This window comes from Acipenser ruthenus, chromosome 47 (genome assembly GCF_902713425.1).
Source record: "Acipenser ruthenus chromosome 47, fAciRut3.2 maternal haplotype, whole genome shotgun sequence".
NCBI lineage: Eukaryota > Metazoa > Chordata > Actinopteri > Acipenseriformes > Acipenseridae > Acipenser > Acipenser ruthenus.
In genome coordinates, this window is record NC_081235.1 from 7726512 (window position 1) to 7779299 (window position 52788).

The following is a 52788-nucleotide window of genomic DNA, read 5'->3' on the forward strand; positions in this document are numbered from 1 at the left end:
GCATATATAATACACATAAGTGAGCAGCTTCTTTATTTCATAAATATGCAAAGTAATGAACATGAAAGCCCTGTTGAGTGCTGTTGGGGTGCCACTGAGAGCCTGTAGACATGAAACCAGATTCCACCCCTCCCTTCCTCTTACCCTACTGCTGCTGGTTATATTGATCCATCTACACTGAGGACACTCTCCTTTATTTTGTTACATGTAATAATGACTGACAATTCACTGGCATGTGGGATTTGCACTCCCAGGGACCAAGGTTAAGAGCAGCTATTGTAGGATCTCAAGATGTGTACAACAGCTTTCCCTTTGTCCTTTATCTTAATGTACACTGTATTGCATCAGACACGCAATTGTACACTGAACACAAAGAGTTAATAGAACGCAAGCCCTTTGGAAATCCGAGAGAGTCTAGAGGGTCCCTCCCACCTCCTAGCTAAGCAGCCAACCAGGAGTGTTCACTGTGCACACCAGCCTTAGGTCGAAGTGTATATAAGGCTGGGTGGAAGGCTTTGTACAACAGAGAGCCAAATCTAGCACAGCTGACTCGTTCGAGACAGGCAGAAAGAGCTTACAGCTGCAACAAAACAAAAAGATAAAACTGAGAAGATGAAGATGAAGCTGACGTTGGCAGCCTTGGTGCTTTGCATGGCCGTCCTGATGGAGGCAGCCGCCGGCTTCCCCGGTTTTGAAAGGAAAGCCAAGGAGAACAAGGTGCAATACGCCTCCTGGGACGAGGTCAACGTGATCGCCCACGGGCTGCTGCAGCTGGGCCACGGACTCAAGGAGCACGTGGACAAGACCAAGGGCCAGATTAAGGACATCACGGCCAAGCTGAGCTCCTTCAATGGCACGGTGGCTGAGCTGAGCAGACAGACGCAGAGACTGCAAGAGGAAGGCGAGGTCCTGAAGGCGAGAGCTCGGAGGCTGGAGGAGAGGGAGAGTCTGGTTGTCAGCGTCTCGGCTGAGCTGAAGCAGAGAGCCGAGCAGATGGAGGAGGAGGAGGGGAGGGTGCGCCAGCTCGAGGAGAAGGTAGACGGGCTCCTGCGGACACAAGGTTCAGGGCTCAGCAATGCCAGTGTGAGCAGCAGCAGCAGCAGCAGCAGCAGCAGCAGCGACATCCATACCGTGCAGGTGAGTCCGACCTTCATATACTGATACGCTGAGAAAGGGTTTGATATTGATTAGCTGTGAGGCTTATCAAACAACTACCTTGATTTCTGGAATTGCACTGGCTTAGAAGAACATAGATTAGCCAGCATTGCGGCATGCTCTGCTACCAGCTTGTCTTTTCAAAAGGGAAAAGCACATTGTTAATGTTTCAGCATGATACAACTTTGTTGCATCCCAAAAAAACATTGATTTAGTATGTACATTTCTTGACGCACAATGTTATCCAAAACAAGCAGGTGTACAGTCGTGTGAATCCAGTAGCCTTTACCTTGTGCACACTGTAAGAGAAGCATGTTTATTTAATAGAAACGTTTAACTGAGACAGATCACTCACTGAGGCTCAGTGTGAAACGATTGCTTAGTCTTCTGCATTATCATTGACTGTTTTACTGCTATGGTTTATAAAAGGGAAGTGTAGGTCAACATGAGGCTAAATGAGGGAACCCAGTGCTTGAAAGACATTCAGTTCAGCACGTAGGGCTTGCAGGAAAGCATGATGTCAGTGTGAGGAGACCACACTGCACATGGAGTACGTGCAGAATGCAGGGCTAGAACAAAGAAACAGGAGCTGGCAAGCTCAGCAAAAGAACAGACTCAAGGGCTTCTGGACAGAGTTAAAAATACTGTACTGACAGGTTGAGCAAAATAGACTCAAGGGCTTCTGGACAGAGTTAAAATACTGTACTGACAGGTTGAGCAAAATAACAGGTTCGAGGGCTTCTGTACAGAGTTACTATACTGTACTATAGGAATTGTTCTGCTGCCAGGTTTGAAGTTACACAAAAGCTATAAGGAAAGAAAGGGCTTCCTATAAGCCACAGTGTTTGAAACGCTAAGGGTGTAGAATTAATACATAAAGGCAGTGTCTCAGAGCAAAATCCAGTCCTTTGTGTTGAATTAAACCAAGCAGGGAGAGAAGGAGAGCCGCAGCAGCTAGACTGCTGTTCAGCGTCGCAGGACAAGAATCTGCAGATTGCTTCTTGTTATGCAACAGCCTTGTAGACTGGAAACTGTGTGAAAGGAATGGAGGCACACGCTGGAATGGAAACGGCCTCAGTCACGGTTTCATCCTTTTGTTTTGCCTCACTTGGACATCATGTCGTTTTCATGGTGGTCACTGTTAGCGTGTCGCTTGCCCCATTTCCTAATTACTGGAGACATTGTCAACAAGCTTATTTGAGCAAAACAAAGGCATCCTAGATTCAGCCATTCAAAATGTTTTGTTTTTTTTTTAAATTGGAAAGATTTTCACCAGATGATATGAGCAGAGGGTCTAAAGTTGTCTCCCTTTTTTTTCAGAAACTCCTGGAAGCACAGAACAGGCGCATTGACGAGCTGGTGGAGAGAATCAAACAACAGCAAGACAAGCTGGACAAGCAGAATGGACGCATCAGGAACCTCCAGAGTCAGGTACGACAAGTCACAGCTGCAGTTTCCCTGATTTCTAGCCCACTGCTTCTTAAGCGCATTTAGCAGTAGTTCTAGTCCACTAGGTGTCTGACCATGTTGCTGTTCTGTATTGCAGCTGGAGCAGCAGAAAGCTGCAAGCCCAAAGCTGAGGACCATTCTGAGACACAAAGAAGAAGAGACTCAGAACACCAGCACGGAGCAAGCTGATTCCAGTGGTAAGTCAAGATCTAAGATGTTATAAACCAATACAGACCACTACCACTGTGGCTGGCACAGCTGCAACCCAGCTAGAACTTCTTCAGGTTAACACATGGAAGTGCTGCTGAGTTGTTTGGGATTGTCTGACCTTCTATTATGACAAACGTTGCACACTTAGTGAGACTCTGTAATGTACGGATCAGGACTCCTTGTCCAATTACTCCAGCTTTTTCTCCCGGCTCAGCAGTCGGACGTTCCAAAGCTTTTCAGAACCCGCTGGAATCGGAAAGGACCTGATTCAGCAGGATCTCCTTGCTGGCAGGCTGCCAACTAGGGGAAAGTTGAGCGTGTGAGGGAAGGTTCAGACTTGGGATGTGAAGGAGGGGAGGAGGAGGGGGGAGGAGGGGGGCTGGCTGTCAGAACAGCATCCACTTCTAGTAGTTAACGAGCTGTTCATTAATCTGTATGTCAGTGGAGTGGATTCATTTAAAAATCATCTTTTTAGTTGATGCATTGCGGTTCATTTAACAGGACTAGAATGCAGTGGCTTTCATCTGTTTGAGATGGAAAGTGTAAACTCATTAGAAGGCAGCAGGAAAACACAACCCTCATAAACTAGAGGGGTCAGAAGTGACCTTTAAAGTAGGTATAGCTGGTTGGCTCCCAAGCCTGGCAGTGTGTCTGCCCCCACCTCGTGATCACGCTATGGTAGATTCCATGCCGTGCCAGGCTGGACACAAAGCCTCTTGTGCTGTACCCAGCAACAATCATAATCAATGGCTTCATTCAGACTCGGGGCGATGGAAGTGAGCCATATAGGGGAGAGTTGAAACCCACGAAACTGGCTGGAGAACAGTGAAGCGCCTAACGACAGCTAGCACGTAAAACTGACACTGACCCATCATTTAATTTTCAGGGAAACAAGAACTAGACTTCGCTCCAGCTGGGTGAAAAGTGAATTCTCGGAAAAAACTAAACAAAATTTCTCAAACCGCTTCTTCCTTCCTAGTCAATGAAATAATTACCGGCATACTGCAAACCACTCCACACCGCGCCACTGCTGAGCAGAACAGGCTGGGTTTGTTTCCTCTTATCAATGAAAAGGGAAGCTAATTCTAAATAAATATACATACTGTACAGGCGTATATCACAGATTTCCAAGAAATCAGACAAAAGCTCTGGTCCAAATGCAAACGCTACATTGACATTTTTCAACTTTTTTTTTTTGTTTAACAAAGAAAATTCTAACTGACCCGGATGGTTTATCATTAAAACGTATCATTTATTTTTTTTAAAGGCATTTTAGTTTAATTTTAACAGCATGTAAATATCGGCGCGCCGAAAACAAAATCATGTTACGGATGGCTTTGAATTGGGTCCGCGTAGCATTTGGTCAGTTTTAAAGCACTCGATTCATTCAGGTTGACCCTGTGCTTCAGCCTCGCTCAGACTGTAACCGTGTGAAAGGTAACACCTCCACATCCACAGCACAGTGCAGCCGGACTGCCGAACGCCAAATTCTAAGTCTTTATGGTCACATGACGTCAGGCTGAGTCACAGAATGCGGTAAGAAGAGAAACAGAGTCTTTCAGGCACGCAGCCAAGTCGGGGAAAGGGCACTCTCGTCTCAAGCAGGGAGCAGCAGGACAATCATAAGAGAGTCAGAATGCCAGGAACCAGCACAAACTGAAGAGTGTAATACTGAACACAAAGCAGCGGGTTTCTTAGACGGGAGGGGGAGGCGGGTGGGGGGTTCGGAGCCAAGTAAGGGAAAGTTCACGCGCCCCGAAGGCTAAGAAAAAGTGTTTTTCTAATTTAAGCTTGAAAACTTTGTACAGACTCCTTTTGTTCTGCCGCAGTCATACCCCCCCCTCCTCCCCGGCACCCCAAGAATGCATAACCTTTCCTCTAGTTCCGCCCCCCCCCCCCCCCCCCCCCCCAACCCACACATCTATTCCAGCTGCTGTGACGCCAAAGTATGCTAAAGGTTACTCCCCGCCCCCCCCCCCCTTTTTGGGATGGAATCTGTATTCCCAGCATCACACACACATGGAAATTCACCCCCTCCCCTCTACAGGAGAGCTCAAGCCAGGGTTTGTATTGAGTCTAAAGACATCGCTATGGGAATAGACTTGAAATCAGATTGGATGATTCCAGATGGTTCCTGCAAGATCAACATGAATGACATCACTCCTTCTATCCAAACATGCATTCCATTCTGTTACAGTACATTCAAAGTATCAGCACTTCTCTGAAATTCTAAAAATAAAAATGCTACATTGCATATTATTCCTAATATTTTGAAGTTTATACACATATAGACACACACACACACACATTTTTCTAACCTAGGTTTCTTTTTGTTTTTTTTATAATTACATTTTTTGAAAATGTAATAAATGTGGCTTTTAAAAAAAGGCCTCTTCATACCATATTTGGTATGTATTACAGACATAAAATCCCACCACATGCCACTAGCTTACCAGTAGAGCCCTTGGCATGTGGTAGCAGTGCGGCTGCTTCCTTGCCTATTCTGAGTGCATACCCTCTATAACGACCTCCACTCAAGGAGAGCACGCTGTGTGAGGAGAGAGGCAGGCAGGGTTTCACGTGAACATGCAGAGACCTGGTTCCGGGAGCCTGAGGAATGTATTGTTGTGCTTCTCTGTCAGTTAGGAGAGAGGGGGAGGAGGGGAGAGTGCATGTTTACTACAGGGAGACGCTAATCTTGCCAGCCTTGCATTTCTCTGGAAGAACGCCGCGGGGCGGGTCCAGAATGTAACTCGTACAATAACAGTCTAACGGAGTTCTGCAATCTGAGGCGCTGTACAATCTGTAGCCTGACCGGTCCGATTTCATTTGGTTTGTTTTGACTATGAGAAACTCGGTAACAGTTCACTGCCGTCCTCCCCTCTCCCTTTTAAACTTGTGCTCTCTGTGCAAGCTTGTTTTTTTTTGGTTTCTCCAAACCCTGAAGCTTCCAGGAACACTTTGTCGTCTTCTGAAAGTAGGACTTTTGAACCGAGGTGCACAAACAAGTTCCTCGCTGGCACAGAAAGTGCAAAGTACACAGATCAAAAAGACAGCGCCGCGCGCGGGCAAAAAAACACAAACAAACTACGATTTGTATTTAAATATTGACTTATTGGGAGCGAAAGTCAAACAAAAACCCAACAAACAAAAAATACTGTGACCTGCCCCAGTTCCAGACCTCTTCACTGTAAACAACATGCTGTTAACCGGGACGCTAAGCTCACACATTTTATTAACCTTTTGTGTGTGACTAGTTCAAGATATGACTTGCTGGTTCATTAGAAGGATAGCCTCTTACAAACAACTTAGCAAGCACTTTTTATAAATCATGTACCTGTATAGATGACATATTTTCTTTTGTTTCCCATTTTTAGAAAGAAATACTAGAGATTTGAATGTATTTTTTGTTCCGCAGAGCTCCCCGCTGACTGCCACATGCTGTTTCTGAGAGGCCAGAGGCTCAGCGGCGTCTACAAAATCCAGCCCCAGGCTTCACAGCCATTCCAGGCCTACTGCGAAATGACAGCAGGTAATGATGCGTTTGCTTTGCTGCGTAAAACACTTCCACCAAGAAATTATCTATTGCAACAAAAACGAGAGTAAGCAAAAACTAAATCCCAATTTTCACCCTCTTTACCAACAGAAGGCGGGTGGACAGTGATTCAGAGGCGTCAGGACGGGGCTGTAGATTTTGACCAGCTCTGGCAGGCGTACAAGAACGGGTTCGGCACTCTGAATGGTAAATATTAACACTTTCTCGGACTCGAACAGCCCTTGGCGTCACTGTATTTTTTTGAGTAAACCTCCCCTCGCTGTGTCACGGTCTGAGGTTAATCTTTCGTTCTTTTTCCAGGAGAGTTCTGGCTGGGTTTGGAGCAGATCCACGCCCTGTCAAGACAAGGGGGCTACGTTCTGCATGTGCAGCTGACTGACTGGAACAACCAAGTCCAGTCCGTCGAGTATTCCTTCAGACTGGGAGGAGAGGAGAGCAGCTACACCCTTCACCTCCAGGAGGGGGCGCCAGGGAACCTGGAGAACGCTCTGAGCACAGACTCCAGCGGGCTTCCTTTCTCCACCCGCGACCGAGACAGCGACCTCAAATCAGACATCAACTGCGCAAAGCATCTCACAGGTACGGCAAACACACCTACTTGCACACATTTCGGTCGGTGAAGGGATTTCCTGATGAGTAACAGACAGCTTTGAGCACATAATTTATTTATTTATTTATTTTTAAAAAAGCAACTTCTATTTTGGCTAGCATAGTCATAAAGGTAAAAGTACATCAACACAAGCGTTATTATTATGGTTTTTTACTTTAAGCGTCAAACCCTAACCAAACTCCCTTCCTTCTCTCCCAGGTGGTTGGTGGTTCAGTAACTGCGGACGTGCCAACCTTAACGGTAAATATTTCAGCAGCGTTCCGCGCCAGAGACACGCGAGGAAGCAGGGCATGTTCTGGAAGACCTGGAGAGGGCGCTACTACCCGCTGAAATCTACCGTCATGAAGATCGCTCCCGCCGAGAAAGAGTACAACTCCTCGTAGAGCGAGGAGACAGCGCCCTCTGCTGGGCGCTTATGGAACTGCACCGCTGAGTACACACGTCAGCTCCCAGCGCTAAAGACAGTTTACAGACTTGAAAACACCAGCTAGGCGCACTGCCTCAGAACCAAAGACTGAAGACATTTTCAGTGCCAGAGAGGAAGGAGACCGAGGGAGGGGAGGGGATCAGTGCTGTTTCATGGCTAGCTTGGAAACAGAGACCAAATAAAACTGGGCCTTCTCTTAACGTGACATCCCGATTTTGAATGGAAAGAGACAGGGACGAGCTGGGGTTGTTGTTTTTTTTTGTTTGTTTGTTTGTTTAACTTTACATTTCCAAAGCTTTTTAAAACTTTTGTTTTTTGAAAGAGAATGCAACGGAACAATGCAGTATTGTATTATTTGTCTCTCGTTTTTGTTTCACCGTGTCAATGCTAGTTCACGGTCTGTCAGCTAAAACGACATGCATCGGCGGTCAATTCGTTACATTTTTATAACATTAATGCCAATTTACGACTGTTGCATGGATTTCCCACAGGTTATTACTGTTACACAGCACTAAGCACAGTGGAAGTACACAGTGTGTACTTACACTGCACCGTCAATTCAATTCCCTACATGCACAAGAAAACTACATGGCAGTAAACATGATATTTATAGGTTTGGTATTGCCTGTAAAAAACAAAAAAAATAAAAAAAACGGGGGAGGGGTGGGGGGGTCTCTAAGACAGATAAACGCACAAAGTTTTACTGTAATTATTGTATTGTTTTTTTCTGAGGGGACGGGTTTATACGCCAGCTTCAATGTCAAATGTGTCCTTGAATTGCGAGCTATAGGTAAGAACCTTAAGGTATATTATAAAGATGCCCTAAGTGTCGGCACCGCAGTGGCATTCGCTGAGCCGTATTTGCAGTTCCACGGTCTCAAAAGCGCGAGCGGCTTCCGAAAAAGGTGGCACACGTTCACGCTGGAATCGCTTTAAACGCATTGGGCATGCGCACAATGATATACTGCAGGGACGGTGGAGTTTAAAGATGTCCTGTGGGTGTCACCGGCACGGAGCTGTCGTTCCTCTGCTTCATACAGCCGGCGTTTTCATGTTCAGTCACATTGACTGCGTCCAGAAGACCTGTTCTGCACCCCCGTACCTGGAAATAGAGAGCGGTCAACAGCTTTGAGCATTCCATCTTTGTAAATGTCAAGCTATTTGTACAGTTGTTGTTGTGGTTATTTGTGTTTTTTTTTTTTTTTATTTAAATGTTGTAAAAAGTTAAGTGTTTCTTTACTCTTTTTGTAATTTATATATCGTTTTCTACAGTGAATTCAACTTTTCTGAGCTTCAAAAAAAAAAAAAAAAACGAAATCAATTACAATAAAAAAAATCTAAAAATATATATCAGTGTTTCATGTGTCTGTTTTCAAAGATATTTTTCTGATACCCAACTGAAATAACTCTTATTACTAAGGATATATGAAACACACACAACAAACAGGGTGAATACAGACTTCCTTCACTTTCTACCTGTGGATCTTATTTACTGAATAATAATGTAAGTTTTGAGTCACATTTTTCCATTGGTCGGTTTTATGTTAATTATATGGGGAAAACTACAAAGCGGTGTGTAATTCAATATATTAACGTAACATTATTAAGCAGGTTTCATTCGACTTTATGAAGCAAAATGGGTTGTTTTCCACGGGGTGATGAAAACCTTTGACCACAGCTGTGGAGTATGAGGTATGGAATGGGCATTTTTCAGACGTCAGCCTATAACCCTGAATTATTTTTTGTCGAGTCTTAGAAAGGACCTTGAGGAATCTCTTTCTGCACAGACTTGCATTGCGCCTTTTCTACAATCTAATTAAAAGAAAGAATATTTCTGCTCAGTGACTAATAAAAAATATATCTATAGTTTTCATCGGGGTATTGAACCGCCCCACCCTGCGGGGAGGATTCGGGGCCAGGTGTTGAAGTGTGGATACTTCCTCGCTTGATAAATTAAATCGAGCCTTCAGTGAATCACGCTGTGTGGAAAATGACTTAACCCTTTAGGTCCCGGAGCCCGTGTGACATCCAGATTTGTAGATTCCTCCCCGCGGTGCTGAATCCCGTGTCCTTTTCGTCCAGCTGGCTCATCATCAATCACCGAAAGAAACAGAAAAGGTTACGGGCAATGGAAGCCGTTCTGGGACTCTCCAGACTAGACGCATTCAGGCGCTGGAGGATATTAAAAAAAGGTTAAAGATAGTCAGTTAAAAAAACCCAAAAAAACCCTTTCTCAAAATCCCCCTTAACTAAACCCTTTACAACTTAAAAAAAAAAAAAATCCCTATACTTTTATATTTAACACGTAACTTGAAATGCCTTAAAAATATGGATTTATTTTATATATATATATATATATATATATATATATATATGTGTGTGTGTGTGTGTGTGTGTGTGTGTGTGTGTGTGTGTGTGTGTGTGTGTGTGACAGGAGTAAATGCATCTAACCCCTCAAAAAAACTGCTTCTGCTTCTGAAAGCGCCTGGTTTCTGCTCAGACTCGCTTTCCTTATGACAAGTTCTTATGTATCAATCAGACAGCTCCCTCTAGTGCCTGACTCTTGTACTGCAATTCATGTTCAATGGGTAACTCGAGACTAATTTGCAGTATCTATTGACCTGCATATCTTGAACGACACTGACCACGAAAAGAGCAATCTCATTGGCTAACAAGTGTTCCAACCTTGCGTCGACAGGTCCCCATTCCAGCAGAGCTTGGAGCTTTGAACTTGGCTTGTTCGTTTGTTTGCTTGTTTCATGCACTGTTCTGGTAATTTAAACAGAATGTTCCGTCCTGTGTTTATGTCACTCCGGAGGATGCCCTTGGCTTGGGGTCTTCTTATTTAATCACCTTAATGCGTGGAAACAACTAGCACCCTGCATGACAGTAGCACCCAACTTCAAAATCTGCTTCAGACAAGAACCTCATTTCTAGTTGATTCTCAAAATGAATTTGTGTACCACCCCCCTCCCCGCCCCGAGGGGGAACTCAGAATCCTCACATTTCATTTTTTGCATTTACTTTTACAACACAAGCAATGTTCAGGCACAAAAAAAGCCGTTCAGCCCCATTATTCAGCAGGTTTCATTGGACTAGTTCAAATGAGTTCATTCTATAGGGTGATGCAAAACTTTTGGCCCGAGCTGTACGATAAGAGAAGTGTCTCAACAGCTAGATTTATACAAGCAAAGCAAATCAACACACCAGAAAACACTCAGCTTCCATTATTTTTAATGAGCCACTACACTTTACACTCATTATAAAAGAATAAGAATCCATAAAAATATTTTATTTTAATAATACACACTTAAAATACTGGGTACAGGTAGTGGTGGATGGCAGCTTCCCCAGGTACTCTGTCCGTCTCGTCAGACAGTCAAGAGATTGCATTTAAATTAAGAGGAGGAAACCTTGACGTCTGTTTAGCGCTACTGCAGATTAAAAAAAAAAAAAAAAATGAATAAAAGGTCTTGTTTGTGTCACGTGTTTTCATGTGTGTGTACGTCAAAGTCTATGTGAGCCACCAACCAGTAAGCACATTGTTTGGCAAGTTCGTGAGTCAGGTTAAAAACAGCTGATGGCAAACGAGGTGAGAAATGGGGGGGGGGGGGGGGGGGGGCGGGGGTCCCTCAATGGAGATGGATGTGGCACAACAAATTATATAAGTTACTAGCCAGTTATATTCTCAGTTTCAGAGGAGTTTTAATATCAAGTTCAAAGACTTGTTGTAAGACGGTGTCCCTTCGCCCCCTTGTGGGTTTGATGATCCAGAGGAGCTGCTCTCCTGTCCTCCTCGAGAGGTCCCTCAGGGGTCCACGCAGACTCTCGCAGGGAGACAGGGTGTCTGGAGGTGTGGGGAGAGCGCTGCAGAGGGACAGGGTGGCCGAGTCGAGGTATTCTCAGAGGTATTGTTGTAGAAAGTGCAGCAGCATTATCTCGTAGTGCTCGCCTGATTCTGGGCAGCGAATACTGTGTCTTTCATTGGGGTAGATCTGTGCAAGAAAAAGGAGGCACGTTTACAGATACCTAGAGCTGGGGGGTTTTTTGTAAATGCGTCAACTAGATATTGTAATCTAAAATGCATTGTGGGACCAATTCATGCACGTAAAAACAACATTTAATTATTATTAATTTTTTTTAAGGTGGTCCATGATTAGTGATTATCAGGGTATGTGAAAACACCCCTATATCTATAGTGATCCTCCTTTACTAGAACTATTAAAGCCCTATACTCTATCACCAAAGAAGCGGTCTTGGTAGCAATCTGGTTGCACTGTATATATATACGGAAATAAACAAATCAAGTAATAAAGAAAATGCATAAAACCTCAGTGCTGGATGTGCACCTATTTCCATATCCAGGAACTTGGAACTAAACTAAACCAATAAAAGGCAGCCACTGCCCTCACCTGCAGCTGATAGGGCTTCCCAGCTCGGATAAGCTGTGACACCAGGAAGTTGGTGTGGAAAAAGTGCACATTCTCATCAAGAAATCCGTGCAAGATCAGCAAACGGTTTGGCCTGGATTCAAAAGAAATGGAGAAACAAGAGAGAGACATGTGTGAAACACTGCCAGCAAAACGTGCACTCCATGAACTAAAGATGCTTTAAGCTGTTAAGCCGATCTGGTTTCGTTTGGCATCTTCTCATTCTGAGCAACAGTGCTTTCCTATTTTCCCCCCAGTTAAAAGGCATCATACCAATAGCAAACCTACAGACTCCCAGGTGAGACTTGTTCACGCAATACAGGGATGGGAATACAGCTCCTATTGCACAGCAGTTTCACCCATTCCAGGTTTAACCACAAGCTTGATTAGCCACAGTGTGTCTAAGTAACAAGCTCATGTGCGTCTTATTAAACTCCTAGTAAAACCAGGAACGGAACAAACTGCTCTGCAATGGGAGTCTTATTTCCATCCCTGCGACGATAAAAGTGCGATCAGTTTATTTAACATTATTTCAGGGCTCGTTCTGAAACCCAAGACAGATTGCAGCACTCGTGTGAGTTTGTAACCCAAGCTGGCTCATTAGAGTGCCTGCCCCAGTTCACCACTTCACTCACTCATTGGGTAGCTTGTCCACGTGCAGTGCCACTGAGCCAGCCTCGTAGCCTTGCTGGTTGTTCTCCGGGATGTCCATGTACCGTTCGGTGTACCCAGTATCGTAGGCCATCCATACAGTGACGGGGGCCCCCGCGATCGCAACCTGGGGCAGAAAGAAAGGGGTTATCGACAGGAACACACCGCCTTCCTCTGAACTAACCCGGTAACACAGTATCAGAGAGCCCAGTTAATAGTACTGAACAGTGGCAGGAAACAGGAGTTTGCATGGGAGAAGAGGATGGTTTGGTTACGTCTCCGAGATACTGGAAGAGTATGAGACTGGAAGAGGTGCACCCTATTCACACAGAATCAACTACCCAGTTATTTAATGGGTACAACTTAAAAGAAACTAAGTAGAAAAACATTTCTGCTATTGAAGCCTTCGGTTTTACATTACATTTTTAATTATATAAATATACACACACACACACACACACACACACATAATGAATAGAAACACAGTCTAAAACAGCTTCATAAATATTAAACATTACTTTGCTCTTAATAACTGACATCTGCAACATTTCCATACATATTCATGTCACTATGTGCTCTACAGAAATGGATAACCTTATTCTACAGTAAACTAACCTCAAAAAACAGGATTTTTGGAAAGCCCATTTGACAATGCAGGGAAGGAAATAAGACTCATTGCACAGCAGTTTGATCCTGGTTTTACTAGGAGCTTAATAAGACGCTGTACCCATACACCGAGGCTAAATCAAGCTCACAGTAAAACCTGGAATGGATCACACTGCTATTCCGTGGGAGTCACATTTCCATCCCTGCAATGTGTTTGGTGTACTTGGTTCAAAACCAACTCATTTTACTGTGACATCAGATCATCTGCAGGATGCTTGCTCCTACAGACTGGATGTGTAACGGGTGAGTTCATTCAGGGCTCAGGGCTCTCTTTACTGTGCTCACCTTGAAGACGTTGGGCCGGTGAATGAGCCCCATGAGCGACAGGAAGCCCCCGTAGGACCAGCCGTGGATGGCCACGCGACTCAGGTCAACAAAGCTGTACTTCTCAGCTACGTACTGCAGCCCTTCCACCTGGTCCTCGATCTCTACCTGCCCCTGTGGGACACACAGCAAGCAGCAACACCCGGTCATTGAAAACAGAACCGACAGGAAGCAAGCCCTAGCCATCTACTGCGACCCGTGGAGTCTGCGTCTTACCATGCTGTTCCTGAGAGCACCTTCGAACTTGAGCCCCCTCTGACAGGATCCCCTGCCGTCGATCACCACCACCGCGTACCCAAGAGACGCCAAGGTGTTCAAGCGCAGGTACTTCACTCCTTTGAACGAGTTATTGACCAGCTGGACCTGGATTGCGTAGAGGAACGCAAATCATTAAGATGCACACGTGCTCTTGCCCTGTAGTATACAGTACAAGCATGTTCTTATAATGATCAAAAATCTTGGATCGAACAGGAATGCAACAGGAAGCTTATTCCCATCCCGGCATGGAGTTGTGGACCCTGCATACCTGCGGACCCCCGTACACAAACTGCAGCGTGGGATGCTTGCGTCCGGGCTGAAGGTTATGGGGTTTGTACACCATTCCGTACAGCTGGAACCCAGATTTCCCCGGGAAGTCGAAGATCTCAGGAGGGATGTAATCTGGAGGACAACCTGGAAAAACAAAAAAACATGGAAAAAAAAAAAACTTGGATCAATATTTTATTTCAAGTTTTACATTTCTTAAAAGGACAAACAGCTAATTTGCAGTGCCAATGCCTCAGTCCTCCTCTCTAGCATACCGCTCTGGCCAAAAGTTTTGCATCAACAAATAGAATTAACTCATTTTGCAGTCAAATGAAACCTGCGGAATAATGTTACGTTGACATTGTGTATTACATACTGCTTTGTAGTTTTCCCATATACTTCACAAAACACTGCCAAAAAAGGAAAAAATCCAACATGATACTGTACTAATATTATGGCTTCTGGTAGACTATTGCAATATCATTGATTACATGATGTTAAATAAAAGATCTAAATGATCCATATATTATATTTACATCAATTCTAGGGCGATGCTAAACTTTTGTCCATAGCTGTATACAGTGCATTTTCCCTCAAAATCACACTTTGCTAGAAGGTGTCATGACTGGACAGCAGGTGTTCCTCTGCTCTCACCTGCGGCCTCCATCATGCTGGCCCAGAACTCGGGCTCCTTGTGCAGGGGGTCGCTCTCTGATCCCACCAGTCTGTAGACGTGAACGCAGGGGGGCGTGCTGACACTGCTGTAGTGGCTGATGAACATGTCAAAATTCTGAGGCAGAGAGAAAGACAAGCAAACACACTCAAAATGAAATTAAAAAGGACAAAAGAAAAGGTTTTTTTTAGTAGATGTATTCATACTCGAATCGGGCTCTGTGAAAGCTTAAGTCAACGGATCTGTGTAGCAATATTAAAAGGCGATGACAATCGTTCTCAATTTCTTCATTTACAGTTGAAACGTTTGTCGTTGAATTTTACTACAGTATTATTATAACTTGTTTTTTGTTGAACCTTCTACTGTCCCAAGACACAAATCAACCTAGATCAGGGCTGGCCAATCCCGGTCCCGGAGGGCCATTCCACTCCAGGTTTTACAGGTAATGTAATATAATGAACTACTTCAGGGTCTGGATAGAGGTTTAATTGGTTCAGTTAAACAATTTAGAACAGGGCTGGAACAAAGACCAGGAGTGGAAAGGACCATTTTGGCCAGCCCTGACCTAGATGATTGAAATGATTCTGTAAACATTATGCGTGGCAGACAGACAGGCAGACAGACAGACCTGGCTCATCGAACAGCTGTGTGAGAAGCCTGGCTTGGTGAGCCTCACGATGTCGCCCGGAGACTCATAACTCACAGCGTAAAGGTGGTGCTCTAAAGGAGTGTCTTTAGTAGCCTGGAAATACACTAACTTTGTAGCTTCATTCACCCAGATCTGCAAAACAAAGGCAACGTCACATGCACCTCGAGTCAGCTATGTGTTTGAGACAGAAGGAAAACAAAGCAAACAGCTGGATCATTTTTTGCAAGACTGTACCTTTGAACTGTGTCTTGCCAGCACCTCCCACTCCCCACTGGTTAGCGTCACCTCTTCTTTAATTGGACACTTAAAATCACCTGGAAGAGAGAACGAGTCTGTCTTAAACAGGAACGCCAAATATTGTAGTCAGATTTACTAGCCTCAACAGGCAACTAGGATCTACAGCATTAAGAATCAAAATGCATGCAATTCTTCCAGCAAAATAATCCATTCAATTAAAAAACTCTATTCCCCAATCCTGGAGCCTGTGACCCAAGAAAAAGGAGTCCTGTCCTTCCCTCTCCCCCCTTACCTTCACTATGGCTGTAATCCCGTGACCACTGATAGCTCCCCGGCTGCAGCGATGACGTGATTCTGTAGAGGTGGCAGAATCCTGTCTTGGATTCATTAACCCAGATAAAGGTGATCTCGTCATCCTTCGTTTGGAGGAAGGGGTAGAAGATATCGTGAACCTGTACAGAGATATTAAAAAAGAGAAAAAAATATTACCTTTCGGTACGTTCCAAAGTATTTGCATTTTTAAAGTGTATTTGTAACACACTCAAACTACAGCTACGGAAAACTACAAAAGCGGTATGCAATTCTATAGGTTAACGTAACATTATTCAGCAGGTCTCATTCGACTTCATGAAGCACAATTACTCAATTTTATAAGGTGATGCTTTTGGCCGCAGCTGTACCCTTTATTACGTAATTTACAAGCAGAATAAAATACTGTCCGAGAACATCCTGACAAAGTTCTGCAGAACACACACCAAAAATCGACAGGAGCAAAAGCTCCGGAACGAATCAAACTAATGTAACTATTAAACCCCCCCCGGCTCTGGGGCAGGACAGTCTGCTCTCTGGACTCACGTTGATCCAGATGTCGGTCACCTCCTCGTAGATAATGAATGGATGCACGCTGTCAGGAACAGCGTCCACGTAGTCCTGCCGCTGAGCCTCGTCGCTGGTAACCGGGGTGAAGAGTGCCGGGGGGAGCAGGACCAGCTGCAGCCTCTGCTGGGTACGATCCAGGAGCACCGCCCAGGCACTGCCAAGGGAAGCAGCACAAGCCTTTACAACAACATGGACAAAACCCTGGCAGCATCTCTGCATCACCACGAGCGATACGAGTGAGGGGAGAAAACTCAAACCAGGACAGCTGTTGAGGGGGCAAACAGGACTTACTATTTGCCATCTTTAGTCCAGCCTGCTCGAGCTATGTACTCCGCTGCAGGAAACAGTGTGGTGAAGGGAAGTGCCAGCTCCTTGTCCTGTGTGCTAACGATCTAAAAAAGAAGAAAAAAAAAAAAAAATCAATTGGCATCTAAAGCAATAGTCCATCTGTACAGGCTGAGCCACTCCCAAGTCTCTGACTACACTACTGCATCACTCACCCATATTTGGCAATCAAATGCACCAGGGATGGAAATAAGACTTGTTTCATAGCAGTTTTACCTATTCCAAGTTTTAATAGAAGCTTGATTAGCCACAGTGTTACGGTAACAATGTCATAGTAAAGCCAGGAATGGTTCAAACCGCTGTGCAACGGGAGTCTTTATTTCCATTCCCTGTGCAGCCAGGAAAATACGAGGACTCTCCAATCACAAACACTAAATTCACGAGCAAAAACAACGGTCTCACCCTTCCGAGATGGTCCGTCTTGATCTCTGAGAGTTTGAGGGTGATTTTGGGATTCTTACTGCCTGCAGGAAGACACAGAAATATACGTTTGTAAAAACTGAACTCCAGCCCTTCCTTCAATTATTTTACTGTTGTTTTCTCTCCGCGGTTCACCGTGCCGTGCCGTGCCCTGGCGTACCTGTGCGGGGGTACCGGTACGCGTCGGCTTTGCGCTCCTCCAGAGCCGGAGAGGGCACGTGAATGATCTCCACGTCCGATTCATCCACTTCCTCATAGAGCAGGTGGAGGACCTTCCCCCCATCCGAGTCTGATACGAGAGAGAGAGAGAGAGAGAGAGAGAGAGCGCGAGAGAGAGCGAGGAGAGAGAGAGAGAGACTCAGAGTTAACACCCTGTTCACAAAACCTCAACTGCATCCCATCAAAACTTTTAAGAAGTTCATTAAAGTTAAAAGAAAATGAAGAGAAGTGAAGGACCAGGTCATGTACGTCACCTTCATGCTTTTCTATGTAAAGGTAACAAAACTCAAACCTGATTATGAGGACCCTCTATACATGTGCATACTCTGGTTATTTATCTTTTTAGAATAAGACACCATTTCAGTTATCCTTGGGTTCTGTAGAATTCTTTACTGGAAAAGCATTAGAGCACAGTTAATTTTGATAACGCTGCCTTAAATACAAGACCCCAAGGCCTAAGGTGACAAAACAGCAACTTGTTAATTCATCCTATTACTGTACTACAGCTACTAACACAATTATCTGCAAGTGTATTATTATGATGCTGCATTATTAGTCATTTTTTTAGTGTACCTTCTGTGGCGGTCGGTGACCACCAGTACCCTGTGAATCGATCAAACTCCTCCTGAATCACGAATGTGGCCACGCCAGCAGACTGTGGGTCCTCCTTCACGTTATTCAAACCTTTCAGAGACAGTGAGCACAGAGAAACGTGAGCAACTTTAACCTTCAAGCTGTACCGCAAGGTCAAGGGACAGAGTGGTGTGCTGACCTTTATGGCAGAAGGTTAGCCGTTTCTCCTCTCCCGTTTCGATGTTGGCTATCCAGAGGTCGTTGTTATTGATAAACGAGATGAAAGTAGGGTCCCCGGGGCAGATTTTGGGGTCCATGCGGGTTCCCGAACACTGCGTCTTTATCTCGACTGGTTTCATTGGGGACACCTGCTAAACAAGACACAGCCCACAGGGTCGCGTGGTTAAATGGGGCTCGCTGTAGTGCAGTGAGGAAAAACAGTCCTTAATGATTTCTCCAATGCCACACTCCCTGTGGAATCCCCAGCGAAGACCAGCAACTTCGCACAGCCAGGACTCAAACCTGCGCTCCCCTGACTGTACGACTCACCTAGTGGTTTTAACTGAAACCAAGGAAGTGTGCATTGGGAACAACGAGGCACAGCAGTGCTTGCAGAAATAGGTTTTTAAATCTTGAAGACCAGAGACGCCTCCACCTATTCACATGGTTAGCAGTGGAACTCAAATTCAAGGACACGAATATAAACTGCAGCCGTGGCTTCCTACTGAACGCCAGCGAAGCCACTCTAAAAGACTCACAATGAACCCGTTGCGCCCCCCGTCCCGGCAGTAGAACAGGCTGCTGCTGGCCTGAAAGAGGAAGAGGCCGCTGTGGGGGTGGTAGTCATAGGAGGTGATCCCGAACACGCCCAGTCGCTTCCTCTCACGAAGAAGCTCCTCCTCCCGAGAGTACACGCCGTGGTTGGGCGTCGCCTGCCACAGGAAAAAAACGTTAATCCACTTGTAGAAACAGCTGGAGCGTGCTCACTTCCTGTGCTGTAGGTTAACCTGGACAGAAGCTGACACAGGACGTGATGAGGCACCAGGAGCCGTGCATAACTCGGTTTTGCAGCAGCAGATATTTCAAACTGAACACATGACTTTTTTGCCTCTCCCACTCACTTTCGCCCTCCCTACCCTCACATTCCACCACCATGCTTTGAATTCCACACCTGCCTGCTATAAATCACAGCCCCCGAATACTGTAGCACTGGAGGGGGGTGCTGGCAGACTACCAATGGGGGAATCCTCCAATCAGCACTGTGATGTACACCAGGCAGAACCTGAAGGTATTTGCCGATTTCTTAATTGTTTTTATTGCATCTTGGTGTGCTCAACAGAACACACGGGCCGGTTTAAAAGTCACTTGCCCAGTAGTAAAGTATGCGTTGCACAACAGTGGAAACACGGCTGAAGCGGTTTCATGCTTGTTCTGTAATTGAGAGTCCTATTTCACAAAAAAAAAAAACTTGAGTTGATACTGCTTACATTCCATGCTGGGGTTAGTGTGTGTATTAAATCACCACATATAGAAACCGCTCCTCTCAATCACATATACCCTTCAGTAGTGTTTGCTATTCCATAAATAGCCCCCCACCCCCTCCTATTTTCCTGTTGCAGATAAAGATGGGCACCCCCTATCACTCTTCTTTCATGACCAACTACTTCAAAGCTAACTGCTCTTGGCTATACGAGACCCAGTCTCTTTGCACAACATTGCTTGGAGATGCTGTATTTGAGCAGTTTCTAACAAGAGGTCCCTTTCCTAGTGTCTTACATCCTCGTTACAATCATCACCTGAAAGTGGTCGAGCATCTGTTTCCAGGACAGCACCAGCAGGGCCTCTTTACGAACTTTCTTGGGAATCTCGGAGTAAAGCAGCGAGTTCTCTCTGCTCCCGTAGGGCATTCCTGAACAGGGGTGAGAGCAGATATTACACTGCAATGCTGAACAGTCAACCAGCACCGTTCACCATACAGAAGACAGTCACAGCACAAGGAATCAAAGTGGAAAAAGCAATATAATAACGCTAACAGAGGACTGCGGTCATGCGTGGTGTGCTTGTCCGGTATATCAGTACTGTTCTTTGTATATAGAATTATTGGATCCACAAACACATAATTCATTACATAATAAAGCCACATTGCTGAGCCTAAAACTGGCTAGTGTAACAGAGAGTGAAAGACCCAGAAGAAAGGGGAAAACATATTCAAAACCAATGTCGTTTTTGATTTAGGCTTGGCGGTCCAGTGGTTACAGAAAAGGTCTTGCCGTCCACACAGCCATCAACCATCCACACAGCCATCCGGCATCCACGCAGCCACTGACACAGCAACTAGAAGTACTTTTAAAAGCTGCTTTTAAAAAGTAATTTAATACAGCTAGTGTAGAGCGGCTCACCCTAGGGCAAGCGACAGCAAAACAACACGAGGCACTCGGTCTGTAGGCTGCTTTACTACAACAGAACAGTAACACTAACATACTCTGAACACAAAGAAGGGTACATTCACATTGTTAATAAAATAAGGGACATGCCTTACCGATAGCAAGGTGAAGCCCTGAAAGTTTAACGTGTCGCCTGATTGATTAAATGGTTGAGCTGTCATTCAATAAAATACGAGTTATGTAATTAAACTTAAATAATATACTGTAATACAAATATTAATCTGTACTACCTACTGACCTCCCTATGACGTTCAAAAACTCAATACTTTCAGTTTGCGTTATGCACAAGGATTGACCGGAAAAGAAAAAAAAAAAGAATTTATTTGCAACGATATTTTCATTGTCATTAAAAGATACCGGTAACAATAATACCGGTACATCACCCAGCCCTACTTGCTATCTGGAAGTTCCCGTTCAAACCCCAGCTCAGCCACCGACTCGGTGTGTGTGACCCTGAGCAGGTCACTTGACCTCCTTGTGCATTCGCACTCATTTTCATCCACAGGTTGTCAACGGTATGCATTTACATCGTCACACGGATGCATACGGGCCATTACGAGTAAACCGCGCGTTTATACAGTAGTACACAGAACACACATTGGAAACACTGCAGCGGCGAACGCTCACCGAGGTAGTAGAGGCGGTGGGAGTGGGGCCCCGAATCGTCGTGTTTCTGCACAAACTGGAAGTCGTGGGGAGCCTTGTTGATGATCATCCCCGAATATTTGCGGCTGCTGTGAATGATGTCCCGCAGCCCATCCCAGGAGTGCTTCTCTACGAAGAACTGGGAGGGAACGTCTTCCATCTCCACCACTTCTGTACTGTCCGAGAGCACGTCCACAGCAGTCATCCTCGCTGCTGCACAACTGAGCAGGGGGCACGAGGGGTTAAAGGGAGTGAGCACCAACATCACAGAGCCCTGTTCAGCTAGGCATGGCAAATACAGAGGCCAGCTTTATGCAAGGTTATTTACTCAATTGCTTTTTGACACACTGCACAGAACTCCCCCGCCCTGAAATCTCAGCGATACTGTACCTTTTAAAACTGCCTTCTGTTTCGTCTTCAAGCTTCAACTTCTTTACTCTATGCATTAACCGGTCAGCCAGCCTCAACCAGGTTTGGGAACCTGAAACAGAGAGACAGGCAGACAGTCAGGGAAGCACACAGTCACACCTAGTCTCTTCTAGTAGCACCTCAATTAAGAAATGACAGTATAGTTCGGAAAATGGATTTTATAAACTGCACACAGCCGTTTCAAGTGTTTCTACAGCCGAACCTGTCTGACAACCTTTTCCTCATCTTTACAATCACCTGTGGGGGAAAAGCTGCCATTACGCTTGTTAGTCAAGCCGAATGCACACAGACCAATTTGATATATTAAATTTAAGAGCAAAGAATATTCAGCTGCACTGTACCCAAGCTGTGCTGAGGCTGTGTATCAAACGCAGTGTTTTGCTGTGGTCTGGTCTCTCTGCGTTCCTCACACGCCCCTGCTCATCCCAGTGGCCTTCACTCACTAATCTCATCAGGTTTTCTGTTGTTTACCAATTAACAACACTGCTCAGCATATTTCTCTATGCACAATTCCGAGAGCCCCTGCGCTCCTGTTAAAAGCCACCGTTAACCAAGCAGCCACAACCAGGGCTGGATGATGACAACATTCTGGAATGACCGGCTAAAAATGATCACAAAGATCACACATTTTATTAAATCGGGTTTTAATGCCATATAAATGTGACTTTCTTTCTCCTAGTTAGAGTCTCTCTGTCTCTCTCTCTCTCGGCAAATCAGACATTTACAGGAAGAGAGACAAATAAAAAAAAAATGTGTGCCACTGATCGTGTTTCTCTTTAAAATGTGTGTCAGAAACAATCATTACCGATAATATGATTATAGACAACATTACGATCAATCGATTAAAGCCGCTACCCTCAGTTTTGTACAGTGGCATTTGTTTGCCAGTTATGGGTGTAACAGCACTAGTCCCAAAATGCAGAACCAATTCTGTTTGTGCGTTCAGTGAGTCTGATTAAAGGTATCGCATCTCCTTCACTTTGTCTAGTATTTGCAATGAAACCCTGTCATACGAGCCAAGGATGCCCATATCAACCCTACACCTCACTGACAGTGTTATGGCAGGTGTTTATCGGGTTTTATTTTTAATTATTATTTTTTTTTTTTAACACATACATTGGTCTCTTAGTTCTATACACATTTAATATTATGTTTGTATTATTTTTTTAAGTACTAAAATTCCGTCATTAAAATAAAACTTTGACACGCGTTTTTGTGATACCCCTCAATATTGTAAATAGCCTAATGTTAATAGAATAACCGTGTATAAACATATACATTAAGCTGACAGAACTGAAACTTCAGGATTGAATAATAATAATAATAATAATAATAATAATAATAATAATAATAATAATAATTTATGGATACAATTATTAGTTTAAAAAAAATCTAATTTATTTTCCCTGAAATGTAAAACAAAAACAAATTTTAAAAAATAAAATAACTTGCTGCTATTTATATTTTAAAGATATGCAACACGCTGTTTTTGTGGGGGTGGGTGCCCTATCTATTCTCTGTTCTATTGTGTCTTTAAGGAGGTGGGGAGGTCGTAGACAAGTCTTTTGTTAAAGACATAGCGTTATAAATTAATAACAAATACCCTGAATTATAAAAGCGGTCGTTCTATTTACACTCCAATGTTTAAATCGACGTGTTATTGCAAGCAAGTTTACAACAACGTTACAAACATTGCACACTGTGTCAGATATGTGTGTATTCGTTATACAATTACACACAGCAGAGTAATGAAAAGCCACGGTCTGCTCGCTTTGGTTGTATACCTGAATCACACATTGAATTGCAGAATGCACCAACCATACACAAATCGAGGTAGGGCAAGTATACGGTAGATTAACATGGAATTGGTCGTTGTTAACATAAGGGGAAAAAAAACACATGACACGCTTGCCATTTAAAATCAATCACAGCACAGTCGCAAAATTACATGACAGAAATAAATGAAGCGACTCTCTTACTGTGCAACACTGACCGAACAGCTGAATCTCGAGTGAAGAAGCCCATTCATTTTGTGTCCCATTAAATAATTTCAAGTCATTGTCAGTCAGACCCCTTTTTTTTTAACTCTATTTTTGAACCCGGCAGCCGCAACCTCGTTATAACGAACTCCCCGGTTACTACGAACAGCTACTTACAGGTTCAGAACAAGCCCCCCTCTGCGGTTTCTGTATCCGTGATCTGTTTATATATTTTTAAAAAAAATTAAAAATACTGCATCTACTCAGGCTGAGTCCATGGCCCGGATTGTACAACAGCAGCAAGCAGGAGGAGTCTGTTGCAAAACCCCGGAAACTGCCAGGGAGAGACCAACCAACAAATACTTTTGACCCGGGAGGGGTTTCGGCTTCTTGTCGACCATTGTGAAATTACTTAGATATTGCTTTGATGGAGCAATTGATGGACCCCTTCTATTAACAGCGCGACATCTAGCGCTTCGGAGGAGATAGGGATCGGTAACTATAGCGGAGAAACTGCACTCTTGTGATCGCCATATTGGCTCCACCTACGAACGCTGTGGTTGTGTCCGTTTGAGCCGGCTTCTGTTTCATATGGTGGATTTCGAGTTTTTCAATATGTATTTTTTTTTTTTTTTTTTTCTCTCGAAAATACCCAGTTTGATAATTGTAATTTGAATGCTATAAATAATAAAATGTTAAGAAAATAAAATATGTGTTTCCGCCCTGGATCGAACCGGGGACCTTTCGCGTGTGAGGCGAACGTGATAACCGCTACACTACGGAAACTGTCGTTCAGTTACGTTACAGGTTGATGGAATGGTGTAGCCTATGTATGGTTAGTGATTAAGAAAAATATCCAAGCAATACGTGACAACAAATGTTACATAGTAAAATGCATTTACATGAATTTAAAATTAAAGTCTATTGGTCAACAGATAAAAATAATGCTTGCTAATGTATTAAGCGTTGGTGGTATAGTGGTGAGCATAGCTGCCTTCCAAGCAGTTGACCCGGGTTCGATTCCCGGCCAACGCAGTAGTTTTATGGTTTTATTTATTTTCTTAAAAAGACACAACACTAATGCAATTTGTCTTTATGCGTTTAATAATAATGATGTTATTTAAAAATAATAATAATAAAACGAAAATCAACAGTCCGTTTTTTTCTTAAGCAACGGTCTGCTTAATATTCTTATTTTATACCGGAGCGCGTATTATTATCTGTTGATTTAAAACACGTACATTACTAGGCCAAATCTTACACGTCAAATTGACGTTTGCACATCTTGCAATTACGAAAGAGAACGATAGGGGGCAGCTGTGGCTTTCATTAGACTTTCATAAGGCATTGCACGCTAAAACGTACCCAGGACTGGTGCAACAGGTAAGCAAAATATCTTATTGTGTGGTCATAGCTTCTTCCTTACAGTCATTTTTGAACAGCTATTTGACTATTTTGGTGTCATCCATTGTGTATAATAGGGCTTGCACTATTGCAATCCATTGCGATTAGATAGCCCGGTGTATTCACTGTATACGTGAAGTAGGTTCTACAGTCGCACGTTCCATATGACAATCTGACAGTTTTATCAAAGCATACTCTCGCAACTCTATGCACTGTTATTAAGTAATTATTCCCCTACGATCATACAACAGTAAAACGCAAACGCTCTTTCTGTCTCAGAACGACACGGGCTTTCTTTTTGACTGCACAGGTGAAAGATCAGAGGTGTGTTTTTCATTTTCACCTCTGTTCCTTAATGATACTAGCACGGCCTTGGGGTGGCAGCTCTGTGTGAATTCTGTGTGAGAGCTCACGTTGAAAAAACTGCGGACAGGCAGGCAGCGTTGTCATGGCTATGTCAGAATCCGTTCTGTATTAGCTGTTTTTTACAGACTGTGTTTAACAGTAATAGTAATTGCCTATCTTATGTAAGGTAATCCAGGAGCAGTGATGACGATATGAGAAACAATTATAGGATATTCTAAGTTGAAAACACAGCCTGTTAAACTAGATTGCTGCTCTACTGGTGACTCATTCAGAATAGAAGGAGATTTTGACAGGAAGGCAAACAGTGAAATCACATTTTGATACAGGGTTATATCAGGGTTCTGGACAAATTGCCCCAAGGGGGGAAAGAAAAAAAAGCCAATTGATAAGACAACACATCACTGCCCTGTTGAATTCTCAACACAAGTGCAATCAAAGGAGTGTTTCGTATGTGCTGTGGGTAACTAAGACCCTGGCATTACTCTGAGCTGTAAATACATGCATTTACAAGCTCTGATCCTGAAGACCTCGGTATAACAGTCATACAGAAACTTGAACCATTCCCAAGTTCAGGTGTTCCGTTCCAAACCATCCTCTCTGCGGCAGACTCAGCCAGTCAATGAAAACCATTACTTATCCAGAGGAGGAGTCAATTGAGAACGTAGTCTCATTTACAATGAGGACCTGGGAAGAGGCACCATCACAGCAAACATCAAACACAGGAGTAAAAAAAACACACACACACACACACACACACGTGATCGATCATAAAACACAAAACTCAGCAGCAACTTAGCAGACACAGATGAGTCGACCAGAACGAGCCCCCTCTGGGCTTTCTGATCTGTGAGAGTATATATATATATATATATAGTGTTTCTGTGGATTGCAGTTCTGGGGGGGGGGGGGGGGGGTGCTAGAATTTTAATGCATATATTGTAATGTTGTATGTATTTCATATTAAATATGGCACGTACTGCATTCATTTTACATAATATTTATTGATTTTTCACATGGGGTCTATGGCATTCAGGTCCATGTTATTTTGTGAAATAGGACCATGTGAGTTCTCCGTGGATCCTCTCACCTTTCAAATCAAACAGAAACTCTATCTCTGTGCTTTGATTAGTGGGAATATTCATCTCCGTCCCATCTGTTACAGGACAGGTGAATAAAAACATGGACTGCAACAATACAAACAGGATCAGTTGCCTTTACTGTGGCACACAGATTTTCTTTCCATAATTCAAGCCTTAATCTGGGACTCAAGACACACTGTCCTTTATATATATATATAGGAACCCCTTTATTGAGTAGACATGAACAGGACACAAAACATTTTTAACATACATTTTGGTAAATGAGACTGAATACAGTTGAATCTTTGGCCTCAAATGTCAACACATGTTTGAACCACACAACTGAAATATTACTGTTTGTGGTCTTTGAGTGGCAGACCAGACTCGCCACATTGTGTAAGGAAATAAATCCCTTTGAGCTTACAGGGCTCTTATTCACAAAATAAGGACAAGTTTTGTTGTTCTCATTTTTTAAATTTATTTATTACATGCCAAAACTAGACCTTTTCTGTCCCGTTTAAATGCATTTTAATAACCCCGGTTTTATTAAATTCTGTTCCTTACCTCTACATTATAACTAGCAGCGTTAACGCTAATGTAGTACGAGGAAACCAAGGGGGGCTGATTAATCCGGGTGACTTTATTTCTCAATGCGGCCACACACTACATCACTACATTACATTTACTAATCAAGAAGGAGGGGATTAATCAATAGAACATTTACTACATTCACAAAACGTAGCCCTTTCACATACAGCCCAGCTTTTCAGTAATGATCCCCATCTACCTTACCCATAATAATAATAATAATAATAATAATAATAATAATAATAATAATAATAATAATAATAATAATAGTAATAATAATAATAACAGTACCTTGTACTGAAAGAATGGGGGGTGAACTGTGTACATTATAGCAGTAATGAGGCCAATGCAATTAGGTTTGTTCCATTAGAGCTCATATTGTCAGTGATGGGGTTACTTAATGACTGACGTGGGCTCTGCAGTATAGTGTATTCAGTATAGTGTATTCAGTATAGTGTATTCAGTATAGTATATGCCATCCAACTACAGCTGTAATAAACTGTAGCTTTACTTTGAATGTGATTGTAATGTGGAATTCGAAACCCCCTCCACTCATAATGTATAGATACTTTGCTTTATAAGATGCTAAATAGATTCTGTAACATGTATTGGTAAGGCATTATAGAATGTTATAAAATGCTCTACCAACCACGACTGATGCTACAGCTGTCTCTGATTAGTACCAGTGTTGGACTGTGTCATTTCAGCAGTAATGCAGCCCAAGTTTATTGCTAATGAGGATCTGTGAAGCTTTCAAATGCATTGTGGAGCTCAATATTGCATGTGGGTTTGGTAACGCTTTACATTAAGTGTCTCTAATTACTGTGTATTTGCATAGTTGTTACACAGTAAATACACGTGTACTTACACAGACTTGCAATGTCATAATACACAGTTACAGTGTACTTAATGTGTACATCGTTTTGAACAATATAGGGTTAGGGTTTGGGTTAGGATTAGGATTAGGATTAGGATTAGGGTTATATCATGCCAAAAATTAAAAAAAAAAAAATACTGGTACATTGTAACTATGCATAATAACGCTGTAATTATGTGTAAGTACACAGGTATTTACTAAGTAACCACTATGTAAATACATAGACACTTAATGTAAAGTGTTGTCCTGTTTTATTTTGAATTGTAGTTAAATTGTAATTCTATTGATAATAATAATATAATTTTAAATTTGCTGTGTCTTGGGATGATTCAATTATTATTATTATTATTATTATTATTATTATTATTATTATTATTATTATTATTATTATTATTATTATTATCACAATTTCCTAAAATTACACGTAGAATGAAAGATGTTATAATTTAGCCTCTTTGTATTTTTGGTCTTGTTAACAAAGTTCATATTATAAAGATGTAGCAGTACACCACAGGTGAATATAACAGCAGATATCACTTATTAATATAATGCAAGGTGGAAAGAAAATGGATAAATATTGAATAGTACTGTATAGGAAAGTAATTCTTCTTAACATCACAAACTGTGCTTAAATACTTGAAATGACGTTACTGCTGGAAACCAGCGTTGTGCGGGCATTGCTTAATAAAATGGTTGCTTTGATCAGCTTGGGAACAAGAATGCATAATCAGTCTGTCTGGGTGCATCAAAGCAATGATCCAGCTATTCCTGTGAATTAAAGTGAAAGTTGCAGTTTTGCTCTTGAAAAGAGAAAATCTATATGATTTAGTGCTGAGACAAAAATGTGAAAATTCAAACTTGAAATGTATTCAGTGACAAGAACGACCCTGTTCGTGCGATCGTTCATATGACAGAATTTATGAATGACTATACCTAAAAGATATCGCGCAAAAGACACGAATGCCTGAATGACACCTGCAAACCCATTCGTTCTATAATACTGCCCCCCCCTCCCAGCTAATTCAACATTAAAGAATACACAAACATTCCTTTTACATTTTGAAATAATATTTGAATTTGAAAAAGCCATGTTCCTCCCAGCGCTAAAATGATTTGTTGTTTTTTAAATTTCTTTCAGACTCTAAACAACCAAATTTTATACCAGCTTCATATTATCTGAATTGGCTGCAGACAGCTACCTGACCAGAAGGTGTTTCCTTAAAAGACCCAAACTCTGGTATTTATTTCCTCATTGGTAACTCGGGCTGTTGCCATGGGTACTGGGCTTGATTCTCAAAACCGTTACTCTAAATTGTCATTAGCACGATTTTTTTCACATAGTAGCACCACACCCAATAACATTGCCAGCCCAGAAATAAACAACTCGAACATTTAATTTAGGAGCTTGTGGTTAGTCTAAAATAGTTTATTATTTGTTTTAGAAATTGCAAACAATCAGGGGTAGACAAAAAATTGCCTGATTTCATAAAATGCAATTTCCAATTATTATTTATTGTATTATTTATTTACCCGAGGAGGTCGACCGATACAAGTGGGGAGTATTGTTCTGAAGGTGGCAAAAACTAGGCTGGGGAATAGATACGTTTTCATTGACCCTGTACATTTGCATTGTGTCCATTATTGGAGACGCATTTAAATTGCCATGCTGCCAAATCTATACTCCTGTAACAGAAAGTCTAGGGTTTATTATTCTGTTAAAATGTGTTGCATTTTGGTGACTGCTATTGATTGGATTTTTCTACCAGTGCCCTTGATACATTTGGAAAGAAAGGAAAGAGAGTGTGTGTGTGTCTCAGTGTGTCAGTGTGTGTGTGTATGTGTCTCAGTGTGTGTGTATGTGTCTCAGTGTGTCAGTGTGTGTCTGTGTGTGTGTGTCTCAGTGTGTCAGTGTGTTTGTCTGTGTGTCTCAGTGCGTCTCTGTCTCAGTGTGTGTGTATGCGTGTCTGTGTGTGTGTGTCTCAGTGTGTCAGTGTGTATGTCAGTGTGTGTGTGTGTGTCTCAGTGTGTCTGTGTGTGTGTGTGTGTGTGTGTCTCAGTGTGTCAGTGTGTGAGTGTGCGCGGGCGTGTGTTTTAGCTGAAGCACACACAGCACTGTGTAACCAAAATAGAATGGCCTTGAAAGTATCAGACTTCTGTTTGGTTTTAAAAATGAGCCTCTGAATTGAAATTGAAGATAAAAAAGAATGGCTAAAAGAAAAGCAGGATTTTTAACATGCTTCACCATACCCCTCACTGTGCTTCACCATACCCCTCACTGTGCCTCACCATACCCCTCACTGTGATTCACCATACCCCTCACTGTGCTTCACCATACCCCTCACTGTGCTTCATCACTCCCCTCACTGTGCTTCACCATACCCCTCACTGTGCTTCACCATTCCCCTCACTGTGCTTCACCATACCCCTCACTGTGCTTCACCATACCCCTCACTGTGCCTCACCATACCCCTCACTGTGCTTCACCATACCACTCACTGTGCTTCACCATTCCCCTCACTGTGCTTCACCATACCCCTCACTGTGCTTCACCATACCCCTCACTGTGCTTCACCATACCCCTCACTGTGCTTCACCATTCCCCTCACTGTGCTTCACCATACCCCTCACTGTGCTTCACCACTCCCCTCACTGTGCTTCACCATACCCCTCACTGTGCTTCACCATACCCCTCACTGTGCTTCACCATACCCCTCACTGTGCTTCACCATACCCCTCACTGTGCTTCACCATACCCCTCACTGTGCTTCACCACTCCCCTCACTGTGCTTCACCATACCCCTCACTGTGCTTCACCATTCCCCTCACTGTGCTTCACCATACCCCTCACTGTGCTTCACCATACCCCTCACTGTGCTTCACCATACCCCTCACTGTGCTTCACCATACCCCTCACTGTGCTTCACCATACCCCTCACTGTGCCTCACCATACCCCTCACTGTGCTTCACCATACCCCTCACTGTGCTTCACCATACCCCTCACTGTGCTTCACCATTCCCCTCACTGTGCTTCACCATACCCCTCACTGTGCTTCACCATACCCCTCACTGTGCCTCACCATACCCCTCACTGTGCTTCACCATACCCCTCACTGTGCTTCACCATACCCCTCACTGTGCTTCACCATTCCCCTCACTGTGCTTCACCATACCCCTCACTGTGCTTCACCATACCCCTCACTGTGCCTCACCATACCCCTCACTGTGCTTCACCATACCCCTCACTGTGCTTCACCATACCCCTCACTGTGCTTCACCATTCCCCTCACTGTGCTTCACCATACCCCTCACTGTGCTTCACCATACCCCTCACTGTGCCTCACCATACCCCTCACTGTGCCTCACCATACCCCTCACTGTGCTTCACCATACCCCTCACTGTGCCTCGCCATACCCCTCACTGTGCTTCACCATACCCCTCACTGTGCTTCACCATACCCCTCACTGTGCCTCACCATACCCCTCACTGTGCTTCACCATACCCCTCACTGTGCTTCACCATACCCCTCACTGTGCTTCACCATACCCCTCACTGTGCTTCACCATACCCCTCACTGTGCTTCACCATACCCCTCACTGTGCTTCACCATACCCCCACTGTGCTTCACCATACCCCTCACTGTGCCTCACCATACCCCTCACTGTGCTTCACCATACCCCTCACTGTGCTTCACCATACCCCTCACTGTGCTTCACCATACCCCTCACTGTGCTTCACCATACCCCTCACTCTCTTTTTCTGTTTTCTTTAAGTACAATTAAAACCAGCAATGTAGATGTAATATGGTCAGTGAGATTTGTTCTAAGAAAATCTTGTTTTTTTTCACGAGGCAACGCTGCAGGCCCTTTGTAGACGGCACGGGTCCTTGTTTGCGCAAACAAAAGCGAAACCATGGCAACCATGTCCCGCTCCCATCCACAACCCCAATTACTGTTATTATTGCTAATGCATTCTCCGGGCCCGCTTTGTTTGACAAGAGGGTGACGCTCAGGCAGAGTAATGATAAAAGAGGCAGGGAAATAGTCTTTTTTTGAGGGTTTGTCTTTGAAATTTTTTTAATGGACTTTTTTTTTGCTCTCTTGACATACACTGTTAACTTGCTCTCCGATATTCAGCTAATCATTAAGCAAGTCTTGACCACATTCGCGATAAGAAGGCATACAAAACATATTCAAATAAAAAGATTTAAAAAAAAAACATTTGATTAGGGGGCAGTAGGGTTGCCACCTGCTCCACAGGCCAAACCCGGACATCAATCTCAGTCAGCGTAGGTCTAGCAGAACTGCAGTATACTGTAATAGTGTTTAACACAATACCACCAGATCTCGGGACAAACCAGTAATCATGCAATATACACAGTATTGTGCTCTTGATATTTTTAGCAATTGAACTTGCAAGCCAGAAAAATAGTAGCTACAGTCGCAAACAAAAATATTTGGGCAGTTTTAAAAAATGAGAAAAAACACCAAGAAAGTGATTTCTATAATCTCTCATTGTTCTATTGAAAGATATAAGACTTAAATCCTATAAAGATGTGGACTGACTTGAAGGCTGCTGTTGCAAAAAGGAAACCAAAGTCGATTTCAGAACTCAAAGCTGTATGAGATGAAGAATGGGCAAAAACATCTCCTGAAAGATGCCAGGAACTGGTTTCAAAATACAAATAAAGACTGCAAGCTGTAAAGGAAGCAAAGAGTGGGCACACAAAATACTAATGCAAGGGAGCCCAAATACTTCTGTCAAAGTATGAAATTAGTTTGCGCATGTTATTTTTCTTTGTATGCATGTTATGTAATAATTTGTTGTTATGTTATAAAACTGAATCTTTTATATATTTCAATAAAACAGAAATTTTAAACTTCTCAAATACTTTTGTCTTTTAGCTGTGGTGATGAGTAATGTCGTGGTAAGTCAATGCAATTTCTGAAGCGACGATGCCTGTGTTTTTTTTTATTTTTAAATACATCCTTTAAGTAACTAATATATTTCAAATCAAATATTAAAGGAATTTTGGTGTTTCTTATGTGCTTCACTTGAAACCAGACGTTAGGAAATCTGGGCTTGTCAATTCCTGCCACCAGGACACAGATGCCAATTCCTGGACTGTCCCGGTCAAACTTTCATTACATCTATAAAAAATAAAAAATGCATCTTTTTATAGATGTAATGAAAGACACATAAAATGAGTGAATGACAAACAGAAAAACAATGCTCTTCATCCTCCAGTACACTGTCAGTTGAAGAGATTGTCATGTCACTTACTGGCACCACTTGTGCAGTTTGTGTCCATAATACACCATTCACAGGCACTCCACTGTGTTCTAGTGGGTAATAATTGATTATTGATTTGATGTATGTATGTAGGGCAGATTCTTTGATCATGTGTGCTTGTGTCCAAAAATATTTAATTGGAGTCGACATTCAAATCAATTTCTAGCTACAGAAAAGTGCTTAAGGAAATTATATTATAATGAACAACGAACTAGGGAAACATTTTGCTCAATTGAAACATTTTTTCATTTGTTTTATTTAAGATTTATTTTTGTGTCATATATAAACTAATAGACACAAAACAAAATCTGTGAGTTTCAATTATATACTGTAATTACGACAGCGTTTTCTGGGAGGCTATGATTAACACCATCAGCTGAATATGTATATCACATGTCCAATCAAATACTGTAAATCCTTATTCCATCAATGTTTGATGAATGTACACTGGTCGCTAACTTAAATGGCTGCTAATTGCATTGTACAATACACAATACAACAGTGGGACTGTTTGTCTTTTATTGCTAAAATGTATGGCGTCCAATTTTACATTTCTTGAAAACAGGTATCAAATAATAAAGTACAGCACAATGCGCTGTTGTTGTCATTTGTCGCGATATTTGTCACAAATTTCAGGATATTTGGATTTTTTCCTGTAACTCTAAAGGTCTATTCACTCCGGATGCAATCGTCCTGTGATAAAATGACACTTTCGCTGCGACACTACCTTTCACACCAGTGGCGACAGGTGCGTGTGATGTGATGAGATGATAGTCCTGTTATACAGTTAATAAAATGCAGACTAGGTCATAGCTTTTTGCAGAATTACAGTAAATGCAAATCATACACACCAGCTACAGTAAACCCAGAGCCCTGGAAATGGACTTCATTTTACCCTCAAAAATAGTTTTCTGGTTAAGGACTGCCAAGGGCAACACTATACAGAATATTGTATAGTCTTGGAGGTCACCACTCAAGAAAATTCTGGGTAAAATAGAGAAATGCTTCACCAAGGAGGCAGAGTGGTCCAGTCCAGTGACCCTGAGCAAGTCACTTAACCTCCTTGTGCTCCATCCTGCGGATGAGATGTTAAATCAATGTCCTGTTGTAAGTGACTCTGCATATAATTATTATTCGGCATTGGTAGCAAATCTAGCAAGTCATATTTAGGGCACCACGTTGGACAGGTTGCTCATTAAAATCCTTAGCATATTTTTAAACAGGAGACGATTATCTATTCAGGGATGCCAAGATATTTAGCGAGCTTGTAGTCTGAGATTATCCGACAACAAACTCCCCATCCCCAGTTGTGCTGAATTCCTAGAAAAAGGAGAGATGGTTTTCTCAGTTAAATGTTTTGCATATTTTTAAACAGGAGACATTTGTCTGTTCAGGGTTACTAAGATATTTAGTATAGGGAAAAATGGGCAATACATTTGTGCTGTCAATCCAGTCTTCCTCTCAATACTGTATATATATATATATATATATATATATATATTATTATTCATTTCTTAGCAGACGCCCTTATCCAGGGCGACTTACAATTGTTACAAGATATCACATTATACATTATTTCACATTATACAGATATCACATTATTTTTACATACAATTACCCATTTATACAGCTGGGTTTTTACTGGAGCAATCTAGGTAAAGTACCTTGCTCAAGGGTACAACAGCAGTGTCCCCCACTGGGGATTGAACCCACAACCCTCTGGTCAAGAGTCCAGGGCCCTAACCACTACTCCACACTGCTGCCCCTGTAAATATATATATTTATAGTTGCAAAACCTTGGATTTTTATCCAAGTGTTTCATTGGTCAAAAGAAGGTCACATGGCCATCTGTAAAAATCAATATTGCCTGAAAAAGTGGTCTATATTGCATGTATCTGGCCGTATTGAACGTGATGACATCATCACACAGTCTTCTAAACCAATCTCTAGAACATTCTCGGCAGACTCCCTCCCACAGAGAAACCCCCCGCTGTATTCTCCTGCTTCATCTGTGCAGAGACAGTTACTTCTACCGTTCATTAAAAAATATACAACATACCTTCATCAATTAAAAGGAAAAAACGACACCTTCCCTGTAAGTGTAAAATGTATATATGTATATTTTATTTAAAATGTTTCAGTTCCTACCGGCATTATCAATGTTTCTTTCCCTCCAAATCACACCTCGAGTGTCTCAGCAGCTGAAGTAAATAACATGGCAACAAAAAATGTAATAAATTGAAACCTTTCCGATATTTATGCCTTCCTTAACTTGTTTTGTTTCTTTCTCAGTCACGAATTGCGAAAGGTTTCATAATGCAAATATCGACTGCCATTTTCTGGGACAATCATTTTCTGATATGTGACTCAAAGGGCACTCCTTATTTGCCATATATGTGCTTCCATGCCATTTTTGTCCTAATCAAATCATTCTCTCTATTCATTCTGCCCCTGCTGCTGTGCTTTTGTCTTTCACCTGTTTCACTGTGGCTCCTTGTAAGTCATTAGTCGGTTTCTGCCGATGTCTCTGCACCCTATTATAAGCAGATGTTGCCAGACTGATCTTCTTAATGGTTGTGGGGGAAAAAATGGGACTGTTGATGCCGTGCTTTGCTGTACCAAAAGAGCAAGGGGGGGCAGAATTATTCAGTTAATTAGGATTTCTAACCCTCGCTCGCTCACGCACACACACACACACACACACACACACAAATAAGAGTTTCTGTTTAATTTAAGATGGGTTATGTGATAGCTTTGTTAAGCCCCTCTCTCAAAGCACATTCAAAGAAGGGGTTACAAGCGCATGGACAGCTGCTCTAACATCTCTTCTTATTCTGTTTTCACGATCATTGTACTGCTTTGTAATCTCTGCGTGTCTGTCGTGCTGCACAGAAGGTGCGTTGGCCTTCTAAACAGGGCTACGCTGTTTTGCTGTTTTCAAGCACACACACACAAAAAAAACAAAAAAACAAAAAAAAAAACAGAACAAACCAAACATGTTGTCGCAGGATACAAAAAAATCAAGCATCGTGTTTTGTACGGAGAATTTTTCTTTTTTCTTCAAAAGTTTAAAAAAAGAGAAGGGATGTTCGACTCCTAGACCTATTTCTGTTGTAATTGCCGTTAAAAGAGTCACAGGCAGCCAGCATGTCTGAGAGTGGGGACTGAAATCTGATGTGTGAACTCAGCTTTTTATCCCCCCCCCTCAGAGGGAAAGAGTGAAGTGTCTTGAGTTACAGCGCATCCTGTAAATCACTCATTTTAATATTATTTATTAGCAGACACCCTTATCCAATTGACAATTGTTACAAGATATCACATTATTTTTACATACAATTACATTTTTATTTATATACTATTACCCATTTATACAGTAGCAAGTACCTTGCTCAAGGGTACAGCAGCAGTGTCCTCCACCTGGGATTGAACCCACAACCCTCTAGTTAAGAAACAAGACACCAGAGCCCTAACCACTACTCCACTACTCCACGTTTTCTTATGATAATGTAACAGGCAGTGTTGTGTGATGCAGTCGGTCAAATGAGATTAAAAGCTCTAAAACCACAAATTCAGACGAGCCTGTCTCTGTTGCATAGTGGTTAAGTCGCTCGCTTGTGGTGTGAAGGGGCACTGGTTCGTACCCAGCCTCCGCCCTGTTAAAAAGTTTGCTTAACTAATTACCTCTAGGTCTTAAATACCCCTTATAGTATTTTCATTAAACTATCAATTTTGTATTCATTACTTGTGTGTTGATATATATATCCTGGTCATCAGCTTTGATGTCATGCTGATAACTGTGATTTTGAATTCCCAGCGACGGTGGGTGTTACTGATATGCTCGTAAACATGGATTCGTATTTCAGATGACATTGGCACCTCAGCTATTGAAAGCTGCAGCCCACCTTCGATACAAGGTGCAACAGACTGTGGAAGTGATGTCGATCGTTCATTTGACTACATCCTGTACGCTGTTCTTGTCCTCTCTCGTTGTGTAAGTTCTTACCTCAATTGAGCATTTTATATTTGTAACGAAACAACGTGAAATCAGTATATTACAGCATGAATCTAATGTACGGTGCATGCAACGTTGTTATCTAGCTGGGACCTTCAATACAAGGGGAGGGAGGGGGTATTTCTCTGTGCTTTGCGAAAGATCCATTTAGTATTTTTAACAGTCTGCAGCTCCACTCTCCTAAGGCAAGGCATATAAGCTGAAGGGCCTTACACGCACTTACAAGCTTTTATTGAGGATTTTGAACAAAGACAGCCAATGCACCTGTGTTAAGTATACAGCAGGCTCCCAAATTAATAGGACAGATTTTAATTGAAATGTATGTAATTCAATAGGGCTCTTCCTGGCCTTTTACATACATTACTAGACTCGCTTCCACTGTTAGAAATGGTTGGTTTTCGGAACCTTGCTACACAAAGGGGATAATTTGAATGATCGAAGCCGTGGCAGACAGTGTCTGATATTCAGATCTGTTCAAGTCTGCTAGTAAGAAACAATATAACGTTGTTTTAATCTCTTTGATAGTGGAATAATAAAGACTGCAGCTTGAACTGGTTAGGTCTGGGCAATTGATTTAAACTGAAAACAGCCTTTTAGATTGCTCCCCTCCTCCTCCCTAACCACTGCAGCACACTGGCTACATTTACAAGGACTTTGGGCTCCCAGAATGGAACGTCATGGTTCTAGATTCGTGATGTCATCATACCTTCGTTGTACTGTACTTTTCTAGATTTTGGAAATGCGCGTTCCGAGCGTGGAACTTCTGGAGGGGATAGACCAGTGCCTGTTTGGTACGATTGAGATCATTCCATGGGTGAAAATGCGTCAAATTCAAGGGACAAATTGAAGAACCGTCATCTTATCCATTGCTCGTCAGTTGTTTTTTTTCTCTGGATGTAGAGCTTGAAGCTGTTGGTAAGAAATCCAGGATTATACAAGATGGTTGATGAGCATAAAAAATAAACTTATACACATCATGGTACACCAAACAAAAACAAGACACTGCACTATTATAGGTCGTGCTGAAGGTCAACCTCATTAGGACGAAATGTTCTCATATGCATTTAAGCAAAAGTCTACTATTAGAATTAATCTTGGGAAGGGAAAATAGAGATGTACTTAAGCCAATTATTTCTGTGTTTTCTTTGCAATTTCGCTGTTCTCGGAACCGGATGCTAAGTAGAAACGGTGTGTGTTAGCAGAGTAGAGTACCTTTAATAGATTGGCTTGGTTGTTTAGAATCACGAGTCCTTGAAAATGAAGAGGTTTTTTTTTTTGTATTTAAAAAAAAAAAAACTGCACCCTGCATTCTACAAATTACTCATATACTTTAAAATATAAATGCCAAGTGGTTAAAATTACAGTATGGATACTAAATATATATTCATATGTGTGTGTGTGTGTGTGTGTGTGTGTGTGTGTGTGTATGTGTATGTATATATTTAGTTCCTGAATTTCCCTAAAACCCAGGTGAAAGTGAATTGAATTAAGTCTTAAAACTGTTTTTGTTAAAATAATAATGATACAAAAAATTGTCTCAAATCAGCTGCGGCCAGAGCATTTTGCCTCGTTCGTGTAACTCTATTCCGGTTGACATTAGGCAGGTTGAAAGATTATTTTAAGTCTAAATTGAAAACACACTTTTTTAAGGTGCTTTTTTAGAATTGGTTGTAGCTGGAGTGTATTGTACACGTGAGCGTTCTTGTTTTGTTTTTAACTTTGCACAGCACTCTGGGATGCCATGGCGTGAAGGGAGGGCGCTCTATAAAAACACATTGGAATTGTATTGCAGAACATCACAGGCACACTTCGGATTCCCTAGTTTAACTTTCTTATTTTTTGATATGCTAGTTTTTTTATTTTCCTTTCACAACAAAATAGTGTAAAATTAGTATAAAAATCATGCCAATTGCACATTATTATTTGTTTATTTAGCAGACGCCTTTATCCAAGGCGACTTACAGAGACTAGGGTGTGTGAACTATGCATCAGCTCCAGAGTCACTTACAATTACATCTCACCCGAAAGACGGAGCACAAGGAGGTTAAGTGACTTGCTCAGGGTCCCACAATGAGTCAGTGGCTGAGATGGGATTTGAACCGGGGACCTTCTGGGTACAAGCCCTTTTCTTTAACCACTGGACCACACAGCCTCCTATTCCAAAAGATCATTCCAACTAACTGCTCAAGGTCTTATATACTTCACTCTGTGGCACGTCAAGAAATCTCTTGCGTTAGTAGTAGTTGGGGAATGGATGGAAAGAAGGCCTAAATATGTTAAACAGAAAATTATTTCCAAATAGCTTTTCAAACCACTTAATGTTGTCTCCTACAGATTGTTCAATCTGCTCAGTGGTACCGGTGAGTGTGTGTAATTCCAAGATATCCTGTCCATTCATTGCTGTTATACAAAATTGCAGAGATGTCTGAATCAAGCTGAAAGACAGGATGTTAAACTGATTGAATATGAGAAGCCCTATTTCAGGAATATGTGTAGGCTGTGCATTTGTAATAGAAATAATGCCAAAAAAATGGTCTGTTTATTGAACTGTCCTTACCTTCAGCTATGGCCAAAGGTTTGGCATCACCCTATAGAGTTAACCAATGTTGCTCCATAAAGTCGAATGAAACCTGCTGAATAATGTTACGTTAACATATTGAATTACACACCGCTTTGTAGTTTTCCATGTACGTAACGAAAAAACTGACAAACATGGAAAATCGAAATCTCACACTACTAGATGGCTTCCAGTAGACTTTTGCAATATCATTTTGCAATATGATTACATGATGTTAAATAAAAGATCAAAATGATGTTCATATATTTATTTATTTTTAATTATGTCTCAATCCTCAAATTCCAGGTGATGCAAAACATCTGGCCACAGCTGTGTATGTGGTATTCACAATCTGTACATTCTGGTTTTGCTGTTTGCTGTATCTCCCCAATGTACAAATCTTCCAGATATTGCAAGTGTAACAGCTTGTAAATAGGTTAAAGTGTTACTGAACAGGCTGTTGGCTTTTCCAAGCTTTCTGCTTCGTTGTACATATTCTTGCAATACCATTTCAACACACTTGCAATGGTTTTTGATATTTTTGCTTTGGGTCTTTCTTCCGATCCAAATATCTTCTGAATGTCTTCTCAATCTCAGTGGGTAAAGGTGCAGCGCCTTGAATGAAAGCTAACAAATGAGTTCAGTGAGTCTTACCTTGGAAATACAGAGCGGATCTCACTGGGTATAGAAACAACTATAAAATAAAAACTCGATACCACACTATCAAATAGCATTGCTTTTCAAGGTAAGATATGACATCTAGACCGCAGTCCATGGAGATGCTATGTGCAGTGGGCATTTCGAAATGACTTTAATAGCTACATCCCAGGGATTAATTACCCAGGATAATTAGGTAAAGAGAGGGTAGATCTGATCCGCCAATCACCATAGTACAGATCTAGCAAAATATAACAAAGCTATACACAGTAGCCTTTTAATAAACACACTGAATTGTTTACATGAAGCTAATGCAAACTTAATCGGTTTGTTTTATCTGTTTAGAAAAATAACCAGCGCAGTCTCATAAGGAGAGTCCTTATAATCATGTAATAATGACACAGAAGCATGTTTGTATGAATTCAAGTTATCATGTTGTCACAGGGCATGATCTGTGCCTAAGAGTCCCCTGCGGTCTCTCCAGTTGATTGAAACAGATCTAAACACTGCCATCCGTTTAATATTATATAAGTAGACATAACTAAGGCTGTTTTTTTTTCTTCGATTTGCGTGAAATGTACCCATTGTAAAACGTACTTCCTGTAAAAATTCCTATTTCTGAGAGAACAGTGTAAATATTTTTTAGCACTTAAAAATAACTACAGTTTGCCTTATTGACGCGCCACCTGTTACACAGCATTTAGGAACCTGGCGGGCGGTTTAGTTTGCTTCTGGTAAATGATTCCACAAAGTAAACTGAGGAGACCAACGTGTCAATTGAGTGCACCCCAACATTTAAGAATGTGATCCGACCTCTTCAATAGTAGTTTAGCAAAAGTACTGAAAAGCCAGTGTAAACTCACACAAGCTGGGAACTGAATGTACCATCTAGAAATAGAAATAGGTTTTCAGTCACGCTGATTCTGATGTTCTTGACGTTTTTAATATCCGGGCTAATTATTTTTTAAAAGCAAGAGCAGCTGGTTACTGGGAGTTTTGGTTTTATGATTGCAGCAGGGGTACCTTTCTGTGGCTTCAAGGGCTCTCCTTGGGATTGAAAATGTCTTCTCAGAAGACCGCTCACCCAGTGCAATTTTCTCTCTTATTTTCTCCACCCCACCTCCCACGTTACTGTAAGCAGAAGTCCGCGCATGCTGGTTTTTCAAAGCCGTATTTCAGTTTAAAGACTGGAAACTTTGAATTGGAAGTGATGGTGCTTTTGTGGCTCCCTCCACCGGTCTCCTGTTCTTTATAATTGTGTGAAGTTACCCCGCAGACAAAATGATCAGCTCACGGATTTCATTTTAAAATCTGTTATTGCATTTGCATTTACCTGTATGCATTCGTTGCATGTAGTTGCTGTGATGTAGTTTATGCATTCGTTGAATGTAATTGCTGGAATAAAAGAAAAACCTTCAAAGGTTTGTTTTGTTTTGTTGTGTTGTCGCTGTATACACAAGCGATAGACCATATGAAGTCTGTCAGCAGCCGTATGAAGTTTTCAAAACAACACTGTATTCACTGAACGCAGGTATTTGACCTTTTACCCAAACAATTCTTAGTGCTGTCTTCTTTTCATCCCCCCAAGAGCAGTGGCTTTGGCAAATGTTTTAAATGTATTGAGCTTTATTCAAAGCCACTTAGATATTTTTCTTTTATCGTGGGGTGGTGAATAAAAACCCAAGGAGAAGATATGGAATTTGCAATGAATCTGAGGGTTCTAGTTTGCAATGATTCTGAGGGTTCTAGTTTGTAATGATTCAGAGGGTTCTAGTTTGTAATGATTCAGAGGGTTCTAGTTTGCAATGATTCGGAGGGTTCTAGTTTGCAATGATTCTGAGGGTTCTAGTTTGCAATGATTCGGAGGGTTCTAGTTTGTAATGATTCAGAGGGTTCTAGTTTGCAATGATTCGGAGGGTTCTAGTTTGCAATGATTCTGAGGGTTCTAGTTTGCAATGATTCAGAGGGTTCTAGTTTGTAATGATTCAGAGGGTTCTAGTTTGTAATGATTCGGAGGGTTCTAGTTTGCAATGATTCGGAGGGTTCTAGTTTGCAATGATTCGGAGGGTTCTAGTTTGCAATGATTCGGAGGGTTCTAGTTTGTAATGATTCAGAGGGTTCTAGTTTGCAATGATTCGGAGGGTTCTAGTTTGCAATGATTCGGAGGGTTCTAGTTTGCAATGATTCTGAGGGTTCTAGTTTGCAATGATTCAGAGGGTTCTAGTTTGTAATGATTCAGAGGGTTCTAGTTTGTAATGATTCAGAGGGTTCTAGTTTGCAATGATTCTGAGGGTTCTAGTTTGCAATGATTCGGAGGGTTCTAGTTTGCAATGATTCTGAGGGTTCTAGTTTGCAATGATTCAGAGGGTTCTAGTTTGTAATGATTCGGAGGGTTCTAGTTTGCAATGATTCAGAGGGTTCTAGTTTGTAATGATTCAGAGGGTTCTAGTTTGTAATGATTCGGAGGGTTCTAGTTTGCAATGATTCGGAGGGTTCTAGTTTGCAATGATTCTGAGGGTTCTACTTTGCAATGATCTGAGTTACAAAAGTTACAAGCGGGATGAAGGCTCAGCGATAGGCTCTAGGCATGCATTGTGCAAGCACATATATACTGTGTATCGGTGTAAGGGAGAGAGAGAATGGATGATGGCGCTCCATTTGATATCACAATCTTTTCATTTTATAGGGTCTTCCAATTGGATCCCCAGGACTAGAAACCAGTCAGAAATGTATGCGCCATCCGGTCATTCATTTTTTAAAGTCAAAGCGCCCAATTATTTAACCCCAGATTTTCTCCCCAATTTAGAATGCCCAATTTTTTCACCGCAGCGATTCCCCACACAGCTCAGGAGAACTGAAGGTTCAGCGGCCGTCCTCCGATCCCACGACCGAGCCAGCTTCCTCTTCTACACCCAGGAACTCAAGAGCGGTGAAATGGAGAACAGAGCACGGTAAAAACCGAACGTGCCGCGGTGATGTCATGAATAGGGTTTCTGTGTGATGTGCCGTGGAATACAGACTCGAAACGCGCACTCTGATTGGCTAAAAGCTGAGCCGTCTATCATTTATAATATTCTTTACCATACCTCTCTGGGCTTTACAATGCTTACTTTTGCTTTACCATGCTTTCACTGTGCTTTATTACACTTTATCATGTTTTTACTTTGGTAAACTTTGAAAAGAGATCCAAGAAATTACAAATAACTAGCCTGGTCACTACCGCTTGATATGTACAGTACAAACACTTGATCCTTAATTGGCTGGCATTTCAGAGGCGGAACATGGAGGGGAAAAAAAATCAGAAAATTGTTTTTCTTTTCTTTTTTTTCAACAACAAATGCGCACCCATCTGAAGTGTTTATATTTTGGTCCTTGCCGCTGGAACACTGACAGTATGCTCTGCCATTGCTAGTATGATTTGACCAAAGAAATACACAGCATTCGTTATTTAGCCCCATTACCACAGCTATTCAAAAACAGAGATGCGTGTTTTCAGAATTGCCTGCCATCCTAAACCGTCGTCCATCCACTATGTTTTGGGGGCAGTGAGGACAGGGGAAAAAAAAAATCAATCGATTTTTAGATGTGCAAAACCTATTTGTGTCACAGCACAAAACTGAATTACCGGCTGAAGAATAGTGTACTGCAGTTTAATACATGTCAACGTTGTATGAGAAATTTCATACGAACGTTTTGACAAAAAAGTCTCTATTGATGTTGTATATACAAAAAAATAATTAAAAAATCATACAATGCATACAACTTTTTAAAAATGTTTTTCAGTATCCTTTACCCTGTAAAAAATGTTTTTCAGTATCCTTTACCATGAAAGGAATGTTTTGTGCTGACAAATCATAGCAGTGGGATTAAGAAATCTAGCTCCCCCTTTAAAGATTCTGGAATTTGCCAGGCCCTTTATTATCATAATGGAAGAGGCAGGGTTCAAACTGGAAACTCCTCTAGACCCAGTAAAGGTAGAGGGCCTTTGCCAAAGTGACGAGGAAACATTGCAGTCAGTCTGGGACAACAGACAAGCCAAATACTATCAGCATACAGTATAAACATGATGAACAATGCCATTCGGACCATCGGTCCACTTGTTCGGTTCCTGGTAGCTGATTGATCTCCAAACCTTCGTCAAGTAAAATCTTAAAGGATCCCAATGATTCAGCATCAACAACATGGCATTAGGTAACCCATTCCATATCCTCATCACTCTCTGTGCAACAAAGTGTTTCCTTCCCTATGTCCTAAGTCTGTCTCCACTTAATTCCCTGGTCCTGGTTTCTGGGCTGCGTTTAGAGTATTAGTTAGGGTCAACGTTGTCAACTCCTTTTAAGATTTAGAAAATTCTTCTTTGTTTTGCTAAATACATTTCCTCAGCCTGTCTTCATAGTTCATTCCATTCATTTCCTGTGATAAACTGTTGTAAGAGGAAGTCTGATCCTGCCTGTCTGTCTGTGTCTTCAAGTTGCTGAAGGAGTACTGGGATATTCCTGAAAGGAAGGTGGGACAAGAGTCTTTGGATCATTCAAATGGGATTTTACAAGCACTCCCAAGCAATGACAGCACTATCCGTCCATTTTGGAGAATCTTATAAGCCCCTAACTTCATATAAATACATGCTTTTATGTTTGTTTGTTTTTTAATATATAGATTGAAGCATACGAACCTGATACAAAGGAGAATAACATAGAAGGAAAAAAAGAATACAAAATAATTACTGTAATTGGACAGTGCAAAATGATTTTTTTTCTTCCTCTTTTCACATCATGTGGGTTTTACAACATCTTCAACAATAAAAGATTTAATTAGATTATTTATAAGCTGGCATGGAACATATCTGCTCCTCTATTCAAAGCGCCTCTCTTCCTTGTGTAGTAATGAGATATTGTGCAGAGCTGGGAGGGGGACGGGTATGCCACAGAGACCTCAGCCCCATTCAGATGCTAATGATTATTCAGCGCTGAAGGGTACTTACAAGGAAGTAGAGCACTGACCTCCTGTTAGTGGGCACATGATGCTAATAGTTTTAATTTCGCTGCCGCAAAAATGATGCACAAGTGATTCTAAAGGCTGATGCAATATGTTTTTAATTTGGTAATAGTAGAAGGGTTGAAGGGAATGTCAGACCGAAGCCGAATGGGGGAAAAATAGAGCTTGCGACGAGCAACTGCATCATTTACCTGGTCTGGTATTGAGGACGGAAAATTAAGTTACCAATGTCTGGTTCATTTAGGTAAGCTTACCCAAGGCCAGCAAAAAAATCTGTTTCTAGTTTGAGCGTCTGTTTTATTATCTATGCATTGTTCATTCTCATGTTTTTTTACTGAATAATGATTGAGTGTTAATCTAAACTAATCGTGCAAGGCCAACACAGTTGAAAGGTCATTCTGTCTGTATCAAAATGAAACAACATCTGTGTTGATGTCTTCTGTCAAACAACGCCTTGGATAAAGGCGTCTGCTAAATAAACAAATAATAAATAAACAAATAATAATAATAACTACCTCGATGGTACATTTCTTGTGACAGAGCTAGCAGGTTAATTCAGTCTCATGAATTAACCCAGTCTGGCCCAACACGGAAAGCTCTGTGTTTTTTGTTTTGTTTTTGTTTTTAACGTGAAGATAAAAGCAAGTTCTTTCATTGAATCGATGCTGTCTGGATCTATTTTTACCTTTTGGTTTTTTTTTTAGACAGACAGTGTATATGGGAGCTCGCTACTGGAGCGGTGAGTCAGTTAGGAGAGACACAGGAGCTTAAAACCCTCTTCCTGTACCTGTGTGGTTATTGTTAGAAAGCTGTTCACCTCATGTGTTGCCCTGACCCTGACTGTTACTTCTTACCTCTTCAGCCTCTGCAATCGACTGCAACCAATCAATGAGGTCCGAGTCACACATCACCAGGTGTAACGTGAGGTTAGGCATGAACCTGTTAACCATGCGCAGCTCAAGCGAGCGCCTTAACCGCTAAGCAAAGCAGCCGGGTTCGTCTGCATTCAGGGTTAGAGAGCTGGGTCTGAAACCACAAAAGTACTCTCTGTTTCCAAATCTTTAAGAGCACCTGATGGTGAAGGTTTGGGAGCAGGTTGATAGAATGGCCTTTCCCTGCTCCTCATCCTTTCCCTGATTTAATCACGCTCCACCAGTCCCTTTTCCACCTTCCTTCTGCGGCTGCTCCTTGCCTGTCGATCGCTTAATGAAAGCGACTGCCATTCTGCGGAACCGGTTCATTTCCTGGGCTTTTTTTTGTTCCCAGGGAAGGCTCTATTAGTGGCAAATTGCCTGAATGAGCAGACTGAGGCCTGCCTGCCCCCTTCTGGGAGTCCTGAGGGACAGACTTGGGCATGTCTCAGAACAGCAGGGTGATTACTGCACTCCATGGCAAACAGAGACTAATGGGACCAGGATGCTGGTAGAAAAAAAAGTGCACCTTTGAAAAAGTAATGCTGATAATAACAGAGGCCCAGCTTGAAGGATGTGGTCCGCAGTGACATGCAGGCTTCAGAGCCAGCTGCAAATGCATTTGATTTATTTTTAGATGCGATTTTTAATATTCCGTTAATTGATCAGGGGGTCTTTGGTAAAACAGCATTCTTCAGACCTTGTGAGCTGTTCGTTCCATTAAGAGAGAACCGTTCGGCTTGAAGAGGTGGTTTATGGGTAACCTTTTCTTTCTGTGCATTTCCACCCTTTCTGCTAATGTTCCGAACTACACTGAAACATTGATTTGTAAGGTATGTTTTATTATTTAAAGGTGTAGTGACCCATACTAGACTATTTTAGATGTAATTCGGGTACAGAAGAAGGTTATAAGCCTTTGTTGAAAATATCAGCTCTATGGGTTTGTATATTTTATAACAGGATAACAAAACTGGCATTGAAGTTCATCAACTGTGATTCTAAATGTGTAGCTCTTGAGATTACACGCCATACATAATCATGTAATAACACGATAATAACTGGGTAACTACAAACATCATGTATTTTCACAGCAACTGCTAGTGGAATATGTATGTAATTACATAGTAATGGTCTGTATCATGGTGTTACCACAAGGTACTTACTAGAAAAGATTACTCAGTTATTATTATGTCATTGCCTAGTTTTTTACTATGTAATTCCATGGCTATTCATGCTACCCAAAAGAAACGTTTTAACTGCTTCCAGAGCTTGAAGATGTAACATCTTAATGCTGCATTGAGCAGTAGCAGGATCGTGCCGATTTGGCCAATGTGATTGCTTCCTGTATTGTAGGTCAGCCTCACTTGCTGCACAGGAAGACACAAGAAAGCAGTGTTGTGTTGCACTGAAGCAGAAGCATCTTCAAAAAGCACAAAGATACAGCAGCCAGCACGACAGCATGCTGCTTTTGCCAATAAGAGGTAAGAACATGGATTTTAAAACATTGCCTTATGAAAGTTTCCCATAGTAAAATCATAGCAGTGTAATAAAGCATAGTGTGGTATAAACCATAGATAAGCGTTGCAAAATGACTGTGCAAACTGACCGTGCTACACTTTTCTAAGGGTTGTTTCTTGAACTGCTACAGCCCACTGATAAATACATATATTTCACTGCTGAATAAAACAAAAAAAAATAACAAGGGGCACTCATTTGCATAATGTATTCCACCTAGACGATAATTTCCAAGCGCAATCAAAGCAAGCAATCCAGACTCTTAAAAGCTCTCCAGCCCTCTCTTCATCTCCAGCATAGTGTTTTTTTTTTGTCCTGGCGTTTTGCGTCTGAATACCGAAAATAAAATATTTCAAGGGAGAATGTACGCCTTACTCTCCGGGACAAACATCTCTCCAAATCTCAGCTCTTCATCTTTATTGTATACATCATCTACGTTGTTTACCCACACGCGAGCGTTCAAGAACAAATACAAAAAAAATAATCAAGTTTCTCCGTAAAGCAATATTCACAAGAGACGCACGTAACCTTGCAGAGTACAAAAGAGCCACTTATCTGCAAATACTTTATATTTGTGGCAATTAAATTGGAGATGAGATGTACACTTTCAGAAACAGAGAGCTTACACATGTTTTTTCATCCACCCTTTTTTTAAAAAACTCATTTGGTATATCCATGTGCCATCTGTTTTTATTTTTCTAGTTTCATATTACAACTAAAACTAATTAGGTATGTAACAGTAAGTACATCTTATATAACTACATTTGATGTGGTATTTCGGCTCTGTATCAGTTATCGGAGCGTTTGTTAAAGATTGCTGAAGACTGCTAGTTTTCCATAATCTTTATGCAGCAGAAAAGGTGTCATTGCATGATCCAAGGGAGTGTGTTAATGTGTGCATGGTGATATTTCAGAGCAGCCTGTGGATATTCAGCATCATCCTTGGCTGAAAACTGGAACATAAACATATCAACCACGTTTAGATATAATGGCTCATAATTGCCTAGTGTGACCTGTTTGATCATTGCAGTTCTGCTGCATTAACCAGAACATAATCTAGTGGATGCCATGTTAACTGACGAGACCATAGAAAAATGTGTTTCATAATGTACCAGCAAAATACCATGTGGCCTGCTGGGCTGAGAGCTCCAATCACGGCTGCCTGGTTGGTAATCCCTCCAGTTCAGTTGGGTATTCGTCTTCACATTGAGATGGAGACTGCTAGCTCTGATGAGATTGCAACTGGGGGAATCTCTGTTGGGATCTGAAAGGAAATTAAAGGTTTTGGAAGGCAATAGAGTGATTCTGCTTCTCATTGGCCACCCTAGCAAACTTTTTTTTTTAATATGGTGTGCCCCATTATTTTACCCCTGTTATTCTTCCCAAATTTAGAATATCCAATTCTGTTTCCACACGACAGCGATCCCCTGCAACAGCTCAGTAAAACTGAAGGTCAGCGGGCGTCCTCCGATCCCACGGCCAAGCCAGTTGCCTCCTTACACCCAGGAGCTCCACAGCGGATTCTGTTTTGGATTTACTTCGAAGACTAATCTCCTTGTGCACTGGAAGTTAGCTCTTAATTAGTGTGTTCTGTATGATTTTCTATGTTATTTATTGTTGTTTTTTTTGTATCATTGTGTGTGTCTATTCCAGCCCAAAAAAATGCATCGGAAAATGCTACCACGGGCAACGGCCTTAAGGGGCAAGCTGTAAACTAAGCAATATATATTGTCGATCTCTAGAAGGTGTTAATGTTTGATGTTGAAGTGGCTACATCAAAAGAAGCCCCCCCTGGAAAGGTATAGATTTTTACAATGAGGTTGGTGACACGACCAAGAAACGAGCCCTGATCCACTTACTGAAATGCTGTCTTTTCCTTTGAATAAAGTTCATTGGAAAGACGTAATAAAAAGTGGAGATCAGCAATACAAAAAAAAAATTAAGGATGTTCGAGGTGTAAATACAATTTCAGTCCTTAGATCTACATGTTTTTTGATGTGGATCTATCAATTAAACACTGATTCCCAATCCACAATCGCCTGTACTTAGGAGACTGAAATGACCCACAATGAGCCTCTCATATACATATACTGCTCTATCTCTCTCTCTCTGCAAGACACACACACACACACACATGTTGAAATGGCTCTCCATCTTTACAGTAGTCATTTCCATAGCAACCCTTTAGTCCTGGCAACAGATCCATGGCGATATGTCATGTGACCCCCTTCTCTTGTCAGCCATGGTGTGTTACTGTGGGTCAGGCAGCACAAAATCCGCAGAGCTGTTTTGACGGTAATTAACCAGGATCATACTCCTGGGCCCTCGAGTCATTGTTTTAACATAACCGGCATGCAAGGCCTAGAAAATACTTGATCGTTGCTCTCAATTATATAGAGTTGAAGATGAAAATCTGCATTGAAATCCGTTCTCCGAAATGACCTACACGGGCATTGCTTTTGAGGTGAGTCTTGGAAGCACCTGCCAACCGAGCACATGCTCTCAGGCAGTCCGGCAGATGTACTGTCTTGGTCATTACGACTGAAACTGGAAAGGTGCAACTTTTATATATATTAGAACAGACCATAACCTATTAATCAGTCATTTGCGCAAAAGTATGTGTTGTATATGTCAGGTGTTTTTTATTTATTTATTTCAACCCCTATATACATGTATGATCAGTGATCGCTAGTGATCTTTATTGTTATACAAGACAGCAAAATATAATATTAGTTACACATTAAAAAAATAAAGCCAGGCAAGATGAGGCTGATTACTGCTGCAGTGTTTTATATGTTTTCTGTTAGATTCAAATGCATCAACAAAAGTAAATGTTTTAATTAAACATTCGTTATCTACCATGGATGAATCACTTTTTGAGCATCATTTAAAATAATTATCCTAGCTCCTGTTTTCTGGGTTTTCTCTTGCAGAACACAATGGAGGATGACTGCAGAGAGTCTTTCCTTAATGGATAAAAGGTCTTTCGAAAGACCCCACAAAAAAGCATCTTTCTCCTAGTTTCAATGAACTGATGGGTTGAGTCGTTTTAAAGCAATGGAGCTCCAAGGGAGAATCAATTAGAACTCTTACAGCAACAATTTAGCCCACTAAATAACTGTCCAAATAGCATTTCTGCTATTCCCTTAAAATGTACCATTTTAGAGGCTCGAGCACTTTCAAGTTAAAGGAGATTGCAAAATGTCTTATCTTCAATACTAACTGGGGCTACTATCCACATCCACTTCCATTCCATGTTTCGCTGGGAAGAACACTTTCGTAAATGATAAGTTGGCTATGGAGTACCATTATCAGAGATGTCATTAATAACTCAGAAGTCCCTTTCAGGCCAGCCTCCTTTGTGGAATAACTGCAGCCCTCTATTAACAGGGCAGTCTGTAAGGCTAGGTTTGCATGCTCCTCGTTGGACTTTTGCATTTCTTATGTCCCTCATTTGTTCATCTTGACTGGTATTTAGGCAGAAGTAAAAGAAGAAAGGTTTGCCAGCTGGGCAGCAGTGTGGAGTAGTGGTTAGGGCTCTGGACTCTTGATCGGAGGGTTGTGGGTTCAATCCCCAGTGGGGGACACTGCTGTTGTACCCTTGAGCAAGGTACTTTACCTAGATTGCTCCAGTAAAAACCCAACTGTATAAATGGGTAATTGTATGTAAAATAATGTGATATCTGTATAATGTGAAATAATGTATAATGTGATATCTTGTAACAATTGTAAGTCGCCCTGGATAAGGGTGTCTGCTAAGAAATAAATAATAATAATAATAATAATAACTACAGTATCCCTTTTCCTGCATATACACGTATAGACAGTTAACATAACAGCTCAAATCAAATGCTTCTTTAAGGGTTGTGGGTTCTTTTTTTTTCTTTATTGATGTGCCACCATATTTGCATCATATCAGATGTAATCGGAGGATTTTCAAGCAGGTTTAGGTTCTATTGCTCCAATGTTAAATCTGCCTTTACTAGGCTTTGATCTATGCAAACCATGTGAAAATACGACCTTTCAACTCTGCCAGTCTCAGCTACTCTACATATATACAGACAGGGAGAGCAGGTAGGGCTAGCAGAGTTGAAAGGTCATACTGGTACAGTCCTGGCATGCAGGATTCTGCAGACAAGCTCAAATCAAATTGCTCAGATTGGATAACAGATAGCATCTTTAAAAAAAAAGTTGGATATTTCTGATATTGAATTAACGGTAAAATGTAGGATTCATAGTATAACTGGAATCACCTTCAGCCTCGACGCTTTATAGAAATACCGCTGTAAAATCTATAATATCACATCGTATTGGTTGAAGATATTCTGGAAATGTTGAGAAATGTAAGCAGCAGATGGGAATATGAATTACCAAAGTAATGATTTTTCTTTATCTAAATGTCGGTCTGACACATGGTGGTCCGGACCAGAGATATTCAAATACAGTCAAAGGATTATTCCATCCTGGGAAGCAGGCAAGGTGTGTTTATCCGTGGCATCAGCGGGGTGAACAAATGGCCCGACCTTGTCCTTACGGCTGACTGGCTAAATTAATCCCCCCCCCCCCCCCCCCCCCCCCCCCCCCCCCAACGAAACACGAACTCATCTTGGGTTACAGGACAGGCAGGTGTGTCGCCCGGATCTCCTAATCCTCCCGAATGCAGGAATTAAAAGGAAGGAAAAACTGGAGCGGAATCGCGAGCGACCACAGGTAGATCAGATTGCCATCTGTCCGGCAAAACAGCTGAAGACCCATACTCAAGGGGGATGTGCCATTGTTTCCATAGCAACGTTTATTAGATCTGTATTTATTTATGTATTTATTTGCAAAACCGTTTCTGACTAGATATTGGAGAATAATAAAAAAAAACGTGTCTGTGTAGATTGAAGCTTGTTAGCCCGCGGAGCAGTTGGTAGAGGGATATTTTGTAATGCAGTTTTTATTTGTTTGGTTTGTGGTTACTAATTAACTGAACGAGAGTGAATCTGGAGCTCACACTCACAAGTGTGTGTGTGCAGCCATACAAAAGAAGCAAGGAAAT

At 41.8% G+C, this 52788-nt stretch overlaps 2 protein-coding genes and 2 non-coding genes across 6 annotated transcripts; 2 read left to right on the plus strand and 2 right to left on the minus strand.

Moving 5' to 3' along the window:
* The first annotated feature begins 506 nt into the window (after positions 1–506).
* On the plus strand, positions 507–7761 carry LOC117966247 (angiopoietin-related protein 4-like). The gene is made up of 7 exons (XM_034911986.2): positions 507–1137; positions 2476–2586; positions 2702–2801; positions 6233–6346; positions 6461–6556; positions 6671–6949; positions 7179–7761. Exons 1-7 carry the CDS (start codon positions 613–615, stop codon positions 7361–7363), a joined length of 1410 nt encoding a protein of 469 aa, XP_034767877.2. The 5' UTR covers positions 507–612; the 3' UTR covers positions 7364–7761.
* A 3103-nt stretch (positions 7762–10864) lies between these two features.
* On the minus strand, positions 10865–23888 carry LOC117401399 (dipeptidyl peptidase 9). 3 transcript variants are annotated; one of them, XM_059013866.1, is made up of 21 exons: positions 23673–23888; positions 21478–21568; positions 21070–21308; positions 19795–19907; positions 18757–18930; positions 18198–18369; positions 17999–18109; positions 17367–17495; positions 17189–17250; positions 16733–16833; positions 16418–16595; positions 15855–16014; positions 15560–15639; positions 15305–15457; positions 14658–14793; positions 14005–14150; positions 13695–13841; positions 13440–13592; positions 12473–12615; positions 11820–11931; positions 10865–11402 (listed from the first exon to the last, which is right to left on the minus strand). In XM_059013866.1, exons 2-21 carry the CDS (start codon positions 21531–21533, stop codon positions 11310–11312), a joined length of 2658 nt encoding a protein of 885 aa, XP_058869849.1. In that variant the 5' UTR covers positions 21534–21568; positions 23673–23888; the 3' UTR covers positions 10865–11309. The 3 variants fall into 3 exon arrangements, with proteins under 3 accessions (XP_058869849.1, XP_058869848.1, XP_058869847.1); XM_059013865.1 differs by lacking the exon at positions 23673–23888 and adding an exon at positions 23496–23633 and having other exon boundaries at positions 18198–18366; XM_059013864.1 differs by lacking the exon at positions 23673–23888 and adding an exon at positions 23496–23633.
* Positions 23889–24208: 320 nt separating this feature from the next.
* Positions 24209–24281, minus strand: trnav-cac (transfer RNA valine (anticodon CAC)). The gene has a single exon. It is a non-coding gene; the product is annotated as a tRNA-Val (tRNA).
* A 177-nt stretch (positions 24282–24458) lies between these two features.
* trnag-ucc (transfer RNA glycine (anticodon UCC)) lies at positions 24459–24530 on the plus strand. The gene has a single exon. It is a non-coding gene; the product is annotated as a tRNA-Gly (tRNA).
* Positions 24531–52788: the final 28258 nt, after the last annotated feature.

Bases quoted from the DNA above. Each gene is read 5' to 3' on its own strand.
- LOC117966247 (XM_034911986.2), top strand. From the start codon at position 613: ATGAAGATGAAGCTGACGTTGGCAGCCTTGGTGCTTTGCATGGCCGTC. The intron at 2,587-2,701 runs GTACGACAAGTC...TCTGTATTGCAG, and splicing joins TCAGGAACCTCCAGAGTCAG to CTGGAGCAGCAGAAAGCTGC. The intron at 6,557-6,670 runs GTAAATATTAAC...TTCTTTTTCCAG, and splicing joins CGGGTTCGGCACTCTGAATG to GAGAGTTCTGGCTGGGTTTG.
- LOC117401399 (XM_059013864.1), bottom strand. From the start codon at position 23,541: ATGGGCTTCTTCACTCGAGATTCAGCTGTTCGGTCAGTGTTGCACA. The intron at 18,931-19,794 runs GTGATGATTGTA...TTCCTGTGGCAG, and splicing joins AGATGCTCGACCACTTTCAG to GCGACGCCCAACCACGGCGT. The intron at 16,015-16,417 runs GTGAGTCCAGAG...ATCTCTGTACAG, and splicing joins TGACCGACATCTGGATCAAC to GTTCACGATATCTTCTACCC.